Consider the following 72,089-nt stretch of genomic DNA (forward strand, 5'->3'; position numbering starts at 1 on the left):
CACCCCTTCACCATACATTCATTCCTCTAAGTTCTCCATACATCCTACCATCACCCATAAGCTTTAAATCTCAGAAACAAACCCTAATTGCCTCCCAAAAACCCTAAACAAAACCGACACACAAACTGAACTGTTTGTGTGTCCTCCTCGAAAAACCACTCGTTCCTCCATCAAACCTCCATCAAAACTCGATTTTCTTGTTCCTAATTAACCACATAACATCCATCTACACATTAGACAAAGATTTACGAGCCAAATTGCCCTTGAGAGTACACGAAATCCCTCGAAAAACAGAGTGTTATACACTGTTTTTGTGTTTATTCTTGTCTGTCCAGTTCTGTTTGTGCTCGTTTTTCGTGCCCATTAACCCAAAACGAGCAGGGGTTGCTTTAAGATTCCTGTTCTCCTTTCTTTCTAGTTTTCAAAACATCTTTTAAATCGAATTTTCGTCGTGAAACGAGGGAGATATCATCGTTTGAAAATCGCTGTCCAGAAAGTTTCCAAAACGCGTGTTTGCTTTGCTCTTCGTCGACGACGGCCTCTCGAGATAAAATCTACCATCGATTACGACCCAAGACGGTGTCAACGATACATGTAGGTTGAGGGTGCATCAAATCCTCTTCTTTTCCCTTTTATTTCGTTTGTTTTATGCTTTTTTTTATTGTCTTGTTTTTGTTTGTTTTTTCGTTTTGTTTATCGATTGTTCTAATTAATTATGAAACTAGTTAGTCCGAGTATGAGTTAAAGTACCACCATGAACACCCGCGTTGACTTGAGATGGGAAAATAAACCGCTACTTCATTCGGTCGTACACCCCCGTCTCATTTACATATCCTCGTGTTCAAGGTAGGGCATAAATAAAACGAGTTTCTAACTTCGCTCTTCGCTTTTGACCCCTTTGTTATTTCGGCCAATTCGACATACCCTAGGACCCGTTGTATGTTAGTTTAACCTCTGATTGTTAACCTATGACGTATTTAGATGACATTAAATTAATTTAATAATCTAATTAGACACTTTAGGGTACATCGACATATCTTTAAAAATCAACTAACAATTCTGTAAATAATTGAACGCATCTTTCTCTTTCACCTAATTTCTCGCTAGTATAAGAGTGCGTGATTAGCACCTTCTTATTAACACTCGATGAGTTAACTTAATTTGCAAACTTGACCTAATTCAACCCCTTTGGGCCGTGTGGAACACTCGATCTTAAGCGAAGCTTTCGACTTTTTTATCATCGTTTTCTAATGTATCTCCCGTATCGCTTTGCAAATCCATCTAACTAATGAACCCGACCTAGGAACTAGGGTAGCCGTGTCTGTGGCCGTGGCTTTAGGCCGTGGGGTTGGTCATGCCTCTCTTTGTCTCGTTTGTTTTATATCTTTTGTTCTTTGTCGTCTGATAGCTTGTAATTTATCGTTTGCTCGTCGGGTTGTAATCTTTCGAGTTAGTTTTCTTTTTTTACGAGTCAAAACCTCTTCAAAAAAACCTTAGTCTTATTTGGTTAGACGGTTGTTCCCCAATGCTTGTAGGAGCGTAGTAAACCGCATGTTGTTTAAAGCAACATGGCCCGGTTTATGCTAATGCATGCTTTGGTGCGTAGCCCTATGTCTAATTCGATGAGATTAAGTGAAAGCATGCATTACGAGGAGTGACCCAAGGCCGTGTGTCATGTAGGCCGTGAGTCACCCCCCCCTTGTGCGCGGTTTTCTAGGCCAAACGGCCATGTATTGCGTCGTGTGTATAGCTTTGTATTTAGATCGAGTTGTATCTTTAGTTTGTTGTTGTGTCGGCATGAAATGCCTGGTTTGTAATAGGTAGATCCCAACGGCTCCCCCATTCCCCCTTAAGCCTTGCTTGCTTTGTTTTGTATGTTGTTAGACCAATCAACCCACATGCTAAATTACAACTTTGACAAAGTTAGTTTAGTTGCATCTAAAACGACATAGAAATTGTTGTCACATGTTAGGGTTTAAAACGATGTTTGCATATCATATATCGTAGTAGTTATGACTTTGTTTGAAATCCATACTTGACTTAGTAGAGGCCGTTATTGACGGGCGGGGTTAGGTGTCCTTATGGGCTTCCTAACACGTACCCTCACCCCTTACTCAAGATCTATGGTTTGTGGATCCGTCTAAATACCATTGGATTACGAGAGTCATTCAAATCGAGTGATATAGGGTAAAAGTCTTTATCTTTAATCACTCGTAGTCGATTGGCTTTATGCTTTTCGATGAAAGGTGTAAAGTTGACTTGAACGGTTCCAAGTTCCCAAAAAACTTGGTGGCGACTCTAATTTGTCTTAATTCGATTCGAAAGAACCTCGAGTCGATTATGCCTAGTGTGGATCCCGCGGACGCAGTTCCAGAGGGCCTTGTCCACAATGAGTGTCTTGATATTGGTTTTTCTAGTGGATAATATGTTAATGAAACGGAGCTAGCGGCGTTTATGGATGGTATTAGATAGTGTATGGAGTTACGGTCGAGAGGCTATGATATGTAAACACCCACTCTTTACAATAATGCTGTCAAATTGTAAAAGTGCAAGAATATGTCTGACTTCTAAATTTGATTTATATCACCTAATGGACTCCAAAAATCATAAAAATTTGCAGTAAATAACTTTGAACTCTTGGATAAATTCTGCTAGAAATTGAGGATTTTAGGAGACTCAGAAGTATTTTAAATAAATTACTAAACCTGGACTGACAGAGAATGGAGCAGTTTGACCGTGTGGATGAAATTGTGGAATAAAGGAGACAAATTTGAGATATAATTGTTTAACTACCTTCCACAGCAAGCACAGGAAGTTAACTTAACAATTTAGGTTGTTTAACTCAAGAAAACCACAGCTTAACACAGGAATACTCGAGTTGAAACAGACAACATAGCTCAAACAATCCACAGCAAGCACAGGAATGTTCTTACCTTGTTACCAGGTTCTTATTCAATACTCACAGCAAGCACAGAGTATTAATAAGCCTGACTCTAACCTATGCTTCTAAACATAAGATTTAAGAGATTTGAATTGAGAGTAAAACTCAGGTTTTCATTCATAAAATCAGCTGCCTCTAACAGTCTGATGCAAGGGTCCTTATATAGGCCTTGTTTTTAGGTTAACATGAAAGAAAAGGTTCATCTAAGGGCCAGGATTTGTCCCATCAGTCAGGACAAGAGTCTAAATAATATATTACGACAGCAAAAAGATCATAAATGTAAACTAGAGTGAAAACAAATTGAGTTTGCAGAGGACAGTCAGGTGATAGTGACATCTTTGTTGCCTTTCAAGCTTTTATGTGGTAGTTGTTGCTTTTTCTGCTCATGTGAGGACGAGTGGTCTCCTTGGGTCTTGACTTGGGATCCAGGTATCTTCTGATTTATGGGAACTTAAGCTAAAGAAGCTCCCCACACAGCTCTTTCTTTGTTTGTCTAGAAATGGTAATATTACTTTTGGAATCTCCCCTTTTCTGCAACTTGTTTTCAGACTGGTTTTTCAATACTTTGCAATGAGAATTAGGCCTGGCTCCTTAGGACTTTTTGGTGCTCACATGAGTGTTCTATCAGCTGGCCATGGTGGCAACTGATGACTTGCCTTGTACTGGTACTTATGACCCTGCAAAGTAGACTAATCAGTGGCCAGGTAGGAGTAGCTGTGGTCTGTTGTTGCCTGAGTTGCTTGACCATGGAATAGTTGATTGCCCTGGTTACTAGCTCCTGCATCAGGCTATAATGTGGTGGATAAGATATCGTGAGTTATGTTGTGGAGGTAGGCATAGTTGGTGGAGTTGGTGTTAAGAGTTCATTTTTTATAGGTGGGGTTTCGTTTTGAGTTCTTAGTTGCGTTGTGTGTCTTGGTCGAGTATTAGTATGTTTGTTTTGAGTATGGGTTGAACTTCGGGGACGAAGTTCTTTTTAAGGAGGGAAGACTGTAATACTACGGTTTTCTATGTCTATGGGTACTCTATCGAGTGGGGCTTACTCTGTCGAGTAAGTATGTTTTTATACGAAATAGTAGTCTATTTGATGGGTACTCGATCGAGTATGTGTGGCACTCAATCGAGTAAGGGGCACTCGATCGAGTAAGTTACTTACTCGATCGAGTAAGTGAGTCTTACGGGTTATTTTAGCTGGGTTTTGTTAATAACGCGTGATTAGTATAAAAGGATTCCGTTACCTTTCTTAATCAATTTTCAATTTTCTAAAACCTTCCAAGAGATAAAAAGAGTTACATTGTTCTCCTTCTTCGCGTTGTTAGCAAATCCCAAGGGCTAGGATCGTCGGATTGTCTTGTTCTTTACATCGTTGCGATCGTCGTGTCGAGGGTAAGTTCCTTGTATAATTTATGTTGGGTTTCGTTGAGTTTCTTTAAAACCCTAATTGGGTATTGTTGGGGGTTTTGGGTGATTTGTATGATTGTGGTAGTAATCGTATGTATGCATGTTATAGGAGGAGGATTCGTTGAGGAAAGATTCTGATTAGCTGTTAAGACCGTCTGTGGGGTTTGCTTTCCAGGTAGGGTTTCCCTACTCAGTATTGGCTACATAATGTGTTGGTGGTCGTTGTTGTGTTTGTTAAATAATTATAATGTTGGATTGGTTTTGGTGATTGTTGATAGTATGTTGTTGATTGGTTGTGTATCTGTCTGTGATCTTCGGGGTGCGTCCCTGGCTGAGTGGAGTCACTTGCGGGAGTGGCTTCACGCCCTTGATTCGCCCTCTGTGGAACCCATCACAGAGGGGATGTGCACATTAATGAGCTTGATTTTATCGCTCAATGGAGATGAGCGGGGCTTAGGTGGGAACGGCTGCGGTCCCCCACTGGCGGCGAGGAATACTTGTTGCGATGGATACTCTGGCAGGGCTACACACTTTAGTGTGTAGTCAGTTGTGTGGAGATTGGAGATGGAGACTGGAGATTGGTTTGAGCTATTTGAGCTGTTTGTGATATTGTTTCATTGTGGCATTTGTTTTTTATGTAATCAATACTGACTCCGTTTAAATGTTTTAAAAACTGTGGTGATCCATTCGGGGGTTGTGAGCAGTTGTTTAGCAGATATATCTTGGATACGCGCGGGATCTAGCTGGGGATGAAGTCATCACGTATCAGAGTCTTTAGTCTTCCGCTGTGTCTGATGAGGCAGTCCTTCTAGTTGGCTTACAGTTTTGAGAAGAGTTGTGTTTTGTTTTACAGTTGGTTTTGTTATGTAATCACTTAAAGTTATTTATTAAAGTACGTTCTATTATGGTCTATTTGATTATCATTGCCTCGGGTAACCGAGATGGTAGCATTCCCATGCCGTGGTCCTGGTAAGGCCCTTGGAGTATAGGGGTGTTACAGTAAATCCGATTAGATCTAGATTAATTTTATTAAAAAAATTGATTATAGGATTAATTAACTTGATAGGATAATTTATTAAATTTTTTTAATTGTTGAAAAATAGAAAATTTTGAATACTTTTTTACCCTTTTATTATATTTTTTTGTCATGAAAATCTTTTATTTCGACTTCTGATTTTAACACAACTACCTAACAAAATATTTTGCAATTGAAATTTTTTTACAAAAATTTGAAAAATATGTACTTTATATAAAAATAATACATTGTTTGCTTTTCGTAAAATATTTTTAATTTTATTTTATCTAATTTATGCTATTTTTTTTATTAATTTTAGAACTTTTATTTCGTATTTTTCATAAGAACGTTAGCATTTTTACTTTTGTGATATGATAAATTGAATTTCTCGTGAGATTTTGATAAAGGGGTTTAATTTCACTTATGATGTAAGTTATGGGGCTTAATCACTCCAATTGAAAGTTACGGGGGTTAATTTCACAATTGCACAAAGTTATGGGGGTCTAGTTCATTTTCAACTTAAGATAGAATGAGAAGTTAAAGTTAACATTACTTATAAATTTATACTCACTAAACTCTCTCTCTCTCTCTTATATATATATATATATATATATATATATATATATATATATATATATATATATATATATATATATATATATATATATATATATATATATATATATATATGTGTGTGTGTGTGTGTGATTTAATAAATTTAATCTACTTAGATTAGGATAAAATTAAATAAAATTTGTTTTGTTCTTAAGAAATCTACTTTTATTAAGTTATTTTTTTTAGAAATCTTACTATTATTAGGATACATTTAATAATATTTTAGTCATTTTTAACTTAAGATAGAATGAGAAGTTGTTACTTACAATTACTTATAAATTTATACTCACTAAACTCTATATATATGCGTGTGATTTAATAAATTTGATCTACTTATATATAAGGATATAAAATTAAATAAAATTTGTTTTGTTTTTAAGAAATCTAGTCTCATTAAGATGATTTTATAATTTTATAATTTTTTTTAGAAATCTACTCTTGATAGGATAATTTATTAAATTTTTCTTTAAATTATAGGATTTCTTAAAAAGTTGGACTCTCTAATATCGCTCGAAAAGTTCCTGTTTTATATATATGTATGTATGTATTGATTACAAATTGAAAAGGCTCAAAAAAATACATATAAAGTCATGTATACGTTAATTAATTGTACAATATTATTGTATGTTTGTACAACAACGTATATAGGCCATGTTTGATACCCAGCAGATTAATATTAGTAGAAACAGATTGATCAAGCAGATTATAAATGATAGATTGGATTGACAAATTTGACTAGTATATTTCAATTAGCAGATTTAGTAGAAGTGTCAGGTAATTAGCGGATTTTGGTTAATATATTGTTGTATCTATGTGTAAATTGTTAACAAACTCATTTTTCTCAATCTACTAATGCGAATATGCTGGTGGGAACAACATATTGAAAAACAGTAGATTGAGCTTCAATCTAGTGTTTCAATATGCCATTTACCAAACACTTAAATTAATATATTTGTGAGTCAAATATACTAAAAGTCTTGAATATGCGGAAAATTTACTAATCCGTCGTTTACCAAACACCCAATCTTATTTGTCTTGTAGAATAAGAATAATGGACCAAGCTACAAATTCTACGCGTAATCCACAGGAAGAGATATATTTTGATTAATTTAATCAAAATTCTGGAATATAGAACATTTGGTTTGCTTATATATGTTGTCTCTCTGTCTCATTTCTCCCACGCCTTCTCTCACAAGTCTCACAACCCCATTTTTACTCCAACCAACCAAAGATGACCTCCTCCTCTTCCGCTGCCTCTCGCAAGGCACTCTTTCCTTGCTCTTCTCTTTACCTTAATTGTTTCAACTTCCAATTTCATTTCTTGATCGTGAAGTTTCAATCTTTTCATTTAATGTTTGTGAATGTTGATTAATTTTGTATGTGGGTTGTGTAAATTTGAAGGCACTTAGCAAAATCGCTTGCAATCGACTGCAAAAGGAGCTTATGGAGTGGCAAATGAATCCTCCTGTTGGTTTTAAACATAATGTTACTGATAATCTTCAAAGGTTCTTTCTCTTTTTTTATTGTTTTAATTAATTTTTTCAGATTTCATGTGAAGTTTCAATCTTTAGGGTTTTGAATGATTAATTTAGGATTAAACTATGATGGGTAATTTTTATTTTGTGATTATATGTTGAAAATTTAGGTGGGTAATTGAAGTTAATGGAGCACCAGGAACTTTGTATGAAAATGAGAAATATCAACTTCAAGTTGATTTCCCTGAACATTATCCTATGGAAGCTCCTCAGGTCCTTTTCTTACCTTTTTTAAGCATATACTCCCTCCGGCCGAAGTATTTGTTTACCTTTTTGATTGTTTGTGAGGGGTGTTTGAATCAAAGGTAAACAAATGTTTGGGACGGAGGGAGTATGTGTTAGCTACTCCATTTAGGGAAAAGAAAAAGCATTGTTATTGTTATTTTGTGTTATTGATGATCACCTTACATGATGATGGATTGTTGGGATTGAGTGGGTTTTGTTGTGTTGGGACAGGTGATATTTTCACCACCGGCACCAATGCATCCTCATATATATAGCAATGGCCATATATGTTTAGGTAATGATTTTCTCTAAAAGATGTGTTGTTAATTTGTTTCTGGAATTTCCATGTCTTTTTTGAGACCGTTTGTGTGCAACCAAGTTATTAACTGGGTTATAATTGGGGTATATACCATGAAGTGAAATCATTGTGTGTAGTCTGTGTACAACTGTCTCATTTGAGTCTGCCCTTTCAATTTGCTTTGAGCGTAGGGTTTAGTGATAGATATACTCTTTGCTTTCTAGTTGCTGTCTTGCTGATGCTTGTTGGTGTCACTTGGCTGTTTAAGTACTGGTTATTATGCGATAATAATCCCGCAGTTCCCCTCCGCTGTTGTTGATTGTGATAATTTTGATTGAACTGACAGTCTGATACTTATTGGTTGTCATTCCGTGCTGAAAATGCCTTTGATCGGCCAACATTATTGTTTGTTATGGTGTTACATGCCAAATACCTATATTGTCTGAAAGGCTTTATTCTTCCATATCTTTTCATAACGCCATTGTAGATCACTTGAATCTGTTTGTTTGTGGGTGTTGACCTAATAAATGGATATTTTTGGTTGTCGTTTCGCATTTATTTGTTGAGCAGATGCATTTGTATGGTGGCCATTAGGTCAATCATCATTATTTGGGTGAATATTGTTTTGTATTTTGAGCTACTACCTCCATTCCATTTTTATTGTCCCACTTTCCATTTTGGGAAGGATTTAAGAAATATGGGTAAAATTACAACTCTACCTCTTTACTTAAGAAAAATGGGGACAATGTCATTTTGATAGAAAAGTTTGTGATGGATGGAGTTGGGTGGCATATGCAGCTAGAAAGGCGTTGGGTTTGAATATAAAGAGTACCGATTTCAGCACCAAGGCCTTGGAAACCAGAGACGAGAACATTAGAGGCAAAAAGACGTCTCATTGTATCACGACCATAGACAGCCAGCTGCCTGCTGTGCAGATCCTCGTCTATATCAGGCATTGCCATCATAATAGAAACTTGTTTGTTGCTGTTGCTGCTGTTGTAGTTGTTATCGGCTCCTTGAATGTGACATTTCTTAACACGAGTTAGTTGTTGAAGAAGAAGAGTGGTGGTGGTCAGCAGCTCTCTTTCTTGGAAGCATATATTTTGGAGATTAGGGGTAATAGTGATACTCCACCCATTTAGCATACCAAATTTAGAAAGCGGACAATTAATTTGGAATAAATTTTAGAGAAAAGAGGACAATAAAAGTAGAATGGATGGAGTATATAAGAGGCTATAAGAGAATTGATTTTGGAATTAGGGAGTTGATTGCCTTTTATTTATTTTGCATATATGTCTTAGAACTGCATTTTGTTGAAGACATAGGATCTGATCAAGATCTCATAGATGATTCTCATATACTCTGTAGCATTAATTATAGAGCCTGATATGAGTAATTTTCTTCGGTTCCAATGGAGCCAAAGACTTTGTTTCTGGATTATGATGGAACAAGGCAAATTGATCAGTATGGCTGCCCACCGATGCAGTTCTAGACACAATTTTCATTTTGGGTTGTTCCGTGCTAATATAGAGTTAAGGCTGCGTACATAAGACTTGATGCACTGGAGTGTTGTTGCCGTTGTTGTGAGCAGATGATAATATGATATTAACATATACTCGTATCTATTAACCAAGACTTTATGTCTCTTGACTGTGTCTGCTATTTGAGCACTTAACATATATCTGTGAACCATGACTTTATGTCTCTTGACTGTGTTGGCTAATTGACTATTCGTTGCAGATATCCTGTACGACTCATGGTCCCCAGCTATGACAGTGAGCTCTATCTGCATCAGCATTCTCTCAATGCTCTCAAGCTCTACAGTGAAGGTTAGTTGTTTTGCTCCTCCTTTAGCAAATATTTCCAATGGCAGCAGTTTCCCGAAATGAATAACTGAAATCAGCGATAGCATATCTTATAGCTATTGTGTTTTTGTACAAACATCACTAAAATAATGTATGAGTAACGAGTATATATAAACAAAAGACCGACTTGGGATAGGTTGATTGAAGTCTTAAGATGATAGGAGTTTCATATTGATTGTATAAACATGATATTCCCATCTTCAGTTCGTTTCTAATGCTTTGATAAAGAAAACTTGCTATGATCAACCCTTTGAACTTGCTTTGTGATGCTGAACACCTCCAAACCTGTTCTTTCACTGCCATATTCAAAGTTCACGACTCTTCTCAGTCCTGGACTTGACGATCCTTTCTTCATTTTATATTCTGTAGACGGAATAGGGAGGTTGAGATTGATAGTGACAGTGAAGTGCATCTATATACAGTTAAAGAGGGGGTCTATGAAGATTTTTGTTGCGCTCAGATATTTTCCTTTTCCAACATAGTTGTACTGATTAGCCTCGTGACTTTAAAAGAGTGATTAAATGAAGACAGATCCCTAGCCCAAGTTCCATCATCTACCTTACTCTCAATTAATTTCTGCCTCAGTTAATAAATGAAAAAAATTCTCCTTGTATTGGCTATCTTAGGTCTTCTCCTTTCACTGCAAGCACTAACACTACATTTGACGGTGAATGCAGGAAAGGCCTGAAGATAATGACCGCTATGTAAAGAACTGCCGAAATGGAAGGTCGCCGAAGGAGACCAGGTGGTGGTTCCATGATGACAAAGTATGAAGGTTTATACAGATGGTTGTCATTATCTTGCTATGACTACTACACTTGACATTATTATCCTAACTCATCATCATAGATGAAACTGTATAAAACCGGATACATAAAGAGAGGCTTCTTGAGAAGCTGAACTGTCATTGTTCTTCTGTTTGGTCAGTTATTGGGAGAAGGCGCTGTTTTTGTATAGTAAGAAAGATCCTTGTGCAACTTTATCTGTAATGAGCGAACGCCATTGAGTGTTATCTTGGTGATTTGGGGAATACCGAGACTGTATTGTTCGATACAATAACCTCTTAAAAACCCACCCTCCTCAGCCCAAATTACGGTGGGGGAGTAAGTAATACTATATTACGGAGTACTATATATTGTAAAGTACAATGTCTTCTCTCGGGTATGTAGTACATTCGCTCATCTACTAAACAGTTCAGTGGTAAGAGTTATCGCAATGGTGAATTTGTGAAACATAGGTGTAGTAAATGAGCTGATCCAAGTTCAAGCATTGCTATTGTATCTGAAGGATAAACACAGTGTCTATAGCAGCAACAAAAAACAGAGCCAACTTCCAAGAATCATACAAACAACCTCAACCCAAAATTGTCCCGTCACACAAACATATTCCGTCTTCATTTTTTTTTTCGTCTTCAAATAGTCGTTTAATTTCAGTTTCCCATATAATTTACTATCATAAAAGTCTCATGAGAGACCGTCTCATATTTAAAACATCGCAAAAATCGGTATGGACACATGAGCATTGATTAAAGTTACTCTGGGACAAGAGTAATACCATACTCAAACTGATCAGAAGTTCATTTTTGGGCGTTGTTATAAAGCAGTATTTGAGAGAGAGAGAGAGAGAGAGAGAGAGAGAAGAATTGAGTTGAATTTAAGAGAAAAATGGTGTACACAAAAAGAGCAAGAAAAAGAAAAGCAGCCATTAATGTCAAACAACAACAAAAACAAGGAAGCTTTACATCTCCTCCTTGCTACCAGGTCTTTCTCACTTTCTCATTCTCAACACATAAATGTATGTTCTACATTTACTTGTCATTTTGGTGTTTTTTTTTTTTTTTTTTTTTTTTTTTTACTTTTCCCTTGCTTTATTTTCAAATTTTCTCATGTTTTGTGTTGTGAATTTCCTAATTATTCGTAGTTGTTGATGGACGATGGTGTTGTTCTTGGAAGTGTGGAAAGTTGTGAACTTTAACATTCAATTGTAGTGCTCTCTCCTTGTCTTTGAATTGTACTCCTGTGTTTTCACTAGGATTTATGTTACTGCTGTCTCCACAACTATATTCATGTATTGATTGATCGGATTTAGGCGAATCCAAGTTATATACATTTTGCCTAGTTTTGGTGTTGGAAAACTTAAATTTACAATTGTTATAGGTGAAGGTTAAATTTATGTAGAGAGGAACTCGCTGCTGTTTTCGCAGAGATATATGACATTCTTAAACTACTGTCTTATTGCGAAAGTCCTGATTTTCATACACACAATAGCAGCCACATAAGTGAGGCCCCTGAAATCCTAGGGGTCTTCAGTCTTGTCCAGAGAAACTAGACCATGTTAAGAGTTAAGAGGGAGATACTGAAATTTCATCTATTTTGTTGCAATGCAGTCTTCGGAAGTTGGCATCCCTGCAAAGAAACCCCAGCATGAAAAGGAGGACTCAAATCAAGTAGGTGTGTTACAACAATGTAAATTTGAACAGATGCAGGGAGCGGTCATTCCTGTTCCTGATCCAAAAGGGCTCGACAAATTTCATTCATCACGACACTTGGATCTTCTTGTTGGTTCTTTGAACTATAACCTATCAGTAGCCGGTAACTCTTCTACTTCTATACCTGCTACTGCTACTGCTCATGAGGAGCTTGATCCTATCCTTGCTCACAAAACCATGGCTGGTTCTGGGAGTACTAAAAATGCTGATGACACTCTCCCCCGGGGAGGCAACAAGGAAGCGACAAACCATTTAAGCAGCATACATGGAGAGATTTCAAGCAACTGTTTCCATGAAAACAGCCCTCAAGAGTCTGCTAGCTTCAACCTAACAGAAATAGCTGAGAAAATGTGTAACTTTGATGAAGTTGACTCGTTTGGATCCGAGAGCAACTTAGTCTCAGTAGGAGGGTATAAAGTAAAGCCCAAGTATGAATTCCCTCTTGGTCATATTCTTTCCAAGTATGGAGATATAGGTGTTAATTGTTCTCTAACAGTCAAATTTCGCTCCTTGTGCATGGAACATCTCTGTGACATTATTCAGAACTTGATGGATACTAACATTGTAGCTATCACGGATGACGATCTTGAAGAAATGATGGGTCATGTTGGAGATTTAGAGAAACAAAATCTCGATATTGAGTGGCTTAAAGAGAGACTGAATGAAATAAGCGAGGCAAAGCGTGCAATTAAGGTCTTGAGGTCATCTTCGAATGAAAAAACCCATCACGCTGAATTGAAAGCTGAAGTTAAGAAGAGGAGTCAGCAATTGGAAGCGAAAAAGAGAGAATTTGCTCTCAAAGAAGCAGAACTCCAAGAGCTTGGAAAGGAAATCTTTGCTGATAAACGCGACATTGTTGCAATGGAGAATGGAATCGTCAAAGTGGAGAAGGTGATATCAGAAAATAAAGCTAAGCTGAGACCTTTTGTGAATATGGAATCATTAGGTCAGGGTTTAATATAGACTTGAATATCTAATGCTGATTTTGGTTAGACTTGTTAACAATCATAGGCGAAGATATAACTTCACAAGGGTTACTGCTAGTAAGATATTGGCTTAAATGTGTAAGTATAGAGTATTAAGAGTAAGACGTTTGATGGCCTTTCCGTATATGTATGTTCGTTTGATTCTTAATTTCAAACTTAGGCCACACTGCGATCCTGAGATGTTGCACGAAACACCCCGGATAAAAGTCTTAAAGCTAAGAAAGATTCAGAATCCTATGCTTGTCCGTCTTGTAATGAATATTTGCCCATTGACATAAAAGTTTGATGGTGGAATGCAGGGGAATGAAAGACACAACGTCACACTTCAAATCAAGCAGTTTTATTGTTATTCAAGTCCATCTCTATACAAAGGCCGATAATATCGTCATCTCTTTAGTCGAGTGTCTTACATGAAAACTAAACTCGAAACTTAGGTAAACTAGAGATTGACATAGTCTGAATTCGAAATTTGAGAGTCCCAACATAATTCAAAAATTTAGGAAAACTGAAAAACCAAACTCTCTTGGAAAATAACAGAGAATTTTTAGAACTTCTTGTTAAGAGTTCAACCCTTGTTAGCCTCGTTCCGATATTAGACCACTGCGTGTCTACTTAAAGAACACAAATTCTCACTTTAGATGAACACTATCCGTCTAAAACTTTAAATGGATATTATCCCTCTCACAAAATGAGAGCTAATCCGTCTAAAGGTGTAGGCGGATAGTGTACCTTTCATGAAATGAGAGAGTGGATAATGCAAGTGAGTGGAAAATGGATACCTCCATTGCCCTCCCACTTGCATTTTGTAAGAGGAACATTGTTCGTTTAAAACTTTAAACGAATAGTGTCCGTATACAATGAGACGAATTAGTTAAAGAAAATAAGATAATGTCCTTGACCGGTAAGAACTCGGTACGACTCTCACACATCTTCGTTGTGACCTAAACTATAAAAGATCAAGGCACAGGAGATTGTGTGGGGCCTTCAAAGGACAGCTGTCAACATGCCAACAGCTCCATATCAATGCATAGTGCATATAGTACACTGATACACCCAAAAAATATGCAAGAAGCTCAGAATTAATGAATTAGGTGAGAAAAAAGGTAGAAAAAAATGGTGAATACAAGAAGTGATGGTTATCAAATAGTACCTCCCAAATGCACGATTTATCGTTGTGCAAAATAGAGGGTCGATCCCACAAGGAGTCAAGAAGATTACTAATTGTTCTAATCCTACCGTTTAGCTAAGTCAGCAATAAAGGATGAATTTGTTATACTAAGACTACCTAAGACAAAATGAAATTCAACTAAACAAGAAATAGGTAAATGAGCAAGAGGAAATGATAAATTGTAAATCAAATGATTTAAAGGCCTAAGACTCGGTTCTCCCCTAAACAATTCATAACTTCACACCATTAAATCTCTAGGCCAATCATAAGGGTAACTAGGTGAGGAGGAGATGACTCTAATTCGCCTAAGACCCCCCCTCTCCCGGGTTCGAAGTAGGACACTAGCACTACCCACCAACCCCCCTCTCGGGTTTGAAGGTCGGAATCCTCAACTCAACACTCAACAACCCCAAAAACGTGCACTTTTCCAAGGAGGTCGAGAAATTGGTCAAGGTCATTAAGTACTCATCATAATCCGGGTCATCCCACTCCTTCTCTCGAAGGTCGATTTCAAACGCTAGTCTAGAGGTACCTTCCCTTGGTTCTCCCTTTCGGTCTCAACCTAGGTTAGCAATAGGGTCGAATCCCGGGTACCCAACTTACAACCTAACCAACTCTCGTTGGTGGACAAGGGTCACAAGTCGACACTACCCAAAATCAGCCCATAAACCAAATCATTCCTCTAAACTACCCTCACCAATTTCCCCAAATAATTAGCCTTTATGAGATTCAATTAGTGAAGTTACTCATGTCGGGTCAAACCGAGTCCTAGTGAAAGACTACTCACTAATCATGTTTCTAAAAGCAAGAGGAGCAACGAAGATGGTTTCTTTAGGTATAAACATGGTGAGAGAATAAATTCTACTACTAATCATGCAATGAATCAACAATAATTATGAGGAAAAATAATTTAATCTAATAATGATGAGGATTGAACTAAAAGACACAACCTTTAACACAAGTAACTCAAAGATTCAATCTTTAACACAAGGAAATCAAAGACTCAATCTTTAGGTGTAAATAACAAAGATGAACAAAGGAAAGATGAACAAGAGAAATAATAACAACAATCAAACAACTAGATTGGAATCCTAACATAAACAATCAAACAAAACTTGAAGGAAAAGCAAATGTAAACAAATGAAATTAGGGAAAGAAATAATACCAACTCAATAGCAAGAAAGGAATTTGGATTGAAAAATAAGGAAGGAGGAACCTTCAATCTTCTTACAACCCAGTTTCTACTACTAAGCATGATGTAATAATTGAAGAACTTGTTCTAATTAGGGAAAGATTAACAAAGTAATTAACAAGATTCAAGTTTGGGAAGGGAAATTAATTTAGATCTGGGGTTGTGTGTACAACTGATTAAAGGAGGGGGTATATATAGTTTGCACCAAGATTAGGGTAGGATTTGTAAATGGGCCTGAAATGCGGGTATGCGCTCCCGGCCGGTCAACCGGCTGCCGGGCCTATGACCGGCTGGGAAGTTCCTGGAAGTTGAATTGATTTTTGATATCATCAGGTGGCCATGGCCGGGCAACCGGCTGCCGGTCACTGACCGGCTGGGAGGCACGTTGACTTCATCTTGACTCCTGGGCTTTATGGGAACTCCCAGCTGGGTGACCGGCTGCCGGCCTTATGACCGGCTGGGAAGTTCCTGTAACTTCCTTTGATCTTGAGCTCATTGTTCTCCCAGCCGGGTAGCCGGCTGCCGGGCTACCGGCTGAGAATTCCCTTTGCCTAATCCTTACTTGAATTGTATACATTTGGTGTTCCCAGCCGGCTGACCGGCTGCCGGCCTACCGGCTGGGAGTACTTCTCGGCATCAATTCCTCCTCCTTCCATGCTTAGTTGAGTGAACTCGTCTTCTAGCTTCAATTCTCCCATTCTCGCCTCAATTCCTGCAAGGGAGGTACAATATCATAGGTATGGGAATTAGGGCATGAATTGCAAGCAAGAACGTATAAAACCGACCCAAATGGAGTCGGAAAGCATAAAAATAGAGGGGAAAAGTGGTGTAAAAGAATCCTATATCAAACCTCCCCACACTTGAACATTACTCGTCCTCGAGTAAATCCTCAATCAATGTACAAGGCACTACTAAGATAGATATGGAGAGTGGGTGCACAATATAAGCATCACTCAACTAAGCTACTAACTAAGCCGATCGAGTATTAGCGCACTCAACGCCCCTTCAACTCACAATTTGGCACTTATGAGGGAAAAGTGCCCTATTGTAAGGCAAGTTGGGTCTTGCTACAAAAAGGCGACACATCTATCATGAAAGCACGTAATCAAGCAATAGAATGCATCTCACAAAATGGTCCACTTTCCTCATCTAAGTGGCCGGATTTTCAAGCAACAAAACACGGTCTTGGTCGGGAGTACCGTCTCAGAAGTTCCAACAGAGGTGTCAACCTCCTAAGCATGTCTCAAGAAAACCTAGCGTGACCAATGCTCAAGAAACAAATTCAAGAGCGGGGTAAGGGGAAGTAGGCAAGTCCGCCGAGAATTACTAAACCGACACGAGATTCAACCCAAAGACCACGACTAAGGGGACCTAGGCAACGACATCCTCACGGTTTTCACTCGTCACTCATTAAAAGAACAAGGTCATTTTTGTGATATATAGTAACCGAAATCACTCTTCTAACTCGACTAACGAAAACGTGCCCGCAATCTAATGTGTAAGATCGTCCTATGTCCAATGAAATGCAAACAATGGTAAAATGCACACAATATGAAACAAGGGTTGTAACGGGGCTAGGGAGTAGGTCAAAACGGGATTGGTGCAAGCACCGTTTGGATATGTGGAGTTCAAATCAAGAATTGCCGACACATCGTAACCCATTTCTTATTGCAACACATGAGACGCGTCTATGCCCTAACATAGCATGGATCACCAAAACTATGCAAAAATTGCATAAACCCAACTCAAATTGAAAAAACTCAAAAATACTCCTCTTATTTCAACAAATGGTAACGTCTACACCGTAACAAAGGCTCGGTTTCCCAAGCCATGCAAAAAATGTGTAAACCCGACTCATTTTGGAAAAACATCAATTTGCCCTTTTATTTAGCAACGACTTTTTCTACCCCATTTAATGATGAGGAGGGGTGTTGCTTGCCTTTTTCTTTTCTTGACAACATATATACAACACGCATGACTCATTTTTTTTTCGATTTTTCATGACTTTTTCACTTTTCTATTTTGTTTTTCATTTCTTTTTCAAAACCTCTTATTTATATACAATGCCGAAAACACCAAGTTTTTGACCCGAGTGGACATGTATACTATCCACCATCATGACCCAAATCACCTCCTACAACACACTACAAAACCGACCAATTCTTGATTAAGGAAGGGTGGTTATGGAATGTGGCTATTTTGGTGGGTTGCCAAATGGAAAGGCTAAAGCTCAAAGGGGTGAATAAAAAAGGGAGATAATGGAGGAGAGAAAACAAGGCTATTTGGCTATGTGAGGTTCATATGCAAACAGATTTTTGCTTCATATCATGTGCACAAAAATGTAATGCAATTTCATAGTCTAAGGACGAAATGACACACTTGTGCGTCGTGATGTGACACGCCTTGCGAGGAGGCCTACTCTCAAACCTAGATGAGGGAGGGGTATGAATGTACCCACCCTAGGAGGCTCTACCTTTACCTTTGAGTAGCTAAGTCGAGCCTAAGGTCTAGTCTACGGCCCTAGGTCTCACAAGGTCGGTCTAAACTCATTGGCCAAGCCCACCTCCCTCGGCTAACTAAGAGGTCACGGGTGCGAGCCACGAGGAGGGGAAAGGCACAATTGGACTCATAACTCATCACGGGGGTACTTGATTCCCTTCCTCAACCATGCTTATGCAAAATATTTACAAACAAAGTGCAACTAAGCCTAAACACAACACATATGCACATGTGACGAAATGCAAGCGGGAATCAAAAGAACATAAAGATAAACATGCAACAAATTATCTAATCCTAACAGCAGGCATCAACACCAAACAATCCTCATGGTCTCCCAATGAGACACCCAAGGCAACAAAATTCCCATTCTCCTTCAAAATATTCAAGATACCAAAAAGAAAGAATAGTAAAAAGGAGTAAGAGATAGGAAGGATTATACCAAGCGGTCTTCTAGCTCATTTTTGCCTCAAATGTTTAATGCGCTATGCCAAAGGTTAGATAAGACACACACACACACACACACACACACACACACACACACACACACACACACACACACACACACACACACACACACACACACACACACACACACACACACACACACACACACACACATATATATATACAATGCAAATGTTTTTGTATTTTTTCGAAATTTTTTAATTTTTAGGCAATTTCTTGAGATTTTATCAAATTTACAAGTATTTACAAATATAAACAAATATTCACAAGAGTGGATATTTCCATCCCCACACTTGAGATGTACATTGTCCTCAATGGACAAAAGCATAGGGAGTGAATAAGAAAAAGAAAGGAACATATTTTTGTATTTTTGATTTTTTTTGAATTAAAAATGACATATTTTTGGTATTTTTTTTTTGAAAATTAAAAGCACATATTTTTGTTTTGCAATATATGAATTTCCTCCCCACACTTATTTATTTACATTAGTTCCAAATGGAAATAAATGTGTGGAGGAAATTAAAAATAAAAATGCATGTTTTTGATGTTTTTTTTAGGCCCTCCCCACACTTATTTATAGACATGGGAGGGCATTTAGAGAAATAAAAGAACATGTTTTTGTTGATTTTTGTCATTTTTCAATTTTTTTTGTGATTTTAAGATAAGAATGCAATGCATGGTCTATTCTATATGCAATATTTAAATTACAATGCAAGGTATACTAAGTGAATGCAATGTCTAAATGTGACAATATATTACAAATTTGAAAGCTAATGCAATCCTAGATGAATGCAACTACGTGAATTTTTAACTAAATGCATGCGAAAAATTAAACATGAATGAGAAAATTTGGATTTAAGGGAGAGATCATACTTGGTACTTTGGATTGAGTTGGGAGGGAGTGGAGCCCTCATTACTAGGCTCTACTCGTACTCGGTCTCATCGCCATCACCGTCCCCATTGCCATCATCATCACCATCATCATTACCGGCCCCGAACTCGGACTCACGGATGAAATCGTCCGTGTTCATCGGCATGTCCGAGCCGAAACCCCCCGTGATGTCAGTAAAGGGCTCATGGCTCCCGCCGGGCATGTTAGAACCTCCCTCTCCAAAGATGGAGGGAGAACCTCTAAACCACCTAGTATCTTGTCCTTCCCCTTGAGTGGAAGGTGGCGTAGGGAAGACCGGGGCGCTATAGTAGTCGGGGCGCAAATTAATGTCGCCGTAGAGATAGGTCCCGTCCTCCGGATGCCCGCCATCCGGAAATAGGTAGTAGGAGGGGTGGAGGTTGGAGGGGTGCTTGTATTGGCGCCTCATATAATCATCATAAACCGGAAATTGACCGATAGAGTGGTCAAAGTAAATCCGGTCTAGTCGTTGTTGAAGTCCATGCCGCTCACTAGCGGCGGTTGCCATGTTAATCTTCATATCCTCCATAAAGGAGATGAGGTCGGCGTGGAGAGGGGGTGGTTGTTGTGGTTGGTGACTAGAGGAACCCTCCCCTTGTTGGAAAGGTCCGGCAACGAAGGGGGAAGAGGGTGTGGTATACCGCAAGGTAGGTCTCGCGGGGATGATTGGTCGGTCACGGGTGTAGCGAAGATTGGGATTTTGTTGTTGGGGGAATGGAGGGGTCTTCGGGGCTCTCAATTTCAAGCAAATAATGTGGTGAGTTTGGCACCACTTTCATCTTCTCGGGGTTAGGAAGGGGAATCGAATTTCTGTCAACACCGTTCATCCGGATTTGTCAATAGTCAAGGCCGTCGTTCGGGTTAGTCTTTAACCAATTGAGGTTGCGGTTGATGTAGTTCTTGAAAAGCATGGTATACTCTATAATGTACCTCATACCACTCAAGTTTACCCTCCGATTGAGTCGCTTGGCTAAATGGGTGATGAGTCCACCCACGACAATTGAAGTTGTTTGGCTCGGAGAGTTGCTAAGGCGTTGCAAGGTAAGGGCCAAGTGGTGAGCAATGTCTATCTTGAAGGTAGTGGGGTTGGAACAAAGGTAAGACCCTCGAATTTCCAACTCCTCCATTCGGAAGTTGTGATTCTCCTCTCGACCGAAAATAGTCCACCCCATAAACCAGTGCCAAACCCAAATAGCCGCATTATGGACAGTATTAGCGGCTCTCTTGACCCCCGGTAGGTCGTCTAAACCCGTGATCGCCTTCCATAAGGCCCCGTGGTCAAAGGTTTCAGGTGCCTTGTGATGAGGGCTCGTGTCAAGCCTGAAATGAGAGGCAAAGGTCGGTAGGGTCAAAGAGTAATCCTTGTTCATCAGACAGAAATACAAGAACACTACTTTTTGGGATTGGCGATGCTTATCAATACGAAGGGAACTCAAAAACTCTCATGTGAGTCGGGAATAGGTTTTTTCATGGAGTCCATACATCATCCGCATTCCTACCCCTTTAAATAAGTCAAGAGTCACTTGGTCTAGCCCTAACTCCCGCATGGATTGTCTATCAATGAATCAGGTCGGGGTGAGGGGACGTTGTTTGAATAAAACGAATTTACCTTTCATAGTGACGGATACAAATTGGAGGTCCGGGAAGTCGGGATCGGAGCTCATATCATTCGCCGCCGCCGCCACCACCATTTTCGCCTGTTGGAGGGCCAAATCACCCTTTCTCACTTTTTTCTTTGGGGCCATTTTGTGATTTTTAGGGAGGGTTAAGGGTTGAGGTGGTGGTTGTGGTGGTTTGTTGGTAGTGGGGAGGTGTTTAGAGGTGGTGGGAGTGGTTGTTGATTGATTGTGGTGGAGAGGGGTTAGGGTTAGAGGGAGGATGAGAGGGGAAGTTGTCGAAAAAATAATAGAGTTTGGGTTGTTTTTCGAGTAAAAATGAGCATCAGGGGTTTTCCAGCCGGTCATCAGAAGACCGGCTGGGAAAATGAGTAATTTCAAAATCTTCCAAAAAGTTACAGAAACCTCTCAGCCGGTCAGAGGACCGGCGGCCGGTCACCCGGCTGGGAGAACACCCAAACACCAAACCTGCCTAATATGCATTCCCAGCCGGTGGACCGGCTGCCGGCTGGGACATCTCATCCTTGTCATTTTATTACATTTTACCCAAGTAACGCATTCCCCGCCGGTGGACCGGCTGCCGGCCTGCCGGCTGGGACTCCTCATCCTTCAACTTGTCAAATTTCAATAAAAAATTTCCAGAAACTTCCCAGCCGGTCAGAAGACCGGCTGCCGGTCACCCGGCTGGGAATACGTTCCTTACTCGTTTTCTTCATTATACCCCTAGGCCCATATCCTATCACCTATTGGCCTCGACTTTCGTGTTTTCGACTTTCAAAACCGACTCATGACGTCGGGAAAAAGGCCAATTGATGGTCAAACGCTTGTTCGTCATACAAATCCCAAATTCTTCAGCAATTGTAACCGACATCAATCAAAATGTCAAGTATCATCCGTCCAAAATTTCTCATTTCCTACCTAAATGCATGATATTTACAATGTTGCATGGGTTGCCTCCCATGTAGCGCCCTTGTTTTATGTCGTAGGCTCGACGTAGTCAAGAAATAAAATCAAGTATGGAGAAGGTAAGTACCGATGGAGCATATGTTCTTCATGATGGGTGCCCCGACAATGTAATGTTGGAGTTAGTGTCCTCCACAATAGTGCGTTAACATAATAAATCTCATTAATGGAATATCATCAGATATTTATTTATTTGATCCTCGGCAGTTGATTAACGTAAATCGATAACGGTTGGCTGACTAGAGTTTGACGTTATTGTCGTGAGACGGCGGTGATCAACTGACCCCTTTCGGTCACACCTAAAGGAACGAACCCCAATTGATAACTAATTAATTGTATGAGATACAATTTGTTTAGTCCCTTGATTTATAGACTAAGAGGTTAGTCGATTATTTTTAGAGAGATTTCGAGTTGCGAACTCGAGGAGCGACAGTTATTATTTAATTATGCGATAATTGAATAATAATTTTTGGGAGACGAGTTTTAGTTAATTAACTATTAATTTACTAAAATTGTACTAATTTATTAATGTGATTAATATTAGTACGTAAATAATATGTGTAGTGGTACACGTATATTTACGGAGTGAATTGGACAAATTAATTATGGAAGTATTTAAACATGATACGATGTTTAAAATAAAAATTACACGGATTTGTGCGACAAATATAAGACCCAACATGGACCCGTAAATGGTCAAGTGGACCGTGTAAAATAAGAGTAGTGGATGATTACTCACATAATTATTTCACCTTATTTTGTATACTACCATAATTTATCTTATACTAGATTTTGCATGTGATGTAAGATAAAAATATAAGACAAAATTGTCCACTACCACACTCCATTCCACCCGCCACTTCCCTTCCCATACACTCCATATATTGTTCAATTATTCACTCTACTTCACTACTTTACTCAACACTTTTGCATGTGAATAATTCTACTACATCTCTCTAAAATAATAATCATCACTACTAAGCTTGTTAGTAAGAACATAAATAATATTACTAAGACTAGTTAGTAATATTTCTAATAATAATCAAGGGTACAATATTAATAAGTTCTAGTTCAATATTTGTTAATATTTCTGGGTTAGTTCTTGGGTGCAACAAGAAGGAGATCTTCTTATTGAAGATTTGCAAGGAGGATCTTCCATTTGGTTTAAGCTCAAGAACAAGCTAGTAAGGTGAACTAGCTTGTGCCCTTTTTACCACAAATTCAATGTAAGGAAATTATTTTTCCTTATACTTTCTTTTTATGCTTTCATATTAGCATGCATGTTACATAGATCACCTAAATAACAATTTATGAGATAAATTAATTTTATTAGAGAGTATAATATGGATCTATGATCTAACAAGTGGTATCAGAGCTTAGGCTTGTAATTTGCATGTTGATTTTAAGCATTTTAATGAATTATGTGATAATTTATAAAAACTCAAAAATTGTGTTAGAAGAGGTTTTAGCACGAAATTTTTGGGACATGCATACCTACGGATCTAAAAAGGTTTGTGGAATTTGTTTGGTGATTTTTGAAGTTATTTTGCTATTTTTAATGATTTTTGGTAGAAAACCGAGTCAAAATGTTGCATTTTAGTGAAAAATTGACTAAAATTAGTTAAAAGTTGATTCGGTGCATGGATTTTTTATGGTAGTTCATGCATGTTTTCTACTGATTTTATGCAAAAAGTTGAAGGTTGGTTCGAATTTTTTGCATGTTTATTGATTTTATCAAATAAAAGTTGATAAAAGTCAAATTAATTAATCATAATTTCGAAACTTTTGATTCTGCCCATGATAAATTTATGTACATTTAAGAATATTATTTAAATGTCAAAAGTGATTTTGCATGTGTGTTTTCACTTTGTTTTGATGTTTACTGGTTTTAGAGGTTAAAAACCGATAAATATCGATCTTTTTCTTCACAAAATTTATCCGGAATTTTTCGGCACTTTTTATGACATTTTGGTGTTCTTGGGAGTGTTCCAGAATACTAAAATTTTTTGTTTCAATTTTTTGGGTAATTTTTCAATTATTTTGGATTTTTACTTAAATGTTATGATTTTATCGATTAAATTAGCAAATTATCACCAAATCAAACTAATACATTATCATAAAATTAGTGAGGACTAATTTTGAGGTTCAAAACATTTGGACAATTAGTTTGGACTTAAATGAGATTTAAGAGTTAATATTGATTTTTACATGTTAAAAATCGATTAAATCCACAAAAACCGAGATGGATACCAATGAATGTTAGATAGGGCGATTTTGGCATCATTTTTACAGAATTTTAAGCATATTTATTTAAGTTGAATGAATGATTGTCATTTATTTAAAGTATTTATCTTATTGTACCTAGTATGGCCTAGTTAATTTTAATCGTTATTACCCGAAATGAATGGGAATATCGATTTGTTTGTAACTAAATACGATCTCGTATCGTCGGTTTGTAATTAATTAATAGTTTTATTTTATTTTATTAATTAATGTATAATAGGAATAGCTATGTAATTCATTTGTAATAGTTATTTTTACCGGCGTTTCCAAAAGACGGATTACAACGAGACGGAGTCTATTTTTGGAAGGTGTTCCAAATCCCACAAGGAAGAGCCACTTATGGAATGAAGAGGCAAGGGACCAAGAAGTTGGTTTCCGAAATGTAATAGACTAGTTTTTATTAACTAGGTGGCCATACTAGGATTTATTCATATGCTTACATGTTTGCTTGTTTTTATTTTCACGCATGCCAAAATCGCCATTCACATGCATTTTATTTTCGCGGTTGTCAATTCACGTCATTTACATTCACTGAATTAATTCACTTATAAGGAATTTATGACTAAATTGACAAGATCTCTCACATAACTAAAATTGAGATTAGCCTGACCAATTAGTAACACCTATGAATCTCTTGTTCATTAGAGCCACGCTCGCCCAAGCAGGGTGTTCTCTTTTTACCTTGGGTAAGTAGGGTGGTAAACGGTTATCACACGCTAAAATTGGTTGGACTCAACGGGATATAAGACGGTCTTGTGTTCCGGGGCTAGTAGATGAATTTGAGGAAATTCGTCGATCAAGAGTTCTAGAGGTAGAATTAGTCAACGTGACTTACCGAATTTACGCAATTATGGGATGTTTCGCCCAAGCGATGCTCATTTTTGTTTAATATTTGGGTCTTGGAATCATTTATATAATTTAGTGGGAGGTCATTATATATGTGACACCCTTAAAAATTAGCGTTATCTAATTACTTAAATGCGTAAATTCTACGGAAAAACTGGTAGGATATGTTTGTAAATGGTTCAACTAGATAAAACCTGCAATTTCAAAAATTTTTCTTCCTAAACCATTCACAACCAATCCAACTCAAGAAGAGTGTCAAAAACCCTGCAAAAGCTGATAAACTAATTTACATACATAACTTAAGACGCGGAAATATAGTGATACAAACCCAAAATAGAAAAGGGAGACATATGTCCCTTCAAATTATATACAAACCAAAAGTGTAAAAGGTTTACTAATAGAATAGCCAAAACTAGGTCCAAGGTTCCTTGCTCACTAGCTCGTCTGTGACCCCAACTAAGCATCAACAACCTGTCAATCGCATTTTATACAAACACGAAAGCCACAATTCAGTGGGGAGTAACTTCGAGTCCTCTCAGCCACGAATCGTCAAAATTAATGTAACATGTAGTAAAACATGTAAACAATATGATAAACAATGTAATTATCATGTAATCTAACCTATGACCCCTAAACTGACCAAACTAAACTATCATGTGAATCATATAATTCAAATAGTAATCCAAACTTTATCAACTGTAACCGGCTTACATCTCACCTATTACAGTTCATAAAATCACCATACAAGAAAGGGCAATATATCAGAGACAGGCATAAGTTCTTAGCACCGTCAATAGTCACTTTGTAACTCGAGTCTATACCACGAGGTAGGGAAGGTAATCGAACCGGTATCTTGGCTCAGCGGTTAATATTAATAAAACATGGCCAAGAGACAACACAACCCTAGCCTAAAAATCTGAGACCTAGACATGCGGATACACACCACCGCACCCAAGACCCACAACTTTTTTTAAAACAAAGTGAAGTGAGTACCCTAAGGAGTCCACCAAAGGGTTGGCTAGTACTTAAGCTGACCACTTACTATCAAAATAAGTAACTGAGGTCATGCCCCAACTTGGATATAAATCCACTAGTCAGGAACACAAAGGCTATCAAGCAGTGAACATATACTCGTCAAAGACTATAAAGACCTATCTATGATGAAGGCCGAAATACTCACCTAGGACCTAGTCCCAGCTAGTCCCAGCTTGAATACTTTAGCCCACACCACACAAGACTCACCACACAAGTCAAGTAAGACACCCACTTAACCTTAAGAGGGCAAAAAGTCCAACTACCAACATAAATTCTAACATTCTATCATGTGAAAGGCTATATAAATGTCTATTCAGCATACAAATCCAACAGTATCCTCAATAAGTATTAAATACCAATTTTCAATTCTAACAATATTAACCATATTAAAGGCTTCAGGGAATCTAGGGCCGTTTCTACAATATAAGAAGCTACTTAAATTCAACTAACTACACATGTGGAATAAAGATATAATAAATGGCCTAAAACAAGAAAAAGGCCGATTATCTAAATCATTCAACCGAATTTTTACCCGCAACCTGACCTGCGACAGTACGGGTCAAATTGCGGCTGACCAATCACTCAATTAACTGACATCGCATCAGTCAAAGGGACTAAGGCTCAGTTTTCGGCACAATCAACAAAACATTACAATTATCGCTATAAAATTCATTTTGTAAACTATCCTAACATGTGATAACTATTAATATAAGCACAATTTTACCATTAACATAATTCTTGTTACTAGTATGCTTCAATTCAAAATACTACCCATTTGTTACTTATACTATTCTAACATTAATTAATCCGAAATGACCAATATTGTACGAAAAACCGCGAAACAAGCACGGACCAACCCGGGCCAACCCCAAGGCCGGCCGTGGGTCGTGGCTGCCGCCACCATTCTTGGCCGTCGTCACCCCTACACCACCAATTTTTCCATTTTTGTTTAGAAAAAGACCGTCTGAACACTAATTAATCGTTCCCAATTCAACTTTGTTAATTTAAACTAACAAAAGGCATAATTTAAGCATGCATGCAACAAATTTTAACATGTGAAAACTACTACTCAAACAAAAATCACCAAACATACAAAAATCAAAAACATGTGACGATCTTTCGTCGAGTAACTCGAAATATGTTACCTTAAGCTAGAAAAAGAGCAATTAGCACCTCAAAACCCAAACCCTAACGACAACTAGCCGCTATCCTCTACAATATACGAGTCCCCGAACTCGTCCTCCAATTCTTCACCTAAATAAACAATTAAAACACAAAGATAAGTATATAAAACCGAATTTCCGAAATTTCATCTTAAAACAACTTCAAGAAAACTGAAATTAAATTATACCAAGTTGTAGATCTCGTCGAGGGGATTCCGGAAAGGTAAATTTCGTGAAAATCCGATAAGAAACGAAGAAATTATGGCCAAAACAGCTTGATTTTTGGTTGAAATGTGTTTGGTTTTGTTTTTTTAGAGGTTGAAGATGAAGTTAAGAACAAAAATCAGAAAAAAAAGAAAGAAAAGGGGAAGGGGAGCCGGGTAAGGGAGAAAGGAAAGGAGGAGAGCGGGTTTGAGTCGGGATTTTTCGAGTCGGTTTTGACTCGATTCGATAATAATTAAAACCGTAAGTCAAATGCAAATTCCGACAAGACCAAAGTTTTTAAACACGAGATTACAAGAAAATTGAGTATTCATACGACCCATTTCCAATTTCGTTTACCCAACGTTCAAAAGAATTGTCATTTTCCCCCCGACACGCCCTTATTTCGAAATAAAAAGTTTTACACGGTTTAAACTATTTTTAAACATTTCGAAACTATCAAAATAAATACTTTTCTTCAAAATATAATAAAATTATATTTCTTTGAATTATTTTTACTTTAATTACTTTAAATATCAAATTTTATTTGATTAATAAATTATTTTCGAAATATATTACCGGTCCGAAATTACGGGGCGATACAATATAAATGCTAAAACTTGCTAAACATGTTTTTACAAGTAATTTTTTAAAACAATGAATGTTAATTTTTCCTTTTTGTTGTAGCATTTTAATTCGCAATGGCAACTTCATCAACTCCATCGACTACTTCACTAGGCAAAGATTCATGGCTAAGGTCCGTAATGGACAAATGTATTTTAAAAGATGACGGTAGTAACTTTCTTGAATGGGAATCCAACATCAAAAGTGCCGCGTTGTCCGATAATGTGCTCACTTACTTGACCGATGCTCCTCCAATCGAGCCCGGTGCAAGAGCTTCATCGGCGGTGCGGACCACCTATGATGACTATGTGAGGATGTTGAATGATATCAAGAATGTGTTGATATGGTCAATATATCCAAAGCTCAAGCTATCATGCATTTCTTTAAATGCGTACGAGATTTTCACTCGTATGATCACTATGTTTTCACAAACACCAAAAGTCCGTCAATACGATGCGGCGGCATGCTTCTTTGAAGCTAAGCTTGAGAGGGGCCAAAAGGTTGGTCCCCATGTACTCAAAATGGTCGAATATGTTGACATCTTAGAGCATCTAGGGTGTAAGATTCCTAAGACTCTTGTGGTGGATCGTATCCTCCACTCACTCCCCACCAAGTTTGCCCACTTTAGGGTAAACTACAACATGAATGACATGGATAAGAGTTACCATGAAATTCATGCACTCCTCACCCAAGCGGAGAGGGATATGGAGGCTAGTGGGAGTGAAAAAGGAGATGTTTTAACCATGAAGTTAAAGAACATGTCTCTTGGAGTCAAGAAAGGAAAAGGGAAAGAAAAGTCCCAATTCAAGAAATCGTCAAAGAAAAATGACAAGGGAAAGGGGAAAGCCGTTGAGAATGGCAATCCTAAGGCAAAAAGTGTCAAGCTCTCCGAGGTCGAATGTTTCCATTGTAATGGGAAGGGGTATTATAGGAGGAGTTGTCCCAAATACTTGGAGGATCTCAAGGAAGGGCGTGTGACGCCTATTGGTATGATTTCCTCTCTCTATGTGATAGACGTTAATTATGCTTGTACTTCCACTTGGGTACTTGATACCGGATGTGGCTCTCACCTTTGTAACCATTTGCAGGGTTTAAGGGACGTGCAAGCACTAGCAAAAGGTGATGTGGATCTCTGCATGGGCAATGGAGCTAGAGTAGCCGCCGTTTCCGTGGGGACCTATGTGCTCACTTTAGCTAGTGGTTTAGAGTTGTATTTAAATAAGTGTTATTTTGTACCAACTTTAACTAAGAACATCATCTCCATTTCCGCGTTAGACGCGGAAGGCTTTTGTTTTATGATTAAGGACAAGTGTTGTACTTTTTCTTTTAATGATGTGGTTTATGACAAGGCCACTTCAATTGGAGGCATTTATGTTTTAAATGATGTTAATGATGTTTATCATGTGGAAACTAAAAAGTTCAAAAAGGGTGATCCAAACGAATCCTACCTTTGGCATTGTCGTTTAGGCCACATAAACGAAAGACGCATTAAGAGACTTGCTTCATCAAAAGTGCTCAAACCATTTGGTTTCGAATCTCATGGTACATGCGAGTCTTGCCTTTTAGGCAAGATGACTCGTGCACCTTTTGCGGGAAAAGGGACACGAGCTAGTGTGTGGACCATTAACCATCACCGCTAGAGGAGGTTTTCACTACTTCATTACTTTTACTGATGTTTTAAGTAGATATGGGTATGTCTTTTTAATGAAGAACAAGAGTGAAGCCTTTGACAAGTTCAAAGAGTTCCAAAAGGAAGTAGAGAACCAATTGGATATGATGGGGCATATTATGCACCCGCTGACCGAGTCAACATATTGAGCAAGGTCAAAGCTTAAAGACAGCAAGTCAACGTATTAGATAGCCTAACCGACACAGCCTGTCAGCCTGTCACTTGGGTCTCGGTCTTGGCAACTAGCCGGCCGAGAGGCATATCCGCGTACTCACATCCAGTCCCCTCGGCATGGAGTCAACCAGGCCTGCCGGCTCGACATGGGTCCCTCGGCCGAGGGTAAGATAGTCTTTCCACCTGCTAGCCACTTGGCCACTTGGCCACTACGTGACAAAAGGTGAAAGTCTATAAATACTCCACGTCTCTCATTGAGAAAAGGATCCCAAACTATCCGAAAATCATCTTAATCTGGTATAAAACTCCCTTATCTCTCTACAATATACTTTGCCAAGTTAATACACAACTTATCTCTTTAAGTTTACTGACTTGAGCGTCGGAGTGAGTACGCTCGGTACCAAGCCGAGCCCTCAGTTTGTTCATCTTTACAAGAGAGAGTGAAAGGAAGAGACAAGCAACGACGTCATTCTACAAGCTTAAGTGGTCATAATCCTGCTCCGGAACTACACCCGGAACAATTGGCGCTGTCTGTGGGGATAGATACTAAAAGCTAGTCATCTCCCTTACGAAAAAAAACCCAAAACAAAACCATTCAACGAGCTAAGAAGATGTCAAAACAACAAGAAACTGTGAGTGAAGGAATGGCATTCTACCAGGATGACACGTTCCGTAATTCTGAGATCGGGCAGTCCCCCACCGGCCAAATCACTGAGCCGGCGTACGGGATGCCAAAAGATCCAGAAACGCCGCTGCCTACCGGCCAAGTCACTGTCATGGGACATGTGGTCGATGCAGCCAAACTGAAGCTATTCCTGGACCGGATGGGTAGTACGCCGATCACCCCTGTCACGACGACGGTGACGGCAGTGCACCCACAGGTGACCAGGGCCCATAAAGTGACTCCGAACAACTTGTCCAGAGCGATACAAGGAGCTGGCCATGCTAGGACGCCGGCAGAGCCCGTGGTGCTAGTGGCAGACCTAAGTCCTTCCCCCACTCGCGGGAGGACAGCGTCGCCGCGGCAACAATGAGGCCACCCTCGAAGGAATTCAAGAAGTCCGACTCACCAAAGTCGGACAACAAGAAGCCCCTTCCGCCAGAGGGAGAGAAGCCGGACTAAGGTTGCGAGGAGCCGATCGCCGCGTGTCATTCGACACGTGGTCAGACAGCCCCTCAGTGCCTATGTCCTCGAAGTCCCTGTGCCAACTAAACTGAAACTGCCGCCCCTATCATACAAAGGGGATAGCGACCCAACCGACCATGCCGAGGCTTTCGAGTCGTACATGTCGGTATGGGAGCAGCCTGATGAGGTGTGGTGCCGAGTCTTCCCAATGACCCTGCATGGGATGGCTCAGAGTTGGTACAAGGGGCTACCTAATGGCTCGGTATACTGTTATGCCGACCTGAGAGACAATTTCTTAGCCCAGTATGCTTGCAACAAGAGAAGGGCCGTGGAAACCTCGGATCTCCTAACTATCCGACAGGGGGAGGATGAGTCCCTCCGAAGCTATGTGAAGAGGTTCGACGCTAAGGTTCAGCAAATCCGAGAGCTGAACACTGAACTAGCGGCCTTGCACTGATGAAAGGCCTCCCGAAAGGCGAGTTCAAAAACGAGCTGATCAAGTGTGAAGACCTCAACTTAGACTCCGCCAGAAAGATGGCCGACCGAGTCGTAAAGGTGGAGGACTATCACAAGACCTGGGTAGGCCACAGTGAAGCTGGGCACCCAGAGAGGAGGAGCCACCGGGACAACGTAGATGAAGGACGCCGTGACGGGAATAGGCCACGGCTTGAGAGATTTAATAGGAAACAGCACTCGGTGGGGGCCGGGGGGAGTTCGAGACCATACACCCAGAAGCGGTACAGTAGTCTCACCCCCCTGGTCAAATCTCCAACCGTGGTCTTTACCCTAAGCAAGAATGAAGGGCAGAAGTGGGCAAGGCCCCCCAAGGCGAGGGGGGACGGCGACACAAGCCAGTTTTGCGAGTACCACGGCCACATCGGTCATAAGACTGACAACTGTCGGCATTTGAGGAACGCCATCGAGGAGCTAATCCGAAAGGGGGCCCTCAGCAAGTATGTAGCTGGAGGCCCAGAAACAAGCTCCGACGGGGTGAATAGAAAATCAGTATTCCAAAGGATGGGAGTGATCCAGGTTGTCATCGGGGGAAACGAGAACGGTGGGTCAGCTAATGGGCACAAACGGCACCTAAATGAGTTGTACCAAGCCATCAACTTTGTGCCCAAAACAGCGATCCCCGCTTCCACCATCCCCGATATAACCATCGGAAAGAAGGATTACGACGGAGTCGTTGCCCTGCACAGCGACCCGCTCATAGTCCATCTAGATATAGCCAACCACTTGGTCAAAAGGTGCCTGATTGACACAGGCGCCTACACAAACATCATGTTCAGGGAGTGCTTTCTCAATCTCGGTCTGAAGATTGGAGACCGAGCCCTCGCACCAACCCGCTATACTGACTTCTCCGGGGCTTACTGGTACCCCGGGGTCAATCGGGATCACGGTGATGTTCGGCCAAGCGGACGCGGCTAAGAATGTTTTATCTGAGTTCGTGGTTATTGATGGTTCGTCTGCCTACAATGTTCTCATAGGGCGAGTCACTTTGAGCGAGGCCGATGCAGTAATGTCCATCCGGGCCCTGACGTTAATGTACGTCTCGGACCGGGGGGAAGCACAAAAGCTCGTCTCAAAGGACGAAAGAGATGAAATTGTCAATATCCAAGTATCTGCCAGGGGGTGCAACATGCAATCCCTCAAAGTGGCGAAAAAATCGGAGAAGGGGAAGAGCCCATCCTTACAGCAGGAGGGCGAATCGATGGATACTAATGTCGGCATGGTCGAAGGAGCCAAGACCGTGGAAGTGGAAATTGACCCAGAGCGCACCGTAACTATCGGTGCCGACCTGGAGCCAAAATTCAGAGCCGATCTCTTAGACCTACTGAAGAAGAACAAATATGTATTCGCATACTCAGCAGCCGAGATGCCAGGCGTGAGCCGGGAGGTGATCGTTCACAAGCTGAACGTACTCTCCACCGCTCGCCCTGTCAAGCAAAAGATGAGGAACTCCTCGGCCGAGAAGGATGAGGCCATCAAAGCCGAAGTAGACAAATTATTAAAGGCGGGCTTTATCATGCCTTGTACTTACCCTGAGTGGCTAGCAAATGTTATAATGGTGAGGAAGTCATCAGGGGCGTGGAGGATGTGTGTTGATTTTACCAATCTTAATAAAGCGTGCCCTAAAGATTGCTATCCCTTGCCTCAAATAGATAGTTTAATTGACGCCACGGCAGGCTACACTATGCTAAGCCTGCTAGACGCCTTCTCAGGGTATCATCAGGTATTCATGGTCGAGGAAGACATGCCTAAGTGCGCATTCATCACCATACACGACACATACATGTATAAAATGATGCCGTTCGGTTTGAAGAACGCTGGCGCAACTTACACCAGATTGGTGGACAAAGTGTTTCAAGATAAAAAAAGGGCGAAACATCGAGGCTTACGTCGACGATGCTATTGTAAAAAGCAAGTCTGACAGCGAGCACTTGGCCGATTTGAGCGAGACATTTTGTTCACTAAGGAAATATAAAATGAAGCTTAACCCAAAGAAATGCAGCTTCGGTGTCCGGGCCGGCAAGTTCCTCGGCGTGCTTGTCAACGCCAGGGAAATTGATGCCAATCCAGAGAAAGTCCAAGCAATACTTGACCTACCGGAGCCGAGAAATCGAAAAGAGGTTATGATGCTGACCGGAAGGATGGCGGCTCTCGCCCGTTTCATCTCTCGGTCGACCGACAAGAGCACTCCGTTCTTTAAAGTGCTGAAAGGGAATAAAGACTTCAGCTGGGGGGAGGAACAGAGCACAGCTTTCAGGCAACTGAAAGCTCTCCTTCTGACACTACCGACCCTCGTCTGTGCCGATTATTTGGGGAGACGCTATATCTATGCTTAGCGATTACCTCGGCCCACGGTCGGTCCGTAATCGTCGGGAAGAAAATAAGCAGCAACACCCAATTTACTTTATCGCCCATACACCGCCGCTGCCGCCGAAAGAAATTACCCACTGATCGAAAAAGCGACCTTTCGTAAATCGTCGTTGCCTCAAGGAAGCTAAAACCCTACTTCAACGCACATCCCGTGACGGTCTTAACCGACCAGCCATTGGAGAAAGCATTGGAAAAATTCGAAAAATCCGGCAGACTTATCAAATGGGCGGTGGAGCTCTCCACTTTGGCATTCGGACAAGCGAGGCCTTCGATAAAGGGGCAAGCGCTTGTAGACTTCCTGGCTGAGTGCACATATCAAGAAGAATCACATCCCGGCGTGTGGGAAGTGTATACCGACGGGTCCTCCACGACGAACAGCTCAGGAGCCGGCATCCTTATCACCAGCCCTAACGGAGACGAGTTTGAGTACGCCTTGAAGTTTACCTTCTCGGCCTCAAATAACGAATCCGAATATGAGGCGGTGATAACTGGAGTCGAGTTAGCTAGAGCTGCCGGGGCGGAGCACATTGTGTTAAAAACAGACTCACTCTTAGTGACTAATCAAATCCGAGGAGAGTATGAGGCTCGAGATGTTGGGATGGTAAGGTACCTGGAAAGGGTAAAAGCTGACACCGCAAAATTGAAATCTTTCCAAATACAGTGCATCCCCAGGTCTGAGAACAACCGAGCCGACGCTCTCTCAAAACTTGCCAGTTCAAGCATCAAAATGTCGGTCGAACCGTCTTTGGTGGATATCGGGAATGCTAAAAGCATCACTGAGACCGTCGGCATGGTGGGCGACATCGAAGCCGAGACGACGTGGATGACTCCGATAATGAAATACAAGCTGACAAAAGAGTTACCGGAGGACCGCAGTCTCTCTCAGAAGATAAGAAGGATCGCCGCAAGGTACTTGGTGTTCGAAGGAGAATTGTACAGAAGGTCCGTAATAAGACCACTCTTGAAATGTGTCGGCCCAGCCGACGCGGAGCTCATACTGACAGAGATTCACGAAGGCATCTGTGGACATCATATGGGGGCGAGAACGCTAGCCCACAAAGCTCTTCGAGCCGGCTACTTCTGGCCTACCATGCTGAAAGATTCCAGGGCAAAAACCCAGAAGTGCAAGAATTGTTAGATGCATGCTCCGGTAAGACATGTACCTTCCCGAGACCTGCAGCTAGTACTTAGTCCCCTACCATTTGCACAGTGGGGGATGGATTTATTAGGACCATTTCCGACGGCCTCCGGAGGAAGGAAGTACCTGATCGTCGCCGTTGACTACTTCACCAAATGGGTCGAGGCTGTCGCGGTACCTGCCAAGACCACGGCGGCCGTAAGAAAGGTGATTTGGGAGAACATCATAACTCGTTTTGGGTTACCCCAAGTCATTGTATTTGACCACGGCCGAGAGTTTTGGAGCGACATGGTGATGAATTGGTTGGAAGAGCTCGGTATCAAATTTGCATACTCCTCCGTCTGCCACCCTCAGAGCAACGGGCAGGCGGAGGTGGCTAATAAAACAATACTGAACGGGTTGAAGAAGAAGGTTGAAGATCTAAAGGGAAGATGGGTGATGAACTACCGGCGTCCGTGGTCACTTCGAACCACGAGAAAAAGAAGCAACATGGCATCCATTCCACCTAGTCTATGGGTCTCGAGGCCGTCCTACCAATTGAAGCAGCGGCGCGACATTGTAACGCAAACTTTTGACCCGATCGAAAATGAGGAAGGCACGAGAGCCTCCTAGACCTGGTCGAAGAAAGTCGGGACACGGCACGGCTCAACTTGGCAGTCTATCAAAACCGAATGAGAAGAGCATACAACCGTAAGGTCCACAAAAGGGACTTAAGAGTAGGAGATCTAGTCCTAAGAAAGTCGGCCGCAATAAACAAAGGAAACATCCATGGTAAAATGACGACCAACTGGGAAGGACCCTACAGGGTAGTTGAAGAAATGAGGCCGGGGACATACCGGCTGACAGACATGGAGGGTGTGCCTCTAATGAGCCACTGGAACACCGACAACCTTAGGAAGTATTTCGTATAGCGGCGGAGGTGTCCGAGACCGTTGTGGGCATCCCAACGCGTGATTATATTTTATGAAGAGTGATCCAAGTTTTCCATCGAAATGCTTATCCCCTCCGTAGTCATACCAAAGTAGACGCCACGGCCAAAACCGGGCAGTCACTAGTAGACGCCACGGCCAAAGCCGGGCAGTCACTACAATGGCAGTTGATACTCGCGAAAGCGACCAACATGCTTAGTAGATGCCAGCCGGGCAGTCACTACCAATGCAGTTGATACTCGCGAAAGCGACCAACATGCTTAAGAACGTATAAGTACAGTTGAGAAACGCAAATCTGGCTGCCTCGGCCAATCCGGGAGTGGCAGAGGAAGCGATCAATATGTCTATAGATACGAACGCTGTCGAGCCGTAACCTCGATTGCCTCGGCCAAAGCCGAGAGTGACGGGGAAACGACCGATACGCTAACATGTTCACAACAGCAGTTGGGAAGCGCAAATCTGACCGCCTCGGCTAAGACCGGGAGTGGAGGAGGAAGCGACCGACATGCCAACATGTTTAAAAACGTTTAAGTACAGTTGAGATACACAATTTAACTGCCTCGGCCAAGCCGAAGGTAAAACAAAAAAAGCGCTCAATATGTTTAAAAACGTAAGAAAACTTAATGGAGGATGAGGTCAAAAGCCTCGGCCAAGCCGAAGGCAAATAAACAAACTTTATTGAAAAATGTTTACAGGTGAGGCAAAACAAAGTCGACGGCCGTCCCCATAGGGATAGCCTAAACACAACCTACCAAAGTTTAACAAAAAAAAGAAGGTACAACAAAAGATTACAACATAAGACATGAAGCGCCAAAAGGATGGCAGGGAGGAAAGGCTCAATAGTTGGCCCCGAACAATCGAAGTCGTCCGAAGGGCCGGGTGAATCGGTGACGACCGCCCGTCTCCCTATGCTTGTTGCTGCGCCACCGGCAGCAGAATGACATCACCAACGATGGGCGGCCCGGAGGATGACTTGGCAGCTACACTTGCCTTTGCCCTCTCAGCCTCCTCTCTAGCCTCCTTCACCTTAGCATCACGGGCCGCCTTGGCCTCAGCTTCCTGAGCAGCCTTCGCCGCCTTCGCCTCATCCGCGGCCTTGGCCTCCGCAGCAGCCGCCTTCTCATCAAGAAGCCTGTCAAAATCTTGCCACGGGAAGGTACCTTCAGGAAGGAGCTCTTTAATCGCTTCCCTGGTAGCATCTTCAGCTTGGTCCCGGTACCAGGCACACATGTCAGGGATGATGACGGTTTTCAGCGTCTCAATATCCTTCTCCCTCTGGGCAAGGATAGCCTTTGTGCCCTTGTGCTCCTTCGCCTCGGCCGAATGCAGGGACTTCCATCTCTCCCTCTGATCAACCATAGCCTGATAGCCGCCCTCAAATTTGTTTCTCTCCTCCCCATGACTTAGCAAAGATCAGCCAACGCAGCCTCAACCTTGGCTCTCTCGGCTGGACCGCCTTCTCGGCCTCCTCCTTAAGCTTTCGCTCAGTGAGGAAGTCTTTCATGGTGGCGGGAAGTCCCTCTTCGACCTCTCGGCCTCCTTCTTAGCGGCAAGCTCGAGCCTAAGCCGTTCAAGCACAAAGGCGATTTCGGCCATGAGCTTTTCTTGCTCGACGAGATGAGTGTCGGCTAGTTCAGCCCACTTCACAAGCCTCTTGGCCAACCTTATGCCTTCCGCCCTGAGCTGAACGGGGGAAACCTTCTGGGATGAGGAGTCGGCGGTGACATTTTTATCGCCCGTCTGCACAGCTCGCTTCTCCAATTGCCGTTCGGTGAGAACGACACCGACGACGGCGATCTATAAAAACCCGGACAAAGCATCCATGTCAACATTCATTGACATATCGTAAAGCTTGTCATCGGAACGCCTAAAGAACACGCTAAACCGAGCCATGGGTTAGATCCGTGCAGTCTTAGCCTTCTTGTACGAGGGCCGGGACGACCCTTTTCTTTCCTCGCCTCAGAAACAAGAAAGAACGAGCGTTGCTTCCTTCCTCTTATTTGAAGGAGGAGGACACTCAAGAACGGTGACGTCCTCGTCGACATTGACGACCACCAGATCCTTTTGGACTGCGGGGATTGGAGATTGAGTGGGAGTTGGCGTCCTAGCCGCCGTAGACGTTGTTTTTGGTCTCCGGCGCGGCACGTTACCGCCAATCTCCGCTTGAGTCGCCGCCACATCCATTGCCTTCATCGCCTGCTCCATAAGCTCGTGCGGGGCCGGTCTGCGATCACGTGGCGCGGCCTTAGGGTGCAGCTCAACAACTCTCCCGTCCTGGTCAAGTCCCAACTTGTTTAGGATAGAGACGGAGAGATCCCGGCCAAATCGATCTGCAAGAAACAAAATCAACAGTTAAGCAAAAGAAATAAACCAAGGCTCAAATACAGAAGCATAAAAGCAAAGGTGGGCCTCACACCGATCCCACTCACCCTGGCCGAGGGCCGGTATGAGGCCGACGTGGCAAAGCGGCTCGTCTTGAAGTACGATCTGCGTCGGGGGCATCCATCCCTTCGGCGTGCCATCCTTCTCAGCCTCAAACAGGCTCATTGCCCGCAGTTCGTCCTCCTGAAGATAGACCTTCTTGGCGTCCATCTTAATCTTATTACGGGAGATATATCTGTCATGCTCCCCCTGACTCTCACACCGCAAATTGACGCGGCGCTGGAAGGACCGGGGCAGTGGATAGTCCTCCGGAACCTCAACATATACCCACCGCCCCTTCCAGTCCTTGCAAGATGCCAGTTTGGAGACGGTGACATAACCCGGCTCGGTCTGCACGCTGTACCACCCCGAGCGGCCTAGGGTAGTCTGCCGAAGATGGTGAAGCCGGCGGAAGAGGTTCACCGTTGGGGCCTCCCCTTTAAAAAGACATAACTATACAAAGCCAATAATAGTCTTAATGACCAACGGATGCAGTTGTGCCACGGCGACATTCATGGCTTTAATTATGGCCACGACGTGTTCATTAAGAGGAAATAGGAGCCTATACTCCAGATGTCTGATGTACACGCCGATACAGCCTTTCGGAGGGCAACAGACCGCCTGATCACCCTCAGGGATAACAATTCTATACCCCCTGCCGAAGGAGTAATGGTCTTCAAAAAGTTCAGGACCGGAACAACTAGCGAACTTGTTCGTCCAAACACGATCGGGTTTAATCGAGCAGGCTTCGCCGTGCCACAAGAACTGCGGCCTCTCTACATCAGAATGGGTCTTTTCCTCATCATCATCATCATCAAAACCCTCCAAAAATTTCTCATCAACTTCAGGAGAAGGCGACAAGCACCCCCCGAACCCTATCGGGGTGACAACCAGTGGCTCATGTTCATCAGGATGCGGCGGTTCGCCCCCCGGAGTAGAGGTACTAGGAAGAGCATCAGCAGCAGACATGGTGACAACAGTTAATTAACAAGTAAAAAGTTGGGGAAGAATTTGTTTGTTTGCCTTGGAAGAAAGTGTTACGCCGAGTAACGCTTCGAAAACTAGAGAGAAGTTTCTTCGAAAAAACTAGAGAGAGGAAATTTTTTGAGAAAATGAAGTTTGATGGTCAAAATGAGGGGCTAACTGCTCTATTTATAGAGCAAAGCCCATTCAGTGGACCAATCAGAGCAAAGCCCATGAAGCGTCCACCAATCAGCACCAAGCCACGTGTCAAGCATGCAGCCACGGAAGCTCAATTGACATACAATGATGAATCTTCTTCGACACGCTCCTTGGTATCTACTTGCTAACGGCCCGCTGATCAACCAAGCTTGGCAGCACCGGCCGGGGGCAATCAAAAGCACACGACACTCTCAACCTTGGTCTCGGCCAGCGCCGTTTTCTTTTCCACATTGGATGTCCATTACACAACCATGTGGAGGGGGGATATGGTACGGCCTGAACAGAACCAAGCCGAGGAAGAAGTTCGACATGCGCAGAATACGCTCAACACTCATCGAAGGTCCATACCACGGCATAGACTACGCTGGGGGCAAATTGATGGGGTATATTCTGCACCCGCTGACCGAGTCAACATATTGAGCAAGGTCAAAGCTTAAAGACAGCAAGTCAACGTATTAGACAGCCTAACCAACACAGCCTGTCGGCCTGTCACTTGGGTCTCGGTCTCGGCAACTAGCTGGCCGAGAGGCATATCCGCGTACTCACATCCAGTCCCCTCGGCATGGAGTCAACCAGGCCTGCCGGCCCGGCATGGGTCCCTCGGCCGAGGGTAAGATAGTCTTTTCACCTGCTAGCCACTTTGCCACTTGGCCACTACGTGACAAAAGGTGAAAGTCTATAAATACTCCACTTCTCTCATTGAGAAAAGGATCCCAAACTATCCGAAAATCATCTTAATCTGGTATAAAACTCCCTTATCTCTCTACAATATACTTTGCCAAGTTAACACACAACTTATCTCTTTAAGTTTACTGACTTGAGCGTCGGAGTGAGTACGCTCGGTACCAAGACGAGCCCTCAGTTTGTTCTTCTTTACAGGAGAGAGTGAAAGGAAGAGACAAGCAACGACGTCATTCTACAAGCTTAAGTGGTCATAATCCTGCTCCGGAACTACACCCGGAACAGGATAAAAGGATAAAGACCCTACGGTCCGACCGTGGTGGTGAGTATCTAAATATTGAATTCGATTCACACCTAAAAGATTGTGGTATAGTATCACAATGGACTCCTCCTGGCACACCGCAATTAAATGGTGTGGCCGAAAGGAGAAACCGAACTTTACTTGATATGGTTCGGTCAATGATGAGTCTAACTGAGCTTCCTAGTTCATTTTGGGGTTTTGCCCTCTTGTCTGCAGTATTTTCACTAAATCGAAGCCTGACTTAAGCGGCCGATAGGACTCCATATGAGATATGGACAGGGAAAGTCCCTCATTTGTCATTTGATGCGTGTTTGGGGTTGCGAAGCGTACGTTAAGATCAAGTCTGACAATAAGCTTGCACCCAGGTCTGACAATTGTCTTTTTGTAGGATATCCAAGGGAAACACGTGGCTATTACTTCTACAATAAACACGAGAACAAAGTGTTTGTGGCTCGTGATGCTGTCTTCCTAGAAAAGGAGTTTATTTCTAGGAGACAGAGTGGGAGAAAATTTGAACTTGAAGAAGTTCGAGAGCCACAAATCGAGAATGAGGTAGAGGAGAACGTGGAAGATAGCATTCCCTCTTCCTCTGAAATGGTAATTATTCCTAGAAAGTCAAGTAGGATTTCTAATCCACCTGATCGCTACCTTGGTAACATCCAAGAGGATGGTGTTTTGTTACTTCTTGAAAGTAATGAACCCACTACCTACAAATTGGCCATGTCTAGTCCCGACTCCTCGCTTTGGCTAGAAGCCATGCGATCCGAAATGGATTCCATGTACGAGAACCAAGTATGGGACTTGGTGGATTTACCTGAGGGAGTGCGACCCCTTCAGTGTAAATGGATATATAAAATTAAGCTCGGCGTGGATAAACATGTGGATGTTTACAAAGCTAGATTGGTGGCAAAAGGTTTCACCCAAGTTCATGGTTTACACTATGACGAAACCTTCGCTCCAGTCGCTATGCTTAGGCCCATTACGATAATCTTAGCGGTTGCCGCATTTCATGATTATGAGATTTGGCAAATGGATGTCAAAACCGCCTTCTTGAATGGGATTCTAGAAGAAGAGGTGTACATGATACAACCTGAAGGTTTTGTGGATACATCTAACCCTAAGAAGGGTGTAAGCTTAAAAAGTCCATCTATGGTCTTAAGCAAGCATCTATGAGTTGGAATCATCGCTTTGATCATGTTATTAAACAATACGGTTTCACTAGAAGTATGGAAGAACCGTGTTTATACATGAAGTTTAGTGGGAGTAAGGTTGCATTCCTTGTCCTATATGTGGATGACATATTGCTCATTGGGAATGATGTTCCATCACTCACTTCCGTTAAGGAGTGGCTAGGGAAACACTTCCAAATGAAGGACTTGGGAGAGGCACAACGAATCTTAGGTATCCGGATCTATAGGGATAGGTCCAAGAGGATACTAGCATTGAGTCAAGAAGCTTATATTGACAAAGTTCTTGACCGGTTCAATATGAAAGACTCCAAGAGAGGATTTCTACCTATGGGCCAAGGGATTACTTTTAGCAAGTCACAATCTCCCTCCACCACTAAGGAAATTGAACACATGAAGACCGTCCTTTATGCTTCCGCTGTTGGGTCTATCATGTATGCTATGATTTACACTCGTCCCGACGTTGCGTATGCCTTGAGCATGACAAGTTGGTATCAAGCCAAGCCTGGTGAGACTCACTGGATAGCCGTAAAGAACATCCTTAAGTACTTGAGAAGGACTAAGGATTCGTTCTTAGTGTTTGGAGGAGAAACTGAGTTGCGTGTAAGAGGTTACACGGACGCAAGTTTCCAAACCGATCGGGATGACATGAAATCCCAATCCGGCTATGTGTTTATGCTAAATGGAGGAGCTGTTTCTTTGGAAGAGCTTCAAGCAAAGTGTTAATGCGGATTCTACAACAGAGGTGAGTACCTTGCGGCGTACGAGGTCGCGAAGGGAAGCTGTTTGGATTAGGCAATTCATGGAGGGGCTAGGAGTAGTCCATTCCGCCAAAGATCCTATCACTCTATATTGTGATAACAATGGAGCTATTTTTCAAGCCAAAGAGCCTAAGTCTAGTAACAAATCTAGACACATTGAAAGGAAATACCATGTAATTAGAGATTATTGGGAAAGGAAGGAAATTGACATTTGTAAGGTTGGGACAGATGCTAATATTGTTGATCCTTTAACCAAGCCTTTATCAAAGGCTAAGCATGATGGTCATGTCGTCGCTATGGGATTGAGACGAGTACCATATTTTCTTTAGATTATGGATATGTAATAATTGGAAAGTGTATCTTTTATTATATATATGATAATCACATTCATTGTTTTCGCATTCATTTCTTTTATGAATCTTTTATTTAGTGTGACTAAATTTTAATACCTTGTTTATCTGAATAAGTTGTGGAGACAATGTTGAACACTATTCAAGTGAATAAGATAAACATTGTATTTTGTCCCTAGTCACTTAATGAGGTGACGTCTCGGAGTGACTAGATTGTAAGTCGATTGATGGTTGTTCAACACCATAAGGTCATACGTGATGACTGGTCGATTACATAGGCAGAGTGTGTGACACTTTGCCGGACAGTGACCATTTAGAGAGTCCCTAAGTTCTATTATAGACGCCTGGTCGTGGCGGGGATCTCTAAGATGTTCTAATGAGTCGATTCTTTTGACTGGAGACTATTATCTGAGCAGGTGCAGTTTTCGAGTGACTTTAGTTTTTGTCCTAGGTCGTGCCGTGAAAGGAGGGCAAAAGGGCATTTACTAGGTCATGGTGAGCTGTATTGTGCAATAGGATAGATAGGGCATAAAGGAATTGTCCACCCACGTTGGGTAACTATATCTCTAGGCCACTCGAGAAGTTAATGACTACAAATGCGTGGCCACGCTCGAAAGTAATCTGTGAGAGATTTTTCCGGTCAGGTAGTCACACTCCCGATCGAGAAAACCACTCGCAATGTGTTCATGTGCAAGTGCGACCTGAAAGACACCTTGCATTGAGTGGGAGATTAAAACGGATAAGAGAATTGGTAGCGCACACCTTGTGTCGGACAAGTGGGAGATTGTTGGAGTTAGTGTCCTCCACAATAGTGCGTTAACATAATAAATCTCATTAATGGAATATCATCAGATATTTATTTATTTGATCCTCGTCAGTTGATTAATGTAAATCGATAACGGTTGGCTGACTAGAGTTTGACGTTATTGTCGTGAGACGGCGGTGATCAACTGACCCCTTTCGATCACACCTAAAGGAACGAACCCCAATTGATAACTAATTAATTGTATGAGATACAATTTGTTTAGTCCTTTGATTTATAGACTAAGAGGTTAGTCGATTATTTTTAGAGAGATTTGGAGTTGCGAACTCGAGGAGCGGCAGTTATTATTTAATTATGCAATAATTGAATAATAATTTTTGGGAGACGGGTTTTAGTTAATTAACTTTTAATTTACTAAAATTGTACTAATTGATTAATGTGATTAACATTAGTACGTAAATAATATGTGTAGTGGTACACGTATATTTACGGAGTGAATTGGACGAATTAATTATGGAAGTATTTAAACATGATACGATGTTTAAAATAAAAATAATACGGATTTGTGCGACAAATATAAGAACCAACATGGACCCGTAAATGGTCAAGTGGACCGTGTAAAATAAGAGTAGTGGATGATTACTCACATAATAATTTCACCTTATTTTGTATACTACCATAATTTATCTTATACTAGATTTTGCATTTGATGTAAGATAAAAATATAAGACAAAATTGTCCACTACCACACTCCATTCCACCCGCCACTTCCCTTCTGATGGGGCATATTCTGCACCCGCTGACCGAGTCAACACATTGAGCAAGGTCAAAGCCAAAAGACAGCAAGTCAACGTATTAACAGCCTAACCGACGAAGCCTGTCGGCCTGTCACTTGGGTCTATGTCTCGGCAACTAGCCGGCCGAGAGGCATATCTGCGTACTCGCATCCAGTCCCCTCGGCATGGAGTCAACCAGGCCTGCCGGCCTGCCATGGGTCCCTCGGCCGAGGGTAGAACAGTCTTTCTACCTGCTAGCCACTTGGCCACTTGGCCACTACGTGACAAAAGGTGAAAGTCTATAAATACTCCACTTCTCTCATTGAGAAAAGGATCCCAAAACTAATCGAAAATCAGGTATAAACTCCCTTATCTCTCTACAATATACTTTGCCAAGTTAACACACAGCTTAATCTCTTTAAGTTTACTGACTTGAGCGTCGGAGTGAGTACGCTCGGTACCAAGCCGAGCCCTCAGTTTGTTCATCTTTACAGGAGAGACCGAAAGGAAGAGACAAGCAAAAAGACGTCATTTTCCCACAGACGGCGCCAATTGTTCCGGGTGTAATTCCGGAGCAGGATTTGTGACCAGGCGGCTGATCTACAAAAAATCCAGACAAAGCATCCATGTCAACATTCATCGACATATCAGAAAGCCTGTCATCAGGGACGCCTAAGGAACCTGCTAAATCCGAGCCATGGGTTAGATCCGTACCGGTCCTAGCCTTCTTGGGCAGAGGGCCGACTGACCCCTTCTCTTTCCCTGCCTCGGTAACAGCAGCAGCAGGCGTCTTTTCCTTCCTCTTATTTGAAGGACGAGGACCCTCCACAACGGTGACCTTCTCTTCGACATCGACGACCACCTGCTCCTTTTGGACTACGGGGATTGAAGATTGAGCTAGAGTTGACACCGTTGCCGCCGTAGACGTTGTTTTTGGTCTCCGGCGCGGCACGTTACCGCCGATCTCCGCTCGAGCCGTCGCCACATCCATTGCCTTCATCGCCTGCTCTATAAGCTCGTGCGGGGCCGGTCTGCGATCACGTGGTGTGGCCTTAGGATGCAGCTCAACAACTCTCCCGCCCTGGTCGAGTCCCAACCTTTTTAGGATATCGACGGAGAGATCCTGGCCGAATCGATCTGCAAGAAACAAAGCAAGAGTTAAGTAAAAGAAGTAAACCGGGGCAAATACAGAAGCATAAAAAGCAAAAGTGGGCCTCACACCGACCCCACTCACCCTGGCCGAGGGCCGGTATGAGGCCGACGTGGCAAAGCAGCTCGTCTTGAAGGACGATCTGCGTCGGGGGCATCCATCTCTTCGGCGTGCCATCCTTCTCAGCCTCGAACAAGCTCATTGGCCGCTCTTCGCCCTCCTTAAGATAGACCTTCTTGGCGTCCATCTTAAGCTTATTCCAGGAGACATATCTATCATGCTCCCCCTGATTCTCACACCGCAAGTTGACGCGGCTCTGAAAGGACCGGGGCAGTGGATAGTCCTCCGGCACCTCAACATATACCCACCGCCCCTTCCAGTCCTTGCAAGATGTCAGCTTGGAAACGGTGACGTAACCCGGCTCGGTCTGTATGCTGTACCACCTCGAGCCGCCTAGGGTAGTCTGCCAAAGATGATGAAGCCGGCGGAACAGGTTAACCGTTGGGGCCTCCCCCTTAAAGAGACAAAGCCACACGAAGCCAATAATAGTCCTAATGGCCAACGGATGCAGTTGTGCCACGACGACGTTCATGGCTTTGATTATGGCGGCGACGTGTTCATTAAGACGAAATCGGAGCCCATACTCCAGATGTCTGATGTACACGCCGATACAGCCTTCGGGAGGGCAACAGACTGCCCGATCACCCTCAGGGACAACAATTCTATACCCCCTGCCGAAGGAGTAATGGTCTTCAAAAAGATCAGGACCGGAACAACTAGCAAACTTATTCCTCCAAACACGATCAGGATTGATCGAGCAGGCTTCGCCGTGCCACGAATAATGCGGCCTCTCTCGCGGCCTCCCTGAGTCGGATTGGGTCTCTTCATCATCATCATCATCATCGAAACCCTCCAAAAATTTCTCCTCAATTTCAGGAGAAGGCGACTTGGGACCCCAAACCCTATCGGGGTGACAACCAGTGGCTCCTGTTCATCAGGACGCGACGGTTCGCCCCCCGGCGCTGAGGTACTGGGTTGAGCATCAGCAGAAGACATGGTGACAACAATTATTTAAACAAATAATAAGTTGGGAAAAATTTGTTTGTTTACCTTGGAAGAAAGTGTTACGCCGAGTAACGCTTTGAAGACTAGAGAGAAATTTCTTCAAAAAAGCTAAGAGAGAGGAAATTTTTTGAGAAAATGAAGTTTGATGGCCAAAATGAGGGGATAACTGCTCTATTTATAGAGCAAAGCCCATGAAGCGGACCAATCAGAGCAAAGGCCATGAAACGTCCACCAATCAATGCCAAGCCACGTGTCAGGCATGCAGCCACGAAATGTCAATCGACATACAGTTACCAATCTTCTTCGACACGCTCCTTGGTATCTACTTGCCACCGGCCAGCTGATCAACCAAGCTTGGCAGCACCGGCCGGGGACAATCAAAAGCACACGGCACTCTCAACCTTGGTCTCGGCCAGCGCCATTTTTCTTTCCCACATTGGATGTCCATTACACAACCATGTGGAGGGGGGATATGGTACGGCCTGAACAGAACCAAGCCGAGGAAGAAGAAGCCGGGGAAGAAGTTCAACATGCGCAGAATACGCTCAACACTCATCGAAGGTCCATACCACGGCATAGACTACGCTGGGGGCAAATTGATGGGGCATATTCTGCACCTGCTGACCGAGTCAACACATTGAGCAAGGTCAAAGCCAAAAGACAGCAAGTCAACGTATTAACAGCCTAACCGACGAAGCCTGTCGGCCTGTCACTTGGGTCTCGGTCTCGGCAACTAGCCGGCCGAGAGGCATATCCGCGTACTCGCATCCAGTCCCCTCGGCATGGAGTCAACCAGGCCTGCCGGCCTGCCATGGGTCCCTCGGCTGAGGGTAGAACAGTCTTTCCACCTGCTAGCCACTTGGCCACTTGGCCACTACGTGACAAAAGGTGAAAGTCTATAAATACTCCACTTCTCTCATTGAGAAAAGGATCCCAAAACTAACCGAAAATCTGGTATAAACTCCCTTATCTCTCTACAATATACTTTGCCAAGTTAACACACAACTTAATCTCTTTAAGTTTACTGACTTGAGCGTCGGAGTGAGTACGCTCGGTACCAAGCCGAGCCCTCAGTTTGTTCATCTTTACAGGAGAGACCGAAAGGAAGAGACAAGCAAAAAGACGTCATTCATCAAGCTTACGTGGTCACAAATCCTGCTCCGGAATTACACCTGGAACACCTTCCCATACACTCCATATATTGTTCAATTATTCACTCTACCTCACTACTTCACTCAACACTTTTGCATGTGAATAATTCTACTACATCTCTCTAAAATAATAATCATCACTACTAAGCTTGTTAGTAAGAACATAAATAATATTACTAAGACTAGTTAGTAATATTTCTATTAATAATCAAGGGTACAATATTAATAAGTTCTAGTTCAATATTTGTTAATATTTTTGGGGTAGTTCTTGGGTGCAACAAGAAGGAGATCTTCTTATTGAAGATTTGCAAGGAGGATCTTCCATTTGGTTTAAGCTCAAGAACAAGCTAGTAAGGTGAACTAGCTTGTGCCCTTTTTACCACAAATTCAATGTAAGGAAATTGTTTTTCCTTATACTTTCTTTTTATGCTTTCATATTAGCATGCATGTTACATAGATCACCTAAATAACAATTTATGAGATAAATTAATTTTATTAGAGAGTCTAATATGGATCTATGATCTAACATGTAATGCTTGAGCCTTTGTCCGTTTACCTTGAAAGCTTGGTCTCCATCGGATATTTCAATCGCCCCATCGGGAAAAACTCGGACCACCGTGAAAGATCCCGACCATTTTGACTTTAGCTTCTCCGAAAATAACTTGAACCTTTAGTTATAAAGGAGAACCAAGTCTCCCACCTTGAATTCCCTTCTCAAAATAGCCTTGTCATGGAACTTCTTAGTCTTCTCGTTGTAAATCCTTGAACTCTCATAAGCATCGAGGCGAAATTCCTCCAACTCATTTATGTCAAGAAGCCTTTTCTCTCCCGCTTTCTTCATGTCAAAATTCAAGAATTTTACCGCCCAAAAGGCACGGTGCTCCAATTCAACGGGGAGATGAAAAGGCTTACCGTAAACCAACCTAAAAGGCGAAGTGCCAATAGGAGTCTTGTAGGCGGTACGGTATGCCCATAGAGCATCATCAAGCTTAGTTGACCAATATTTTCGTGACTTTGCCACGGTTTTCTCAAGAATAGACTTCATTTCCCGGTTAGAGACCTCGGCTTTCCCATTTGCTTGGGGGTGATAAGCAGGACTTCTTCTATGTTGAACCCTGTGTTTCTTGAGCAAAGCCTCAAAGGTCTTTTCATGAAAGTGCAAACCTCTATCACTTATGAGTACCCTTGGTACTCCAAATCTTGGGAAAATAGTATTCTTCAAGAACTTGCCAACCGATTTGGCATCACATGTCTCGGTAGGAATAGCCTCTACCCACTTACTCACATATTCTACCGCCACAAGTATGTATTCGAATCCATAAGAGGAAAGGTAGGGGCATTGGTAATCAATACCCCATACATCAAACAACTCTACCTCTAGGATGTAGTTCATTGGCATCTCATGCCTCCTTGAAATATTGTCGCTTCGTTGGCACTTATCACACCTCTTGACGTAAGTTGCCAAATCATGAAATATGGTAGGCCAATAGAAACCGCATTGGAGCACCCTTGCGGCGGTCTTCCTTGTACTCCCATGCCCTCCACTTGGCATATCATGGCAATGAGAGATTATCGGCTTCACCTCTTCACTTGGAATGCACCTCCTAATTATCCCATCCGCACAAGATTTGTAAAGGCAAGGTTCATCCCAAAAATATTGCCTTAGATCATGAAAGAATTTCTTCCTCTTATGTGAGTTATAGTCATGTGGGATGACCCCGGATACCAAGTAGTTGACATAATCCGCGTACCAAGGGACATCCATAAGAACAAGAGCGAACAATTGATCATCCGGCAAGGAGTCATCAATTGGTAGCCCATCTTTAATATTTTCATGGAATAGCCGAGAGAGATGGTTGGCTACTACGTTCTCCACACCCTTCTTGTCTCTAGTTTCAATATCAAACTCTTGGAGCAAAAGTATCCACCGGATCAAGCGTGGTTTCGATTCCTTCTTGATTAGCAAGTGCCTCAATGCCGTATGATCAGTGTGTACAATTACTTTAGAGCCCACCAAGTAGGAACGGAACTTGTTCATAGCATATATGACCACCAAAAGCTCCTTTTCGGTGGTGGTGTAGTGTGCTTGAGCTTCATCCAAGGTTTTGCTTGCATAATATATGGCATAAAGTTTGCCATTCTTTCTTTGTCCAAGCACTGCTCCCACCGCTATATCACTAGCATCGCACATCAACTCAAAAGGTTCTCCCCAATTGGGAGGTTGCATAATTGGAGCGGTGATGAGAGCTTCTTTCAACCTATTAAAAGCATTCAAACATTCATTAGTAAACTCAAAGGGCACATCCTTGCTAAGTAACAATGTTAAAGGTCGGGCAATCAAAGAAAAATCCTTGATAAATCTCCGGTAAAAACCGGCATGCCCAAGAAAACTTCTAACTCCTTTGATATTCGTGGGAAGGGGTAAAGTTTTAATCACTTCAATCTTGGCTTGATCAACTTTCAAGCCTTTACTTGACACAACATGACCCAAAACAACTCCGGATGTCACCATGAAGTGACATTTCTCTCAATTTAAGACTAGACCGATTTCTTGACACCTTTTCAAGACCTTACTCAAATTAGCTAGACATCAATCAAATGAGGTGCCTACGATGGAAAAATCATCCATAAACACCTCCATTATATCCTCAACATATTCGGAAAATATAGCTAGCATGCATCTTTGAAATGTGGTCGGCGCATTGCACAGCCCAAAGGGCATGCGCCTATAAGAAAAGGTGCCAAACGGGCACGTGAAAGTAGTCTTTTCTTGGTCATTAGGCTGAATCGGGATTTGGAAAAACCTCAAAAACCCATCAAGGTAGCAAAAGTGAGAGTGTTGGGCAAGTCTTTCCAACATTTGGTCAAGGAAAGGGAGGGGAAATGGTCTTTCCTAGTCGCCTTGTTGAGACGTCTATAGTCTATACACATTCTCCACCCGGCTGTGATTCTTGTTGGAATTAGCTCATTCTTATCATTGGTGACTACCGTGACCCCGCCCTTCTTTGGCACAACATGCACCGGGCTCACCCATGCACTATCGGAGATAGGGTAAATTATACTTGCATCATAGAGCTTCAACACCTCCTTCCTAACCAGTTCTTTCATTGCGGGGTTAAGGCGGCGTTGAGGCTCAATGGAAGATGCACCCTGATCCTCCAAATGAATGCGGTGACTGCAAAAAGAAGGGATAATCCCCTTAATATCATCAATTGAGTACCCAATGACATCCTTATATTTTCTCACAACATCAAGTAACTTTTGAAGTTCGGTGTCATTGAGTGCACTATTGACAATAATAGGGTAAGTGTGATTAGGGCCAAGGAAAGCATGTTTAAGAGTAGAGGGAAGAGGTTTCAACTCCACTTGAGGAGGCGTGGATCTCTCCTCCTTTTTACCATCTCCTCTCAAGCTCTCAAATTCTTTGTCCGGGTCTTCTTCAATTGTTGCTTCCATGGCCAAAGCATACTCCCGGTGCTCTTTGCAATCTTCTACCTTGCCCTCAAGGAATCCTTGCAAACCCTTGTCTTCTTCAAATTTCTTCATATCAACCCATTCCTCTACCATGTCAATCATGTAACAAGACTTTTCTTCCGAAGGCTCCTTCATGGCCTTGTTCAAGGAGAATTCTACCTTTTATTCACCAACTTGTAGAGAAAGCTTTCCATTATTCACATCAATCATGGCACCCCCTGTAGCAAGGTAAGGGCGCCCCAATATGATGGGAATATTTGAGTCCTCGGGGATGTCCATTACATAGAAGTCACATGGGAATGCAAGTTTACCCACTTTGAGCAAGACATCCTCCACAAGACCGATTGGGTATCTTACCGACCTATCCACAAGTTGGAGATAAGCCCTTGTTGGTGAAAGCTCATAACCCTTCAACTTCTTGAAAATTTTAAGGGGCATAAGACTAATGCTTGCCCCCAAATCACACAAGGCTCTCTCAATATGCACGGTCCCAATTTTGCAAGGTATGGAAAAACTCCCTGGGTCTTCAAGCTTTTGAGGAGCCTCATTCATAAGAATTGCGCTACATTCCTTGGATAAGTTCACCATTGTTGTTGGACTCAAGGAATTTTTGTTTGAAATTAGCTCCTTCAAGAACTTTCCATAGCTTGGTATCTCCTTGAGGGCATCAATGAAGGACATGGTGATATTGATTCCCTTCATCATGTCCATGAACTTTCCATATTTTTGTTCAAGTTTAGCTCTTTCCAACCTTTGTGGGAAATGAATTGGTGGCATATAAGTCCTCACAACTTGTTGTTTTGGCAATTCAACAATTTTTGTTGGTTCATCAATCATCTTTGGAGTCTCCACAACAATCTCCACAAGTTCATCTTCAACCCCTTTTTCTTCAACTCCCTTAGGAGGTTCAACCATGATTTGAGGTTCAACCTCATCACCCGGTCTTCCACTCTTCCTTTTCTTGATAAATGTCCGGTCTTCCAAATCTCTACCACTCCTCAAGTGGATAGCATTTATGGTTTTCGGATTCTCCTCAGTTTTACCCGGGAATTTTCCATGAGAGGCTTGTAGTTGGCTCATTTGGGAAGCCAATTGGGAGATTTGATTGTCCGTCATCCGTTGAGAAGCTTGCATTTGGATCCTAAGTTGGTTAATGGATGAGGTTGTCTCTTCTTGTTTTTGAGTGGAATGGTTGATGAATTGTGTTTGAGAACTCATTAATTGCTCTATCATGAGCTCCACATTTGACTTTGGTTGGGTGGATTGTTGAAATGGTTGGGAGTTTTGTTGGAAAGGTGGGTTGCTTGGTGGATTGAGTGGTTGAAATTGTTGTCTTGGTTGGAAGGTTCTTCCTTGGAAACCCGGTGGACCTTGGTTGAATGTTGTGTTTGGTTTTTGAGCTTGAAAGTTTTGTGTGAATTGTGGTTTTTGTTGGAAGGTGGGATTTTGGACATTTTGTGAACCATAGGAGAAGTTTGGGTGGGTTCTCATTCCGGGATGATATTGGTTGTTGTTAAATGCTTGCTTAGCCGGACTAGACTCCCATATTCCGTTCACTTGCTCTATGAAATTGCCCTCTCCTACCATCAAAGGACACTCATTTGGTGGATGTCCTTGGTCTCCACAAATCTCACAACTATAAACTTGGTTCCTCATAGAAGAAGAGTTGCTAGATGTGTTGCTTGAACTCATCAAGGCAACTTGTTGCTTGAGCTCTTCAATTAACCCTTTAACTTCAACATTATTGGCCGATTCAACCATTGAATTTCCTTTCCTCTTGTGCCTATCATTGTTCCAATGAAAGGTAGGAGAAGCCATCTCTTCAATAAGCTCTTTGGCCGTCTTGTGATCTATTTTATCTAACGCCCCCTTTCCCGAGCCGGAATCTAGGTTCATATTCATTTCATTGTTCAACCCTTCATAAAAATTGTTGATTAGCTCATCATCCCCAATCCCGTGGTGAGGACATAGCCTTTGGAGGCCCTTGTACCTCTCACATGCTTCGTAAAGAGTCTCATCTTCTTGTTGGGTGAAGCCTTGGAGCTCACTTTTGATTCTTGCGGTTCGTTGTGGTGGGAAATATTTGTTTAAGAAAGCTTTGGAGACGTCATCCCAAGTCCGAACATAATCGGGTTTACAAATTTTAAGCCACTCCTTGGCACTTCCCCACAAGGAGTAAGGGAAAAGCCTAAGGCGTACGACATCCTCCGATACTCCATTGGCCTTGAACATGTCACAACTATCCAAGAACTCGTTGAGATGTTCGTTTGGGTTTTCGGTGGCTCCCCCACCGAATTGATTCCCTTGGACAAGTTGTAGCAAGGTGGATTTCACATCAAAACTGTTGGCTTGAATAGGTGGCTTGACGATACTCGGATTCACCACCTTTTTCGGAGCCAAGTTATCTCGCATAGGCACCGCGACCATTGTCACTTCTTCTCCCGGAGTTGCAAAGGGATTCTCAAAAGTTTCAAAGGTACTTGGTTCTTCTCGAAAGTCTTCCACTACTAAATTTTCATGGGAAGTTGGTGTTTCTATAAGCCCTCTTCTACGGAGTGAATTTAGTCTTCTTGCGGTAGCTTCAATCTCGTGGTCAATCGGATCAATTGGTTGGCCTCTTCGAGTTCTCCTACTCATGCAAAAAAGTCCTACACACTCAAGAGAAGGATTAGTAACACAAAAGACTTAGTCTAAACTAGAACTAAAACAATTAATATCTAGCCGAACTCCCCGGCAACGACGCCAAAAACTTGATGGTTATCAAATAGTACCTCGCAAGTGCACGATTTATCGTTGTGCAAAATAGAGGGTCGATCCCACAAGGAGTCAAGAAGATTAATAATTGTTTTAATCCTATCGTTTAGCTAAGTCGACAATAAAGGATGAATTTATTATACTAAGACTACCTAAGACAAAATGAAATTCAACTAAACAAGAAATAGGTAAATGAGCAAGAGGAAATAATAAATTGTAAATCAAATGATTTAAAGGCCTAAGACTCGGTTCTCCCCTAAAAAATTCATAACTTCACACCATTAAATCTCTAGGCCAATCATAAGGGTAACTAGGTGAGGATGAGATGGCTCTAATTCGCCTAAGACCCCCCCCCCCCCCGGGTTCGAAATAGGACACTAGCACTACCCACCAACCCCCCTCTCGGGTTCGAAGGTCGGAATCCTTAACTCAACACTCAACAACCCCAAAAACGTGCACTTTTCCAAGGAGGTCGAGAAATTGGTCAAGGTCATTAAGTACTCATCATAATCCGGGTCATCCCACTCCTCCTCTCGAAGGTCGATTTCAAACGCTAGTCTAAAGGTATCCTCCCTTGGTTCTCCCTTTCGGTCTCAACCTAGGTTAGCAATAGGGTCAAATCCCGGGTACACAACTTACAACCTAACCAACTCTCGTTGGTGGACAAGGGTCACAAGTCGACACTACCCAAAAACAGCCCATAAACCAAATCATTCCTCTAAACTACCCTCACCAATTTCCCCAAATAATTAGCCTTTATGAGATTCAATTAGTGAAGTTACTCATGTCGGGTCAAAACCGAGTCTTAGTGAAAGACTACTCACTAATCATGTTTCTAAAAGCAATAGGAGCAACAAAGATGGTTTCTTTAGGCATAAACATGGTGGGAGAATAAATTCTACTACTAATCATGCAATGAATCAACAATAATTATGAGGAAAAATAATTTAATCTAATAATGATGAGGATTGAACTAAAAGACACAACCTTTAACACAAGTAACTCAAAGATTCAATCTTTAACACAAGGAAATCAAAGACTCAATCTTTGGGTGTAAATAACAAAGATGAACAAAGGAAAGATGAACAAGAGAAATAATAACAACAATCAAACAACTAGATTGGAATCCTAACATAAACAATCAAACAAAACTTGAAGGAAAAGCAAATGTAAACAAATGAAATTAGGGAAAGAAATAATACCAACTCAATAGCAAGAAAGGAATTTGGATTGAAAAATAAGGAAGGAGGAACCTTCAATCTTCTTACAACCTAATTTCTACTACTAAGTATGATGTAATAATTGAAGAACTTGTTCTAATTAGGGAAAGATTAACAAAGTAATTAACAAGATTCAAGCTTGGGAAGGGAAATTAATTTAGATCTGGGGTTGTGTGTACAACTGATTAAGGGAGGGGGTATATATAGTTTGCACCAAGATTAGGGTAGGATTTGTAAATGGGCTTGAAATGCGGGTATGCGCTCCCGGCCGGTCAACCGGCTGCCGGGCTTATGACCGGCTGGGAAGTTCCTGGAAGTTGAATTGATTTTTGATATAATCAGGCGGCCATGGCCGGGCAACCGGTTGCCGGTCACTGACCGGCTGGGAGGCACGTTGACTTCATCTTGACTCCTGGGCTTTATGGGAACTCCCAGCCGGGTGACCGGCTGCCGGCCTTATGACCGGCTGGGAAGTTCCTGTAACTTCCTTTGATCTTGAGCTCATTGTTCTCCCAGCCGGGTAGCCGGCTGCCGGGCTACCGGCTGGGAATTCCGTTTGCCTAATCCTTGCTTGAATTGTATACGTTTGGTGTTCCCAGCCGGCTGACCGGCTGCCGGCCTACCGGCTGGGAGTACTTCTCTGCATCAATTCCTCCTCCTTCCATGCTTAGTTGAGTGAACTCGTCTTTTAGCTTCAATTCTCCCATTCTCGCCTCAATTCCTGCAAGGAAGGTACAATATCATAGACATGGGAATTGGGGCATGAATTGCAAGCAAGAACGTATAAAACCGACCCAAATGGAGTCGAAAAGCATAAAAATAGAGGGGAAAAGTGGTGCAAAAGAATCCTATATCAAACCTCCCCACACTTGAACATTACTCGTCCCCGAGTAAATCCTCAATCAATGTACAAGGCACTACTAAGATAGATATGGAGAGTGGGTGCAAAATAAAATTTATGGCTTTAACTATGCCTTTTTTTGGTGAATCCACAGATTAAAACTTGCTCAAGGAGACGGCCTTTCGGATATATAAGGCGGGGCCCTTGTAGCCACGATGTCAACAAAGAAACTCAATATGGTGACTTAGCTGATAATTCCTATCTACAATTCCAAAATGTTGATGAGCAAATTGATTACATTCAAGCAGTATACCCTTCTGTTTTTGAGCCTGAACCTACCGATAAAAAAGTCCTATTTTATCGAGGCAAACCCTCTCTTAGACAAACCACATAACCCCGGTTAGGCACACAGTAATGCGACCAGCCTTAATCTTTCGGATATGCTACTATTGGATGATGAGTTTTCTAGTGCCGACTCCAAGAAAATTGAGGCTCAAGTTGCCGGTTATAGGGTGAAACCAGAAGTTGGTCCCACTCTTAGAGGTATTCTTGCAAAGTATGGCGACATTGCTGCAAACTCCAAGAAATCGATTGAATTTCGGTCATTGTTGTTGGAGAATGTTTCTGAAATAGTCAGGAAACTGGAAGCTACGGAGTTTGTATGCCTCATAACAGTTGAAATCGAAAGTTTTCGGCTTTTGCTCAAGGATATGGAATTAGATGTAAATGTTGGATGGCTCCTTCAAAGACTCAATGAGCTCAATGGTGCAAAGAAGCTACTTAGAGAGTCACCCATAGTGAAACAGGGTAAGAAGCAGAAGGAGTCGGAAATAATAGTATACGAGATTGAGATTCAAAGGCTTCAAGAGAAGATCAAATGTGCACAAAATGCAATGGAATTAAGAAAGGAAGAGAAAAGGAAATTCGACAAAGGACTCTCCGACACCAAGGTCAAGTTGAAGAAGTATCATTGTGGAAGCATGGCTGAAGGTTTGATTTGAGTTCCAGCTCATAATTTACGGAGACTAACATCACTACATGACAATAGTAACTTGAGTAAGGTGAGATCTTTTCTTTATGCTAGCTAATTAAAAAAAAAACATCTTTGATTTATGCTAATAGTACATCTCTGTGATATGCTTCGCCTAAGTTTGTTGCTGGAAGTTCGGATTTATTTACTTTCAGTACTGTATCATCTGATTAATGAACATGAACTTCAGAAATATTTGATGATGGTCAGCTGTTAGAATGACGTTCCAAACTTTCCATAATTGTCTACCGTGAAAATTCAACTTGCGACTAAGGCTTTGCTGCTGTTGTGCTATATTTTCGAATGACGAGTTAAAAGTATTAACCATATATCTTCCAAATCATAGCATATCAATAAAATCAATCAAGGATACTCAATCATAGTAAATATAGAATGATTGTATAGTGTAATATTCTAATGTCAAGAGGCTCCTATTATTTGCCTCAAATAGCTAACCTAGGACTACTATATAAACTGTACATTTGCACATTCAATACACAACTTTCATTATACATTCAACCTACTGTCACTATTCTTACATGGTATCTGGGAGCACAAAACGATCCACAAAACACCTCCTTCAACCCCGAAAAATAACCTTCAACCGCCACACCTTCATCCAACCCAAACCCGCCTCCACCATGACCAAAAATCAAGAAACCGTCGTGCCCAACCCTCATGAAACAACCGCACCTCTTACCTCGCTGAATTTGAATCATTGCGTGAAACTCACACCGACAAACTACACGTCCTGGTATTTCCAGTTAACCAATATTTTCTTTGGCTTTAGTTTGCTTGGATTCTTTGATGGATCCCACCCGGCACCATCACCAACCACTGTAGGTGATGATAAAACCGAAAAACCCAACCCCTCGTACTTTACATAGCTTAAACAAGACGGATTGATATTGGGTGTTCTTATGGGTACTCTTTTATCAACCGTCCAAGCCCTCATCATCCGCGCAAAAACCTCAAAAGAAGCGTGGGATATTCTTGCACGAACCTACGCAAACCCCTCTCGTGCTCATATTTTACAATTAAAAGACCGTCTTGATTCGATTGTCAAAACCTCCGATCAATCGATATCCGATTATATGAACACCTTCAAGGCTTGTGTCGACCAACCTGCCTTGATGGGCAAAATTATCGACCCCGAAGATGTCATATCCAAGGTCCTTCGAGGTCTTGATTACAAAACTTTCAAACCAGTTATAGACACGGTTCGTGCCCGTGATAACCCGATCACATTTGAAGCATTGCACGAAAAACTCCTTCAACATGAATTATTATAAAACAACAACCATAAACTGATGTGTTCAACCCATCTGTCAATGCCGCCTATCGCCAAAATCGTGGCTACTATGGCAACCAAAGGCAACCCTACTCGACCCACCACACCTCAAACCAACGATACCAACCGAACACCACCACTGCCTACAACCATTCGGCCACCCAACAACAACCAGTACACACAACCAACCCGAACTCGCGGCCCTTCAAAGGTCGCTGCCAGTGGTCAGTGGCGAATCTAGGATTTATGAAATGGAGATGTTTAGTAAAATTTATAACATAAAAAAACGCCAAAATATAATTACTCGATTAAGCCCCTAACATTTGGGGGACTTATGCGATATTTAAAAGATAGTACCCTATTAACAAAAACTTATATTTAATATACTAATTCTTGATAAATATTAAAACAATTTACTAATGGTAGGCTCGCCAAAATACGAAGTACTTATTTTTAAATATGATTACGCTTCTTTAAAATATCATTATATTTCCTTTGTCATGGTGGTTGAATGAATGTAAATTGCAAATAAGATGACGCAAGTTTGATCCTTCCTAAGAACATTTTCAATTAATTTTAATATTGCAAAATTAAAAGGTAAAAAAATGTAGTTGTGGGGCTTGATTCCGGGTTGCTTTGATGGTGGAAAATTGCTTCTACCACTAAGCCACTAAGATTTGATGATATATTGGCACATAAATAAGTATATATCTGTTTTTCTTCAAGATTAATGGGGGTGAGGGTTCAACCCCATCACTCCCTTTAAATCCGCCCATGCCAGTGGTGTCGTCAAGTGGGTCATGTCATAGCCGATTGCCCTCTCTTTCGAAAGCTGTTTCCCAACATCGTCTTTCCTGACCCTCCAACCCGCCACCATCAGCAACCATAAGCTCACACCGCCACCTCTGCCGTGACCAACCCCAACCCAAACCCTAACTACCTCCTTGACAGTGGGGCATCCAACCACGTCACTCATGACCTAGACACCCTCGCTTTTCACTCGCCCTACTTCGGTCAGGATGACCTTATTATTGACGACGGTTCCGGCCTTGACATCGCTAATATAGGTAAATTTCAATTATCGTCTCTTAAATTAAATAATGTTTTACACGTCCCAAAAATTTCACGTAATATTTTATCTATCTCTCAATTATGTCGAGACAATAATGCATATGTTGTTTTCTCATCCAATTCTTTTTATATTAAGGACATGTTGACGGGATCGACGATACTCCAGGGCCGAGCTAAGGATGGAATTTATGAGTTGAGCCCGTCGCAACCAACCGCGTATTTTATGAAGAAAGGCTCATCTCCTATCTCATTGCACTATAAATTAGGTCACCCAACCATTGATGTAATGAGACTAATGAATAAAAATTTACCATTTGCTATTTCTAATTTTTCGTCTTGTGATTCTTGCAATATTAGCAAAAGTACGAAATTACCGTTTACAACCTCATCGTTTCAAACCAACGCACCACTCGAATTAATTTACTCGGATTTGTGGACTAGTCCCGTTTGTTCTCATGACCACTACAAATATTATGTTATATTTGTTGACCATTTTAGTAAATACATATGGCTATTTCTGCTAAAACGAAAATCCGACGCAACACAAGTTTTTATTAGATTTAAAGCCCTTGTCGAAAAATATTTTCAAAAACTTATATGGAAATTCTTTTCCGATAATGGTGGAGAATTCCAAAAATTAACTCACACCTTACTTGACAATGGCATTAGTCATTTTACGTCTCCACCGCATACCCCAGAACATAACGGATATGCCGAACGGAGACATCGTCATATTGTCGAAACAGGTCTAGCACTTTTAGCCCATGCCAAATTACCAACTACTCTTTGGCCCTTCGCTTTTAGCACCGCTACTTACCTCATTAACTGTCTACCAACGAAAACATTGCAAGGTCAAACCCCGTATTTCAAAATGCATAATCGACCACCTAATTATACAAAATTACATAACTTTGGATGCCTATGCTACCCATGGCTCCGACCATATACCAAACACAAACTAGCTTATCGTTCTATGCCTTGCATTTTTGTTGGATACTCATCGACTCAAAGCGCATTTCATTGTCTTGAACCAAAAACGAAACGCATATACACCTCGAGACATGTCAAATTTTTAGAAGATGATTTTCCTTACACACGTCTTCTTGAAACCGCTTCTCCTACCAATTCAAACACCGATCCTAATGATTGGTGCCCTCTCGTTCTTCCCTTAATATGACCTACTACCATTACTCCACCATCAACCACTTCGAACCCAACTCCTCCTCATCAATCACGTCATCCAATCACCCAAGTCTACCAACGACGCAAACCTACTTCACATAACTCAACACCCAGTTCATCTACTGCATCCTCAACCCCTTCGACCCCTTCGTCCGCGCCTGAAACCACTCCAGCTGCTACCTCTGACCAACCCGCCTCTAACACGCCTATTACCCAACCATCGACTAACTCGAACTCCTCAAACCCGTTACCTGAAAAAGTAGTTACTCGTTTAGCTAATAATATTAGAAAATCCAATCCAAAATATGCCAACCTTGCTCACACTTCCGCCTCACCGTACTCTCTTTCTACCACTGTCAAACAAGCTCTCCTTTCTCCTCAATGGCGAACCGCTATGCAAGATGAATTTGATGCCCTTGAACGAAACCTCACGTGGACACTGGTTCCCAAACAATCGTCACAAAATATTATCGGATGCAAGTGGGTCTATCGGATTAAATACAATCCCGATGGCTCTCTAAAGCAACACAAGGCCCGCCTTGTTGCAAAAGGCTTCCACCAAAGACCCGAAATCGATTACACGGAGACCTTCAGTCCGGTTGTAAAACCAACCATTGTTCGTTTAATTTTATCCTTAGCAGTTAGCAACTCATGGCACCTGCGACAACTTGACGTCAACAATGCCTTTCTTCAAGGGACACTCAATGGCAATGTATTTATGAGTCAACCACAAGGCTTTGTCGACAGCTCAAAACCCGATCATGTTTGCAAATTAAACAAAGCCATTTACGGCCTGAAACAAGCTCCACGCGCCTGGTATACGGAACTTAAAACATATCTTACCCAATACGGTTTCAAGCAATCAATCTCAGACTCTTCACTCTTTATTTACAACACAACAACCACTCGTATTTTCATGCTTATATACGTTGATGATATTATTATTACCGGTCGAAACCAAACCCATTTGCAAAGCTTTGTAGACAATTTATCTAAACGATTCTCTTTAAAAAACCTCGGATCGTTATCTTATTTTCTCGGAATTGAAGTCATACCAAATAAACTTGGCCTTCATTTAAACCAATCCAAATACATACATGATTTGCTAACCAAATACAACATGTCTAATGCAAAACCAATTACCACTCCTATGACACCCGACATACATCTTGTCCGAGAAGACAACAAACCTATTCATAGCCACTCGGACTATCGAGCCATTGTAGGCAGTCTACAATACCTGTCCCTAACTCGACCTGATATTGCCTTTATAATCAACCGACTAGCTCAATTTCTACATCACCCCACCATTACACACTGGTCGGCACTTAAACGTCTACTCCGCTACCTTCAAGGAACTTAACATCACGGCATTCAACTCTATTCTAACAATCCATTATGTCTCCACGCATTCTGTGACGCTGACTTTGCAGGAGACAAAGATAACTATATCTCGACAATTGGGTATATTCTCTATCTTGGTCGAAACCCGATATCCTGGTCCTCCAAAAAACAACGTGGCCTTGCCCTATCTACAACGGAGGCCGAATTTCGTGCAGTTGCATCAGTCACCACTGAAACACTCTAGCTTCGGAATCTCCTTACTGAGCTAAATATCATCATTACCAAGCCACCAGCTATCTACTGTGACAACATGTCGGCTACACTATATGCTAAAAATCCAGTCTTTCACTCAAGAATGAAGCACATGGCACTCTCCTTTCACTTTGTTCGCGAGCAGCTTCAACTTTGCCACATCCGCATTCAGCATGTTGCTAGCAATGATCAATTGGCGGATGCCCTCACCAAACCTCTACTCAAGCATCGATTTCATGATCTACGAGACAAGATTGGACTTCTTCCTTCAACGTCCATCTTGCGGGGGCGTATTAACCATATATCTTCCAAATCATAGCATATCACGAAAATCAATCAAGGATACTCAATCATAGTAAATATAGAATATGATTGTATAGTGTAATATTCTAATGTCAAGAGGCTTCTATTATTTGCCTCAAATAGCTAACCTAGGTCTACTATATAAACTGTACATTTGCACATTCAATACACAACTTTCATTATACTTTCAACCTACTGTCACTATTCTTACAACAAGGACATGAAACCTCACTGTTAGCTGCAAATGTAGCTATCCTTTAGAAATCAGTCACTTTTTTAACTACTGTTTCTGATGAGATTAGGAAAGATAACAACCCTTGTTTGATTCATAGGTGTCCCCTGTATATTTCATACTCTCATTTTATTTAGTTAAAGTGATATCCTCAAAACATTTATTTATTGAAGTAACATTAAAGTTACAAAGCTTCATATTATCTAACCGAAACATACCTTCTGACACACATACATTATACATACAAACATGATAATATTAATCAAGGGATACCAAACCTTCAATAACCACAATGATGAATAACTTTAAAAAAAAAAAATACAAGAAATAATTGTTTTTTTTAACAAAAAGGAAAACACAAGGATGCACAAAATCAGCAGTCTGAACTCCCTTTATCTCCAAATTCAAATTAGTGATTGACCCTTCTACAGATCTTCCTGATTTCACCACTTGAACCTGTTTTAGGAGTAATATTTCCCATCTTTACCATAGAATTTGCAAAATGCTGGAAGAAAATCTCGATATTATCGGCGTATAGTTTCACCAATTTGGCAGCTTCAGCATTTTGAGTTAACAGGACTTGATCAGAATTTAAAAGACCCTTGAAAGCCAGTATGTTTTTGTAGTAGTTGTTGTCGAACTTGGCAGGGGTTACAAAGTCTAGCACAAACAGGTTCTGGTCACCACCAGACTGTGGGCACCTGGTGCGTAACTGAGCAGCGTAGGCCTGGTTTAGGGTGTTGTCTGGTTGGCCGTTGCCACTTTGGTTGTATAGCCTTTGCCTGAAGCTGGTGCACCTCGAATCACCTATAGTGTGAGCCCCTGTACATACCGTTTACACAACTTTAAATGTTTATTACCTCTCTTAAGCTTGCGTATGCAACGTTTTTTCAGTCCGGGAAATGTATTTTACATATCTAAACGGAACTGTTTAGCACATTACTACATATACGGAAAGAATAAGGCATAAACTTTTCTCTTTTGTTGGCATAATTCTACTAGTTAAGCTCTCCTTTTCTCATAAGAAGACAATAATGTCACAATCAGAAGACTATTCATGGAGACACTACTTTTCTTAAAGAAAGAACCTTTTATGATTTGCAAGATTGTAATTCCTAGCTAACAGTAATATAGATAAGCAAAGTAACCTGAAAGTGCGACGAGATCAACAATGTCGAGCCCCTTAAGCTTGAACTTAGTAAGTATGGTCTGGAAAGTATTGTTAGGAGCCGGAATGTTGTTGTTAGACCCACTCAAGCTTGCATCTATAGAGTCCCTCCTTCCAAGTGGAACCACCCAATTCGGTCCACCAGCCTGCATATTAATAGGAATATTCATAATAGTTGGGCTTTAACCATCACCTTAAGGTTTTGGTTGAGTTGGTTCATCTATCACATATATCATGTTCAGTAATATAACCCTAGCTAGACTAAGAGATCGTATGCTACCGACAGTGTTAAAACAAGCATAGGTACTTACAAGAAGAGTGGAGTCTCTAGCAGCCAAAGTCAATATATCAGCACAAGACACAGTCCCAGGGCATTCCTTCTCCACTGCAGCCTTGATCGCGTCAATCACCTCAAACCCTCTAGCCGAGTTTCTGTTAGGGTTCGATCTCTTCTCACTAACTATGGTACCACTACTGTCTAGCAAAACAGAGGCATCACATCCCTGCAATCACCACAATTTATACACACCATTAATTATTTACAAGCAATGAATCTTGTGTAAAACCTTTGTATGATTACAACAAGTTGTTAACATGAAACAAGTACGAGTAATCAATTGTTATGCATGATTTATGAAAGTTATATTTTATACCTTGACAAAGCAATCATGGAAATGGAGCCTAAGCAAAGAAGCAGCCATCCTTGGTTCTTTAGCAACCGCATTTGCGACTACAGACCAAACAATCTCTTGAAGTCTAGGACATGAATGGTCATAGAATGACGGGTAAAGGGGACCGCCATTGTTCTCCATGGAGAAGCATAGAGGAGCTAATGTGAGAAGAGAAAGAAAAACACAAAAGTTGATAAACTTGGCCATGTTTGAGATTGAATGAAGAGAAGAATGTGAACTGTTGGTGAAGTATTCTTAACTTGGTTAGTATATTTATAGTAGAAAAACTAGTAAGGAAGGATAGAGATGATATAAAGATGATGGAGTTGGTAGCAAGTCATCTTATATTATGCATAATATGTTTCTAGAGAAAAAAGTAGCCATGCCATATAAAGTATAACAAAGATAGGAGGAAGAAATTGAGGTCTTTGGTGGGTCAAATAATACCTACTATTCTACTATATTCACATTTCACAATTATTAGGTGCTCTCTTATTTCACTTTTTTTACATCATTTGAAATTGTTTTTATTTTTGTTGTTTAGAGCGTTCGCTAACGGTAACAAAATTTAAAAAAAAAAATGTTAAATTTCATATATACTAACAAAATAAAATCGATTGAATGATTATAAAATTCTTGCAATATTATTTAAGCAATATAAGTGCATACTTTACAATTTCTACTTCACCCGTCAGTGGTGTAACGAGGAGACTAGCGGGGGAATTATCCTCGAAAAATGGGAAAAAAAAATGAATATTTAGTTAAATTTAGTTATATAATTAATTTGCCCATGAAATATTTCGCTCCAAACTTTAAATACAATTTCAAAATGAAATTTCTGCTACAACTAACTCGCATTTTTGGGTATCATAAAGCGTCACTGGGTGGTACTCAATCTCGATACCACCATCTCACATGCCCTTACATAAACTGGTCATTTCAGTGGTCTCCCAACATGTTGCATTTAAGAGAGTGTATTGAGATTGATTACTATCAGGTGACGTCATCTCATTTTCTTCACGGTATAAAGACAAAGAAAACTGCTCAAGACTAATTAGTTTCCTTAATTAGTCCCTTGTTGAACACATCGCACTTTAGTAGAGTGATCTATTAGCTGGAAAGATTTCACAAAATTGATAAACAAATTTAGGACTAATTGATTACATGAGAATCGAGGAAACCACTGTTGATCACATTACTTTAACTATGATTAAGCAACTGTTGTTTTTATATAACACATGCAAGTGGAGGTCGTTGATTAGACTAATTCTTTGTTAATTGTTAAAGTTAACAGGACCAACCTAAAAGATTTTAGCATATACTTCTAATAGCTAATTATATACATCCTTCATCTCCGACCAATATTTGCGTAGTGCTTTCTGTTTATATATATATATATATTCTGCATAATGCTTTAATCATGGAATATTTAAGTGTTACTCGTATTAAATTTTATGGCTTCCACACGAAACTTCTTGCTTTTTTCCCCATCTTTTTTTTTAGGGCATTTAACCATTTATTAAGGATTATGATTGTAATTTTTTATAGGTTCCTTTAATCGTGCGGTGGCCTTTCTTAGTTAGTTTCAAGGAAAAACATGTCCGCTAGCGTCTGGCGATGTTAGAGACGTTTAAAGGCAAGATCTAAATATAAATTTTATTAGAGTATAAAATCGATCTTAGTATTCTAAGTTTTTAATTATAAACTTAGACTTTTGATTGAGATGATTTTTTTTTCTTTTTTACAAACTCAATAGTAATTAGCTAATGACCTTTTATAACAAAATGGATAAAAAGTTTATTCAAACTTGTTTATATACGGAGTACCATACAATTCTAAATTTGGTAAATATGTCTACCATTCGATCATATGTCGAGCAGTCTAAGGCTCTAAGCTGAGAGCTGCTAATGTGAAGAATCACATGTAAGTCTCCTACATCGGAGAAATAAATAAAATGATCTAGTTTATAATCTAAGGGACTACTCCACCAATTGCCAATTGGTTTTGGGATGGAACCTCATTGGATTTGTAAAGTGGATACTCTTTCCTACTCGACGGGCGCGGCCTAGGCCCATATACGATCAAACATGGTATCAGAGCCCAAAGTTTAGTCCTGGGTTGTGAGGCGAAGATGGGTCTGAAAAGCGACGGCGTTACCATCCGCCGAAAAATTGGGCCACTATTTAGCCGGTCCGAAAAACGACAATGTTCCCGCCCGACGAAACATGTACGAAAAAAATAAATGGCGTTCCCGTCGATCGATCAAAAAGGAGACCTTACATGTGAGGGGGCGTGTGAAGAATCACATATAGGTCTCCTACATCGGAGAAATATAGAAGAATGATATAGCTTATAACCCAAGGGGCTACTCCACTCATTGCCAATTGGTTTTGGGATGAAACATCTTTAGACTTGTAAAGTGGACTTTCTCTCCTATTCGACGGGCGCGACCCAAGCTCATATGCGATCTAACAGCTAAGGTGAATTCACAAATAGCTTATGTCTGCCTCGACCCTTTTTGAATTATGACAATTTATACAAGTCCTTTTCTGGTTAAAAGAAGGTATAGGGGTGATTTTGATTTTGACGGAGTTTGATATGTTATGAGTGTCAGATCTCATAACTTTACTAAGTTAATTAATGACATTTACCCTTGGTCTGTACAAGTTAAATGAAGCTAATTAACCTCATTTAAAAAAAAAATGTGTATAAATTCAATTAGGCTGGTGATAAAGGTGATACAATATTTAATCTGATATCAGGTTTCAGGCCTTTCAAAATAGTCGTAATCCGTATGAAATTGCTAGTTTAATTAGCATTTTTAGGAATTAGGATCACGTTTCTGTTTGATGTGCCGATTTTCTACCGTTGGATGGCGGAAAATCGCATTCCTACTAGAATACCCGCGTAATTAACGTAGGTTACAATAATCTAGTACAAGACTACAAGAGTGATTACCTAATCACATTAAAATTGTCAATAGGAATTACTACATACGCCCTAATCATAAATTCATAAGTTAATGAACGCAGCTATATATGTGATTTAATTTGACATTGAAGAAACTCTAATGGTACGATTTCATGAATACGTGATACGAAGACAATTACATAATACTTGTGATATAAGTTCAAAATTCATCCATTCTAAAATGGGCGTGTTTCGATTACCATAATACACTTTTGTTTGTCATCAAATTATTCCAAGATGATTTCTTTTGCTAATCAGGTAGGTTATGCAGATTGTAGGCTCTTCAAGTAAAGTAATTAGACTTGGCCAAGGGCCGGGCCAAGAAATACAGGCTCTAAATCGGCTCGGTTTAGGGGTCGAGCCCGGTTGATTCATGCCTGACTCTGAACCAGCCCAGTCTTCCTCAAGCTATTTACTTATCTAGTGTTGCAAAAAAGTAGCCTCCCATCATATTCCATTATTGTTACGGAGTATTACACATCATTAACTATGTACAAGAAATAAATTTTGGAATAAATTTTGGAGAAATAAAGTCAATAAAAGTGAGATGGATAGAGTATTACGTACAATTTTTTTTATATTTAAGAGACTAGATGTGTGTCAAAAGCAAAAATATAATGAAAATGAAAATGATTGAATATCATAGGCAAGCACTAATGCCACGAGGATAATGTACTGAACCATGAAAATTGTACATGACTTTCAACATTGCTACACTATTCATGTGAGGAGGGGGCCGTGGAGTAGTTGAAAGTGCCTGTGGCATTATCAACTCCCATATCATAACTTAAACTACAAAGTACATTTAATAATAGTCACATCGGAATGCAACATATATAACTTGTGATCTTAATTTGAAATCGTGTATACAAAATGGTAACATCAAAGCTACATATCTTGCAAGTTAATAATTAGAGTAAATGGAATTCATAACAACTATATTTCACCAACTTAAGTTGACAAAGCATGTAGATTTCCCGTTAAACTCATTAGAACGATGAAGATTATATATAACTCAAATAAATACAAGTGTGATTTGTTGGAAAGAATTTAAGCAATCTAGGAAAACGACAAGGGATTGGTATTAGTGCTGACTCTATTCTTCGCATGCTCGTTACTTATGTAAACAGTGTCTCATTCACACAACGGTCAACTTTGACAAATACTCCTTATAATAACAAGATGGACCTTATCTATTTTAATGTTTAAGACGGGTTAAATACTACTATATGGTGGTAATGAAGACAAATTTTTTGATATTTTTTAGATAATTTGACATATAATTTAATATGTATTTGACCCGTTTTAAGTTTAAGACAGATAATATCCGTCTTAGATGAGAATTTGGGTCTGAGAAAAGCATGGTAAACCTTCTAATAACATTCTGATTATGAAATTAGAATGTGCGATTGGCTTACATTGTGCATGATTGGCATCAACTTCACAGAAATGAGAATTTTTAGATTAGTTGTTTATTTGATCTGAATGTCTTGCTGCTGCAATTTGTTTTTATTTATTCATCCAAAATAACTTTATGTATGATTGATTATTTTTGTCGGTTGTGATAGATCAACACAAATAGGATTATACATCCAGTTATACCATAAGCTTACGTGTATTTTTTCTGAGCTAATTTAAATTTCATGTTTTTAATGTGTAAATGAATGAACTCAATACTTTCTAATAAAGCTCACATTCTTTAATATAAAGCTCGGATACTTTGACACAAAGCTCAGGTTCTACACCGTACAACATATACAACTGATTGTGATGGGGCATATTCTGCACCGCTGACCAAGTCAACATATTGAGCAAGGTCAAAGATATCCACAGCAAGTCAACGGCTTAGACAGCCTAGCCGTCTGACCCCATCTACTGTCGACTGGGTCTCGGCATGGCAACTTGCAGCCGGGGCACATACCCGCGTACTCACATCCAAGACCCCCCGGCGGTGAGTCAACAGGGCCGCCGGCCGCCATAGGTCCCCCGACCGAGGGGTAGATCGATCTTTCCTTTCCCGCTAGCCACTTGGCCACTTGGCCACTACGTGACAAAAGGTGAAAGTCTACAAATCTTTCCTCAACCTTCATTGAGGAAAGCATCCACAACTTAACCTAAGAAACACTATTCATACGGTATTATCTTCCTTATCTCTCTACAATATACATTTAGCCAAAGAACAACTTATCCCCTAAGTTCGACTTGAGCGTCGGAGTGAGTACGCTTGGCACAAAGCCAAGCCCTCGCCCGCTCATTGTTGCGAGAGAGGCCGAGAGGAACGATAAAGACAAGAAGGATTCAACCAAGGACATCATTCTACAAGCAACGGGTGGTAACGAATATCGCTCGGAATCACACCAGGAACAATTGGCGCGCGTCGTGGGGAAACGCTACTAGAAGCTAGTCACATTCATTCCCAAACAAAAAAAAAACAACAAAAACCCACCCAAAAAGCTAAGAAGATGTCGAAACAACAAGACGCAATCGTGACCGACGAAACCGCATTCTACCAAGATGATACCTTCAACAATTGCAGGGTCGTGCGGCCCTCCACCGCGGAGTAATCCAACCGGAGTTCGGGATGCCAATAATACGGACACGCCATTGCCCGACCAACAGTCACCATCATGGGACATGTGGTTGACATAGCAAAAGCGAAAATGGTCTGGACCTAATTAGTAATACGCGCTCACACTTTGTCACGCCGACAAGAGCGGCGGAAACCGTCCAGGAGACCGGGGCCCAAAATGTGACTCCGAGAAATTTGAACGGAGCACTAGGAGAAGCCGACCCGGTCAAGTCGCTGGGAGCCCAAAGTGGGCGTGGTAGACCTAAGTCCTTCCCGCGCTCATGGGAGGACGGCGTCCCCGCAAAGACGAACGAGGCTTACCCCAAAGGAGCCAGAGGAGTCCGACTCAGCAAAGTTGGCGAAGAAGTCCGAGTCGAAGAAGGAGCCCTTCCCGCTACGAGGAGAGGAGCCGGATTAGGAATGCGAGGAGTCGATCGCCGCGTGTCGTTCGACACGTGGTCGATGACCCCTCAACGCCACGTCCTAGAAGTCCGGTGCCAACTAAGCTCAAGTTGTCACCCCTATCATACAAAGGAGATAGTGATCCGGCCGACCACGCCCGAGGCTTTCGAGTCTTACATGTCGGTATGGGAGCAGCCCGATGAGGTCTGGTGCCGAGTTTTCCCAACAACTTTGCATGGGATGGCTCAAAGTTGGTACAAGGGGCTTCCCGACGGCTCGGTATACTATTACGCCGACCTAAGAGACGCCTTTCTAGCCCAGTACTCTTGCAACAAGAGAAGGGCCGTGGAGACATCGGACCTCCTAACTATCAAACAGGAGGGGGGCGAGTCTCTACAAAGCTATGTGAAGAGGTTCGATGGAAAGGTCCAGCAGATTCGAGAAATTAATCCCGGGCGGCGGCCTTGCGGCGATGAAGGGCCTCCCAAGGGGAGACTTAAAAAATGAGCTCATCAAGTGCGGAGGCCTGAGCTTGGATGCCGCCAGGAGGATGGCCGACCAGGCCATCAAGGTAGAAGACTATCACAAGACTGGGTAGGCCCGGCGAGGCCGAGCACTCCGAAAAGAAGAGCCACGGGAGGACAACCGGATGGAAGACGCCGTGACAACAACGGGTCACGGTCCGATGAAAGACGCCGTGAGAATAATAGGTCACGGTCGACAAACCTGCCAGAAACAGGACTCGGCGCGGGTGGAGTTCGGGAACGTACCACTAGAGGCGGTATAGTGATAAAACCCCTCTCGTCGTATCAGCCGCCGAGGTCTTCGCCCTGAGTAAAAACGAGGGCCAGAAGTGGGAGAGACCCCCCAAGCCAAAAAGTGACGGTGACACGAGCCAGTACTGTGAGTACCACGGCCATTTAACCAACGATCGCCGCATCTCGAAGAATGCCATTGAAGAGCCGATCCGGAAGGGGAGCCTCGGCAAGTACGTTGCCAAAGGCCAAAAGATCGACGCCGACGTTCGGGTAAGAAATCCGTCTTGAACGGATAGGAGTGATCCATGTTGTCATCGGGGCAACGAGAACGGAGGGTCCGCCCATGGGCACAAACGGCACCTGAACGAGCTATATCAGGCCATCAACTTTGTGCCCAACACAGCGATCCCTGCTTCCAACATCCCCGATATAACCATTGGAAGGAAGGACTACGAAGGAGTCATCGCTCCTCACAGCGACCCACTTGTAGTCAATTTGGACATATCCAACCACCTG

The 72,089-nt window shown here is 41.6% G+C and overlaps 4 protein-coding genes, 1 long non-coding RNA gene and 1 other non-coding gene across 6 annotated transcripts; 3 read left to right on the forward strand and 3 right to left on the reverse strand.

The window, feature by feature from the left end:
- The first annotated feature begins 7,094 nt into the window (after window positions 1-7,094).
- On the forward strand, window positions 7,095-11,099 carry LOC141623036 (putative ubiquitin-conjugating enzyme E2 18). Its single transcript, XM_074439070.1, has 6 exons — window positions 7,095-7,236; window positions 7,374-7,477; window positions 7,618-7,720; window positions 7,964-8,027; window positions 9,771-9,859; window positions 10,573-11,099. The coding sequence occupies exons 1-6, from the start codon at window positions 7,204-7,206 to the stop codon at window positions 10,666-10,668; spliced, it is 489 nt and encodes a 162-aa protein (XP_074295171.1). The 5' UTR covers window positions 7,095-7,203; the 3' UTR covers window positions 10,669-11,099.
- Window positions 11,100-11,454: 355 nt separating this feature from the next.
- LOC141623035 (uncharacterized) lies at window positions 11,455-13,561 on the forward strand. Its single transcript, XM_074439069.1, has 2 exons — window positions 11,455-11,655; window positions 12,282-13,561. Exons 1-2 carry the CDS (start codon window positions 11,560-11,562, stop codon window positions 13,344-13,346), a joined length of 1,161 nt encoding a protein of 386 aa, XP_074295170.1. The 5' UTR covers window positions 11,455-11,559; the 3' UTR covers window positions 13,347-13,561.
- A 12,027-nt stretch (window positions 13,562-25,588) lies between these two features.
- On the reverse strand, window positions 25,589-27,809 carry LOC141621254 (uncharacterized). Its single transcript, XR_012532172.1, has 3 exons — window positions 27,698-27,809; window positions 27,492-27,600; window positions 25,589-25,782 (listed from the first exon to the last, which is right to left on the reverse strand). It is a non-coding gene; the product is annotated as an uncharacterized LOC141621254 (long non-coding RNA).
- A 23,868-nt stretch (window positions 27,810-51,677) lies between these two features.
- LOC141616942 (uncharacterized) lies at window positions 51,678-54,152 on the reverse strand. Its single transcript, XM_074434110.1, has 2 exons — window positions 53,506-54,152; window positions 51,678-53,298 (listed from the first exon to the last, which is right to left on the reverse strand). Exons 1-2 carry the CDS (start codon window positions 54,150-54,152, stop codon window positions 51,678-51,680), a joined length of 2,268 nt encoding a protein of 755 aa, XP_074290211.1.
- On the forward strand, window positions 53,467-53,573 carry LOC141625025 (small nucleolar RNA R71). Its single transcript, XR_012534824.1, has one exon. It is a non-coding gene; the product is annotated as a small nucleolar RNA R71 (small nucleolar RNA).
- A 9,031-nt stretch (window positions 54,153-63,183) lies between the features above and the next one.
- LOC141623037 (peroxidase 72-like) lies at window positions 63,184-65,234 on the reverse strand. The gene is made up of 4 exons (XM_074439071.1): window positions 64,857-65,234; window positions 64,515-64,706; window positions 64,184-64,349; window positions 63,184-63,857 (listed from the first exon to the last, which is right to left on the reverse strand). The coding sequence occupies exons 1-4, from the start codon at window positions 65,079-65,081 to the stop codon at window positions 63,445-63,447; spliced, it is 996 nt and encodes a 331-aa protein (XP_074295172.1). The 5' UTR covers window positions 65,082-65,234; the 3' UTR covers window positions 63,184-63,444.
- Between the last annotated feature and the right edge of the window lie 6,855 nt (window positions 65,235-72,089).

Source organism: Silene latifolia, chromosome X, assembly GCF_048544455.1.
Source record: "Silene latifolia isolate original U9 population chromosome X, ASM4854445v1, whole genome shotgun sequence".
NCBI classification, from domain to species: Eukaryota; Viridiplantae; Streptophyta; class Magnoliopsida; order Caryophyllales; family Caryophyllaceae; genus Silene; species Silene latifolia.

What these genes read in the sequence shown, in the direction of transcription:
- LOC141623036 (XM_074439070.1), top strand. Translation starts at nt 7,204, where the DNA reads ATGACCTCCTCCTCTTCCGCTGCCTCTCGCAAG. An exon ending in CTTCCGCTGCCTCTCGCAAG is followed by an intron (nt 7,237 to 7,373) that starts GCACTCTTTCCT and finishes GTAAATTTGAAG; the next exon opens with GCACTTAGCAAAATCGCTTG. An exon ending in TCTCAAGCTCTACAGTGAAG is followed by an intron (nt 9,860 to 10,572) that starts GTTAGTTGTTTT and finishes CGGTGAATGCAG; the next exon opens with GAAAGGCCTGAAGATAATGA.
- LOC141623035 (XM_074439069.1), top strand. Translation starts at nt 11,560, where the DNA reads ATGGTGTACACAAAAAGAGCAAGAAAAAGAAAAGCAGCCATTAATGTC. An exon ending in CATCTCCTCCTTGCTACCAG is followed by an intron (nt 11,656 to 12,281) that starts GTCTTTCTCACT and finishes GTTGCAATGCAG; the next exon opens with TCTTCGGAAGTTGGCATCCC.
- LOC141616942 (XM_074434110.1), bottom strand. Translation starts at nt 54,152, where the DNA reads ATGAGTAGGAGAACTCGAAGAGGCCAACCAATTGATCCGATTGACCAC. An exon ending in CTTTACGAAGCATGTGAGAG is followed by an intron (nt 53,299 to 53,505) that starts GTACAAGGGCCT and finishes GAACAATGATAG; the next exon opens with GCACAAGAGGAAAGGAAATT.
- LOC141623037 (XM_074439071.1), bottom strand. Translation starts at nt 65,081, where the DNA reads ATGGCCAAGTTTATCAACTTTTGTGTTTTTCTTTCTCTTCTCACATTA. An exon ending in TCCATGATTGCTTTGTCAAG is followed by an intron (nt 64,707 to 64,856) that starts GTATAAAATATA and finishes TGGTGATTGCAG; the next exon opens with GGATGTGATGCCTCTGTTTT. An exon ending in CTAGAGACTCCACTCTTCTT is followed by an intron (nt 64,350 to 64,514) that starts GTAAGTACCTAT and finishes ATTAATATGCAG; the next exon opens with GCTGGTGGACCGAATTGGGT.